Raw genomic sequence first — 72,089 nt, forward strand, 5'->3', positions numbered from 1 at the left:
CCAGCAGAATGAGATAATCACATAGTATATCTTTCCTGTCCCAATAATGCTTTTCAAAATGTGAATAAAATGATGTTATAAGATGCTTTGAAGGGAAAAATAAGGGGAATAAAGAATGTTGAAATCCAGAAACATGGATTACAGTCTTGGTCCCTCTTCTACTTACTAACCATGAAACTTTGGACAAAGCATTTCATTTGTCTGTGACTTATTTCTAAAATTGGCAATAACATACTAACTGCCTAAAGGTAGGAACAAATCTCTATAGGACCATTTATTTTTTAAAGATTTATTCTGAGAAACAAACTGAGGGCTTTGGAGGGGAGGGGTTGGGAGGTTGGGTGAGCCTGGTGGTGGGTATTATGGAGGGCACGTATTGCATGCAGCACTGAGTGTGGTGCATAAACAATGAATTCTGGAACAGTGAAAAGAAATAAAAAAAATAAAAATTATAAAAGTTTATTTATTTATTTATTTATTTATTTATTTATAGTGAGAGAGAGAGTTAGTGGGGGTGGACAGGAAAGAAAATATCAAGCAGAATCCCTGCTCAGCAGGGAGACCCATGAGGGGCTCGATCCCATGACCCATGAGATCATAACCTGAACTGAAAGTAAGAGTCAGACTAAGCTACACATGCAACTCACTACAGGACCATTTAGGTTCTAATTCTGTCCAAGATGCAGTGAAAGGATAGCATAGAGCCAAGGGTGATTGATGAGACAGAAAGAGGAATGACTGTATGTATAATAGAGGCCTGGGTTTTTTTTTAAAGCAAAGCAGTCAGTTTCCCAAGACCATGTTAGGACCAAATAGAGATTTTTTTTTTTAAGATTTTATTTATTTATTTGACAGACAGAGATCACAAGTAGGCAGAGAGACAGGCAGAGAGAGAGGAGGAAGCAGGCTCCCTGCTGAGCAGAGAGCCCAATATGGGGCTTGATCACAGGACCCTGGGATCATGACCTGAGCCAAAGGCAGAGGCTTTAACCCACTGAGCCACCCAGGTGCCCCCCAAATAGAGATTTCAAATTCCTATTTGTGGGAGTCCTACTCTCATCATGAAAATATTGTAATGTACCTTAGTCCACATTAATATAATTTTAAAAATTCAAAGTATATTTATATTTTTACTTTAAAATTTTTTTTGTAATTTATTTTGTGAATTACTAATGTTTTGGCACTTCTGGTACATTCTCAGAAATTCTTGTAAAATTAAAAAAAATAACTTGAAATTGTGCTAAATGTAATGAAATTTTTAAATTAACATATAATGTATTATTTGCTTCAGGGTTACAGGTCTGTGATTCATCAATCTTACACAATTCACAGCATTCACCATAGCACATACTCTCCCCAATGTCCATAACGCAGCCACCCAATCCCTCCTCCCACCCCCCTGCAACCCTGTTTGTTTCCTGAGGTGTTTTTTTTTTTTTTTTAAGTACTAAATTCAGTGTTTAATAAAGTTAACATGTATTTGTGGGCATTTAATTAAATAGATTTCTATTTGGATTTTGTCAATTTGTCAGCATATTTCAAAGCCTGTAATATATTCTATAGGTCTCAAACCCTAAAAAGTTTCAAGTCCATAAGCACTATAGCTCTAGTGTCTTTTGAGCAAAGCAGTCCTCCAGCTGCCAGGCTTATGGTAACAGTAGGTCAGATTTGAGGCCAAGCTTTCTACCTCAGGGAAGTACTGCCCTGAATTGCTGATTTAGGGGACTCTGCACACTGTCAGAGGCAGGAGTCCTCATTAGCTGATTTTCATATTGTGGTGTTGGGGCCTGACAAAGAAAGGAAAACAGAGTTCAATCACATGTCATTTAAATTCTGTGAAATTTTTAGTCCAGACTAAAATAAAATAAATTAACTACCAAACCAAAAGCAAGATCCAACCAAGCCATAAAGGAAGTTGCTGTAACCTTCAGTTTTATGCTGATTGACTCAAATAAATTTGAAGATATAGGAAATAATATAAATAGGATAGTGGAATAAATACATAAATATGATGATGGAACCCCAACAGAGAGAGATGGGCTTGGGATCTTATGATATAAAAGCCATAAAAAGGGGCTCAGCCAGTCTTTTATTGGCTCAATCACTTTGCAGGTGTTCCAGTTATCTTTGTTGTATTAAAAAACTACCCTAAAACTTAATGGCTAAAAAAAGTGTTATTTTTGCATTTCAAAAATTTATATACAGGTTAAGAATTCAGACAGATTCCCCAGGAATGGTTTGATTTAGAAGGAAGTACCTGGAACTGAAACTGGGTTGATGTAAATTGTTGTGGGCTGGGAGAGGTCAAGCTGACCAGGCCTCCCTCCCTCTATCCATATATGACATCTGCTTGTGACTAGTTTGGGCTTTTCTGAGGTGCGGTGGTCTGGCTGTCAAATTTCTTACATAGCAACTGGCCTCCTTCAGAGTGAAAATTCAAAGAGATGAAGAGGGGGAGCAACAAAACTTCATTACTGTCACATTCTAGTAGTTACAATCAAGTCACAGATTCTGAAAGGAGTGACTACACAAAGGTGTGGATTGCAAGAGGCATAGTTTACAGAGAAAGCCATCTTTGAAGAATGTCTACCATATCAGCTTTCTTATACTGGTTAAAAGACTACGATTGGAGAAAGCAAGCCCAATTTGCCTGAAATACTCAAACTTTTAACCCTGGGAAGGCTCAGAGAGAGAGAGATATAGAGAGATAACAAATAAAATATTCTGTAATAATTCAGGGCTAAATTTAGGAATCATTTGTATATTTTGTGCTATGTTTAAGGAAATTTGTTATATTCATGCGTATCTGACAGATTACCTTCAATTGGACAATTACTCCAATTGGAGTCCAATTGGACATGTGTTAAAGTAATTTATGTTAGTCTTGAGTTTTTAAGAAAATAGGATAAGAGTACATGTTAGTAAACAATAGTGGAATGTTTAAGGGAATTTAGGATTCACAGTGTTATTAAACTTAATTTATTAGATTAAGGGGAGTGGTTAGATAAAAGAGTTTTGCTTTTCAGTTCTGACATTCCAAGTGCTTCAAAATAAGCACTTATAAGTGCTTATAAAAGCAGTTTAAAATGATTGTAAAAATATGATCAAGTTTTATATAGGGTGATAATTTAAGTCATAATGTTCAGTATAAACACTTGATAAATGATAATCAAAAGCTTTCTTAAAATGATTGTTAAAATTTACTGATTTGGGGGGAAGGGCAAGATGGCAGAGAAATAAGTTTTATATTCTTAAATGTTCTTGATGATAAGAATCACAACAAAAAGTGAGGGACCAGAGAGGGGAAAGATGGCAGAGTAGTAGGAGCCCTGTTTCAACCCGTCCCCTAAAGTGAGCTGAATATCTAGCAGAACACTCTGAACACCCACGAAATCAGCCTGAGATGTAAGACTATACACTTCTGGATCTCTTTGGGGGTAGAAGACATCACTGGAGATGTAACGCAGAGTGGGAACTCTCAGACTGTTATTGGAGAATAAACCAAAGGATCAGGGAGCCACCGGAAGTGACCCATTGGAAAGTAATACCCCAATATAAAAGTGTCCTGTGATTGGGGACCAGCATTAACTTGGTGACTGGTTAAAAGCACTCAAAAAGGGCAAAATATCTTGAGGGGCAACTGGTGGAATTGGGCAGTCACCAGCACAGGCCAAAGACCACACGGTCCCAGGAGAGCTACCGCCCGTGACTACCCATGCCAGAGAGAGACCAGCTGGGAGTTCAGTCTGTGGTGCCTGAGTCTGCAGCTTTCCACTGCTTGCACCACCACTTGGGTTGGGTACACCCCTGCCCGCACCTGAGAAAGCCTGGTATGGGCACTGGCCCACGGTCTCTGGGCTGGCTGCCATCTGTGACCTGTGTGGTTGTGGGGTCTGAGCACACCCAGTCCAATCCTGAGAGAGCACAGTGTGGATTCAGGTCTACAGCCTTCTGCAGCCTGTGCCTCCAAAGGTGAGAGCTCCTGGGCATGGGTGTGGGCATGGACCCCAGACAACAATCCCAGCAATGGCAGCCAAAGGGTTTGGGCATGCCAAGACCAATATCACTCATGGTTTCAGTGCCATGGGGGTGCAGAGACAAACCTTGGGTGGCCACTGAGACAGTGGCTGGGTGTGCACACTTCCTGTGGGAGGCTGTGGTGTTGAGCGGAGTTTGCAGAGTGGGAGTCTGTGTGTTCTGGAACACCCAGAGGGGAGCAGTTTGAGGCTTCTCTCTGATGCAGAGGTCTGGGTGTGGACAGTTTGCTTTCCACTACCCTCCAAAAAGCCACAAAAAGCTGCCAAAGAACAAAACCTCCAGAGAACAAACACCTGGAAAACCGGTTTCCACAGAGCCCCACCCCTTGCTAGGTGTCAGAGCAACTCAGTCCAAGAAGGACTGACTGAAAATAATGTGACAGGACCCGAACCCAGAAGACAAGCCAAAAGAACAAGAGGACAACCACCACAGGATCCCCATAAAAATGTAAAACTTCAAGGGGAAACAATATATTAAGCCTTCAGTATTGCCCCTAAACCTGTATATTTCATAGATAAAACCTTTCTTTCTTTTACTTCCTTTTTTTTTTATTTGTTCTCACGATATGTGTTCTTTTAATTTTTTTTTAACCTACTTACCATTACAACTAGAGGCTTTTTTTTTCTTTTCAGCGTAACACTATTCATTGTTTTTGCACCACACCCAGTGATCCATGCAAACTGTGCCCTCCCTAATACCCACCACCTGGTTCCCCAAAACTCCCAACCCCCGCCCCTTCAAAACCCTAAGATTGTTTTTCAGAGTCCATAGTCTCTCATGGTTCACCTGCCCTTCCAATTTCCCTCAACTCCCTTCTCCTCTCCATCTCCCCTTGTCCTCCATGCTATATGTTATGCTCCACAAATAAGTGTAACCATATGATAATTAACTCTCCCTGCTTGACTTATTTCACTCAGCATAATCTCTTCCAGTCCCGTTTTTCTTACAAACTTTTGCTGCAACTTTTTGCTACAACTTTTGCTACAAAAGTTGGGTATTCATCCTTTCTGATGGAGGCATAATACTCCATAGTGTATATGGACCACATCTTCCTTATCCATTCGTCCATTGAAGGGCATCTGATTCTTTCCACAGTTTGGCAACTGTGGCCATTGTTGCTATAAACATTGGGGTACAGATGGCCCTTCTTTTCAATCCATCTGTATCTTTGGGGTAAATACTCAGTAGTGCAAAGGCAGGGTCATAGGGAAGCTCTATTTTTAATTTCTTGAGGAATCTCCACACTGTTCTCCAAAGTGGCTGCACCAACTTGCATTCCCACCAACAGTGTAAGAGGGTTCCCCTTTCTCCACATCCTCTCCAACACATGTTGTTTCCTGTCTTGCTAATTTTGGCCATTCTAACTGGTGTAAGGTGATATCTCAATGTGGGTTTAATTTGAATCTCCTTGATGGCTAGTGATGATGAACATTTTTTCATGCGTCTGATAGCCATTTGTATGTCTTCATTGGAGAAGTGTCTGTTCATATCTTCTGCACATTTTTTTATATGATTGTCTGTTTTGTGTGTGTTGAGTTTGAGGAGTTCTTTATAGATCCTGGATATCAACCTTTTGTCTATACTCTCAATTGCAAATATCTTCTCCCATTCCGTGGGTTGCCTCTGTGTTTTGTTGACTATTTCCTTTGCTGTGCAGAAGGTTTTGATCTTGATGAAGTCCCAAAAGTTGATCTTTGCTTTTGTTTCCTTTGCCTTTGGAGACATATCTTGAAAGAAGTTGCTGTGGCTGATATCAAAGAGGTTACTGCCTATGTTCCTCTCTAGGATTCTGATGGATTCCTGTCTCATGTTGAGGTCTTTTATCCATTTTGAGTTTATCTTTGTGTATGGTGTAAGAGAATGGTTGAGTTTCATTCTTCTACATATAGCTGTCCAGTTCTCCCAGCACCATTTATTGGAGAGACTGTCTTTTTTCCACTGCATATTTTTTCCTTTTTTGTCGAAGATTATTTGCTCATAGAATTGAGGGTCCATATCTGGGCTCTCTCCTCTGTTCCACTGGTCTATGTGTCTGTTTTTATGCCAGTACCATGCTGTCTTGGTGATTACAGCTTTGTAGTAAAGCTAGAAATCAGGTAACGTGATGCCCCCAGCTTTATTTTTGTTTTTCAACATTTCCTTAGCGATTCGGGGTCTCTTCTGATTCCATACAAATTTTAGGATTATTTGCTCCAGCTCTTTGAAAAATACCGGTGGAATTTTGATTGGAATGGCATTAAAAGTATAGATTGCTCTAGGCAGTATAGACATTTTAACAATGTTTATTCTTCCGATCCAAGAGCATGGAATGGTCTTACAACTTTTTGTGTCTTCTTCAATTTCTTTCATGAGTGTTCTCTAGTTCCTCGAGTACAGATCCTTTACCTCTTTGGTTAGGTTTATTCCCAGGTATCTTATGGTTCTTGGTGCTCTAGTAAATGGAATCGATTCTCTAATTTCCCTTTCTGTATTTTCATTGTTAGTGTATAAGACAGCCACTGATTTCTGTGCATTGACTTTGTATCCTGCCACGTTGCTGAATTGCTGTATGAGTTCTAGTCGTTTGGGGGTTGAGTCTTTTGGGTTTTCCATACAAAGAATCATGTCATCTGTGAAGAGAGAGAGTTTGATTTCTTCCTTGCCAACTTGGATACCTTTTATTTCTCTTTGTTGTCTGATTGCTGTTGCTAAGACTTCTAATACTATGTTGAACAAGAGTGGTGAGAGTGGGCATCCTTGTCTTGTTCTTGATCTCAATGGGAAGGCTGCAAGCTTTTTCCCATTGAGGATGATATTTGCTGTGGGTCTTTCATAGATAGATTTTTTGAAGTTCAGGAATGTTCCCTCTATCCCTATACTTTGAAGTGTTTTAATCAGGAATGGATGCTGGATTTTGTCAAACGCTTTTTCTGCATCAATTGAGAGGACCATGTGGTTCTTCTCTCTTCTCATATTAATTTGTTCTATCACATTGATTGATTTGCGAATGTTTAACCATCCCTGTAATGCAGGGATGAATCCCACCTGGTCATGGTGGATAATCTTTTTAATGCAGTGTGGGAACTTGTTTGCTAGGATCTTGTTGAGACTCTTGGCATCCATATTCATTAGGGATATTGGTCTGAAATTCTCCTTTCTGGTAGGGTCTTTGCCTGGTTTGGGGATCAGGGTAATGCTGGCTTCATAGAAAGAGTCTGGAAGTTTTCCTTCTGCTTCAATTTTTTGAAACAGCTTCAGAGGATAGGTGTTATTTCTTCTTTGAAAGTTTGGTAGAATTCCCCAGCATATCCATCAGGTCCTGGGCTCTTGTTTTTTGGGAGGTTTTTGATCACTGCTTCAATCTCGTTACTAGATATCAGTCTATTCAGGTTGTCAATTTCTTCCTGGTTCAATTTTGGGAGTTTATAGTTTTCCAGGAATGCATCCATTTCATCTAGGTTGCTTAGCTTATTGGCATATAGCTGTTGATAATAACTTCTGATGATTGTTTCTACTGCCTTGGTTTTAGTTGTGATCTCTCCCTTTTCATTCATAATTTTGTTAATTTGGGCTTTCTCTCTTTTCTTTTTGGATTAGTGTGGCCAATGGTTTATTGATCTTATTGATCCTTTCAAAAAACTGTCTTCTAGTTTCATTGATACGTTCTACTGTATCTCTGGTTTCTACCTCGTTGATCTCTGCTCTAATCTTGATTATTTCCTTTCTTATGTGTGGAGTTGGTTTGATTTGTTGTTGATTCTCCAGTTCTTTAAGGTGTAGAGACAGCTGGTGTATTCTAGATTTTTCAATTTTTTTAGGGAGGCTTGGATGGCTATGTATTTCCCCCTTAGGACCTCCTTTGCTTTATCCCATAGGTTTTGGACCAAAGTGTCTTCATTCTCATTGGCCCATGAATTGTTTACGTTCTTCCTTGATCTCCTGGTTGATCCAAGCATTCTTAAGCAAGGTGATCTTTAGATTTCAGGTGTTTGAGTTCCTTCCGAACTTTCCTTGTGATTGAGCTCCAGTTTCAAAGCATTGTGATCTGAGAATATGCAGGGAATAATCTCAGTCTTTTGGTATCGGTTGAGTCCTGATTTGTGACCCAGAACGTGGTCTATTCTGGAGAAGGTTCCATGTGCACTTGAGAAGAATGAGTATTCTGTTGTTTTTGGGTGGAATGTTCTGTATAGATCTATGAGGTCCATCTGGTCCAATGTGTCATTCAATGCTTTTGTTTCTTTATTGATTTTCTGCTTCGATTATCTATTTCTGAGAGATGCATGTTAAGATCTCCTACTATTAATGTATTCATATCAATATGGGACTCTTTATCTTGATTAACAGTTTTCTTATGTAATTGGCTGCTCCCATATTGGAGGCATAGTTATTTACAATTGTTAGATCATCTTGGTGGATAGTCCCTTAAGAATGATGTAGTGTCCTTCTGTATCTCTGACCACAGTCTTTAGTTTAAAATCTAATTTATCTGATATGAGAATCGCTACCCCGGCCTTTTTTTGAGGCCCATTGTCATGAAAGATGCTTCTCCATCTCTTCACTTTCAGTCTGGGTGTATCTTTAGGTTCAAAATGGGACTCTTGTTGACAACATATGGATGGGTCCTTTCATTTTATCCAATCTGCAACCCTGTGTCATTTGATGGGCGCATTTAGGCCATTCACATTGAAAGTGATTATTGATAGATACTTTTTTATTGACATCGTGTTACCTTTGAAGTCTTTCTTTCTGTAGATTGTCTCTATATTTCTCTTCAATGCCATTCTTAGGATTTTTCCTTTTTTATAGAACCCCCCTTAATATTTCCTGCAGTGTCAGCTTGGTGGTTGCATAGTCTTTTATGCCTTGCCGGTCTTGGAAACTCTTTATCTCTCCATCCATTTTGAATGTCAGTCTTGCTTTATAAAGTATTCTTGGTTGCATGTTCTTTTCATTTAGTGCCCTGAATATATCTTGCCAGCTCTTTCTGGATTGCCAGGTCTCTGTGGACAGGTCTGATGTTATTCTGATGGGCTTTCCTCTGTAAGTAAGGAGCCTCTTTGTCCTAGATGCTTTCAAGAGATTATATCTACAATTATGATTCCTCAATTCGACTATCAGGTGCCTTGATGTTTTTTTGGAATCTATAATCTTGAGTGGAGATCTTTCATCCTCTAGTACATGAACGCTGGTTCCATTTGCAAGATTAGGAAAATTTTCATGAAGATCCTGTTCCACTATATCTTCTAGACTTCTTTCTTTCTCCTCCCCTCCAGGGATTCCAATAATTCTAATGTTGGAACGTTTCATGGCATCATTTATTTCCTGATTATGTTTTCGTTGCTTCTAAGCTGTTTGTTCCAGGCTTCCTCCTGATCCTTTCTATCTGTTTGTCCTCCAGATCTGTAATTCTATCTTCTGTCTCAGTTACCCTAGCTTTGAGAGAATTTAGATTAGACTGGAACTCATTGAGAGCATTGTGAACCTCATCCCTGGTAGCTTTTAACTCTGCCCTAACATTGTGAACATTATCCCTGGTTGCTTTCAGTTCTGCCCTAATCAATTCCGATTGGTCATCCAGGGCTTTCTCCAACCTAGCTATTGCCTGGATAATTGTTAGCCTGAATTCTCTTTCCGACATATTGTCTATGTCGATAGCCGTTAGCTCTGTAGCAGAAGCCCCATCCTCTGTATTTTTCTTCTGTTTGGCATTCCTACTCCTAATCATTTTGGTGAGAGATGACTGAATGTATGTAGCTGGATATATCGACCGTGGTGCAGTCAAGGTGCACCCTAGAATGTTTCTGAGCAATCAGGGTTCCCCACCCAAACGAGAGAAAAAGGAAAAGAAAACGAAAAAAGAGTGAGAGAGAGAGAGAGAGACAGGATAAATAGGGAAGATAAATAGAAGGTTCAGCCCAAATGGGCCCCAAGGCAAGATTGATGAAATATACAAACAAAAAAGACAAACACAAAGACTGATAAATGTATATGACAAGACAAAAAAAATATATATATATGCAAAAAAGGGAAGAACCTCATCAAAAGGAACCCCAAGTATAAGATTTATATACTATCAGGACAAAGACAAAAGCACATAAACAGTGGTGGAAGAAAAAGATGGGAGAGTGGTGAGAATTTTTCAGTCTGGGCAAGGAAGGTTATTTTGATTCTTCCTGGATATATCTTGGTTTCTTTGTTAAAGGACTCAACTTTCCTAAGATAAGGGGGGGTTAAAATTTGGTTTACCTATAGGAGTAGCATTGATTGGGGAAAGGAGATTACCTTCAAGTTTAACTCTATATGAATATTAGAAAATAAAAATTAGAAAGGAATAAACTAGACTACACTAAACTAAAATTTAGAAAAAAAAAATTAAAAAATAGAAATGCAAAAGAAAAACACAGGTGTATGTATCAAAAAGTTCAGGTTAGTGGGGCGCCTGGGTGGCTCAGTGGGTTAAGCCGCTGCCTTCGGCTCAGGTCATGATCCCAGGTCCTGGGTTCGAGCCCCACATCGGGCTTTCTGCTCAGCAGGGAGCTTGCTTCCTCCTCTCTCTCTCTGCCTGCCTCTCTGCCTGCCTCTCTGCCTACTTGTGATTTCTCTCTGTCAAATAAATAAATAAAATCTTTAAAAAAAAAAAAGTTCAGGTTAGAAGGTTATTTTGGAATTTGATGTACTGGACATCTCACTGTGATGATAAATAGGTTAAAAATTATTTATATATATAAAAAAATGAACTAGAATAGTGGGAATGAGTTAAAAATAAAAGTTGTCCTATGAAGTAGTGGTGGTTGTTCTCTTGTAGTCTTTTTTTTTTTTTAATTTCCTGGTTTGTTTTCTGGGGGAGGGGCCTGCCACGTGGGTTTTCAGTCAATGATGTTCCCTGAGTTAAGTCCTCCAGCCCCCCCTCAAGGGGCTGGGCTCCAAGGAAACCGGTTTTTTTCAGGCTTTTGTTCTCTGGAGGTTTTTATGTTTGTTCACTTTTTTTCTCTTGCCTTGACTGCTTTTGATGGTCTTTGTAGGTTTAGAGGAAAGCAAAATGCACCCTGACCTCCCTCTCAGAGAGAAGCCTCAGCTTGGTCCCCTATGGGTGCTGCAGAGCCCATATAAATTCCTCCTTGGCCGCTGGCAGAGCAGGTTCCAAGTGACCATCCCTGGGGACGCAGGATCTTCTGCTTGTACCCAAAACCATGGCAGCGGGGGCTCTCTGGGAAGCTCCAGACTGCTAGAGAGGTTCCGAGCAGCGATTGCACACTGAGATTTTCCCACTGGCCCAGGCTGGGAGTGGCTGGTCTTTCTGGGTCTAAGAGTGTCGGTTTTGCACGCACCTCTCTCATGGGAGGCTGTGGATCTCACGCGTGTCTCAGGCTCTGGTAGCAGGGCGCAGGTCCGAGAGCACCAGACTGGGCCTTTGCGCATTTCTTTCAGGGGAGGGTTTGGGGCACACACACGACTCAGGCTCTGAAACAATGGAACAGGTCTAAGAGCTCCGGGCTGGGCCTTCACACACCTCTCTCAGGAGAGGGTGAGGGGCTCACACACTTCTCAGGCTCAGTAGCACGGATCGGTATTCTGCCATCTGGTAAGGCTCCCAGCCCCTCAGAGGAGCCAGACCCCATGAGTTCTTGGGCACACTGGCATCTCAGGGACCAAGACCTGGTTTCTCCGCAGCACTCTCTCTGGCTCAGCACCAGGGGAGGATGTCTTGGGTCTGGGGACTTAGCCCCTGTCCCTAGCAGCCCCAATTCCCACAATCCCCCCCCCCCCCCCCGTGATCCTTCGTTCTTTCTGAGTGCTTTCAAAAAGTCTCCAAGTTAATGCTGGTCCCCAGATGCAGGGCACTCTCATATTAGGGGTATTACTTTCCAATCATTCACCTCTGGTGGCTCCCTCCCCCCTTTTGTAATCTTCTGATATCAGTCCAACTTTCCCACTCCACTTTACCTGACCACTGGCGTCTTCTGCCCCTGTAGAGATCCAGACGTGTATAATTCTGATCTCAGGCTGATCTCATGGGTGATTGGAGTTCTTTGGTAGGTAATCAGCTCACTTTAGGGTACAGGTTGAAATGGTGCCTCCTCCTACTTCCCTGCCATCTTATCTCCCCGCCAAAGAATTACAGGTAGAGGTTTAATACAATATATTCATAATAACCTTTTAACTTGAACTTTTCTCATGCATATACCTGTGTTTCTTTTTCTTTTCTTTTTTTTCTTTCTTTCTCTCTCTCCCTCTTTTTTTTTTAACAAATTGATATAAGCCTCGAGGTAATCCTTTTTCTCTATTCAATAGTACTCCTATATATAAACCAGTTTTAATTTCTCTGTATCTGTGGAAAGTTGAGTCTTTTAACAAAGATAACAAGATTCACCCAGGAAGAACCAAAATAACATTCTTCACCCACGTCGAGGGTTTCTAACCATCTTCCCACCTTATTCTTCTGTCACTGTTTCTGTGTATTTGTTTTTGTTTTTGCACTATTTAAATCTTATTCTTGGGGTTCATTTTGGCTGGGTTTTTCTTTTTCTTTCATGTCTTTTACTTTTGTCAGTCTAATGTTTGTTCATTTTTGTTCATGTACCTTATATATCTTACTTTGGGGGCTCATTTTGGCTGGGTTTTCTCTTTTCTTTTTCTCTTTTTCTCTTTTTTCTTTCTTTTTGGTGGTGACTTCCAATTGCTCTGAAATTTTCCAGAGTGTACCTTGCCTAGAGCATGGTTGATATATTCAGCTATACATCCCCTCAACCACCTCTCGCCAAAATGACTAGGAAGAGGAACACCCCACAGAAGAAATATTCAGAGACTGTGACCTCTGCCACAGAACTAGTAGTTATGGACCTAAACAGTATGTAGGAAAAGGAATTCAGGGTAGCAATTATCCAGGCAATGGCTAGGTTGGAGAAGACCATTAGTGGCAACATAGAAACTCTAAGGGTAGAAGTGAGGACTGATCTGGTAGTATGAAAAAATGCTATCAATGAGATCCACTCTAATGTAAATATTCTAACAGCTAGGGCAAATGAGGCAGAAGATCGAATTAGTGATCTAGAAGACAAACTGAAAGGAAAGAAGGATCAGGAGGAGGCCTGGAACAAACAGCTTAGAAGCCATGAAAACAGAATTAGGGAAATAAATGATGCCATGATATGTTCCAACATCAGAATTATTGGGATCCCTGAGGGGATGGAGAAAGAGAGAAGACTAGAAGACATATCTGAACAAATTCTGGATGAAAACTTTCCTAGTCTGGGGAAGGGAATAAGTGTTCATGTCCTAGAGACAGAAAGGACACCTCCCAAGATCAATGAATCTAGAAAGGCATCCAGACACATAATTGTGAAATTTGCAAATTATAATTTTAGACAAGAGATCCTAAGGGCAGTTAGGGGGAAGAGACTCCTTAAGTACAGAGGAAGGAATATCAGAATAATGTGAGAACTGTCCACAGAAATCCGGCAAGCCAGGAAGGGCTGGCAAGACATATTCAGGGCACTAAATGAGAAGAACATACAGCCAAGAATACTTTATCTGGCAAGGCTGATATTAAGAATGGATGGAGAGATAAAGGGCTTCCAAAGTCACCAAGGTTGAAAAGAGTGTGTGACCACCAAGCTGGTGCTATAAGAAATATTAAGGGCGGGGGGTCCTCTAAAAGAAGAAAGAACCAAAGAGTGATATAGAACAGAAATTTACAGAGACAATATATAGAAACAAGGACTTTTCAGGCAACATTATGTCAAAAAAAAACCTTATCTATCAATAATCACTCTCAAAGTGAACAGCCTAAATGCTCCCATAAAACAGCAAAGTGTTGAGACTGTATAAAATGACAGGACCTGTCTACAAGAGACCCATTTTGAACCTAAGGATACATCCAGGCTGAAAGTGAAGGAATGCAGAACCATCTTTCATGCCAACAGACCTCAAAAGAAAGCAGGTGTAGCGATTCTCATATCAGATAAATTATATTTTAAGCTGAAGACTGTAGTCAGAGATACAGAAGAACACTACGTCATTCTTAAAGGTTCTACCCACCAAGAAGATCTAAAAATTGTAAATATTTATGCCCCCAATAGGGGAGCAGTCAACTACATAAGCCAACTGTTAAGCAAAATAAAGAGCCATATAGATATGAACACATTAATTGTAAGGGACCTTAACATGCCACTCTCAGCAATAGACAGATCATCTAAGCAGAAAATCAACAAAGAAACAAAGGCTTTGAATGACACATTGGAACAGATGGACTTCACAGATATATACAGGACATTCCACCCTACAACAACAGAATACTCATTCTTCTTGAGTGCTTATGGAACTTTCTCCAAAAGAGACCACATACTGGGTCACAAATCAGGGCTCAGCTGAAACCAAAAGACAGATTATTGCCTGCTTATTCTCAGATCACAATGCTTTGAAACTGGAACTCAACCACAAGAAAAAGTTTGGAAGGAATTCAAACACCTGGAAGCTAAAGACCATCCTGCTCAAGAATGTATGGATCAACCAGGAAATCAAAGAAGAACTTAAACAACTCATGGAAACCAATGAGAATGAAGACACATTGGTTCAAACCCTACGGGATATGGCAAAGGCCGTCCTAAGGGGGAAATAGTTAGCCAGCCAAGACTCATTCAAAAAAAAAGGAAAAAAATCCCAAATACACCAACTCTCTTTACATCTTAAAGAACTGGAGAATCCACAAAAAATTAAACCAACCCCACACACAAGAAGGGAAATAATCAAGATTAGAGCAGAGATCAATGAGTTAGAAACTAGAGATATGGTAGAACACATCAATGGAACTAGAAGCTGGTTCCTGGAAAGAATTATTAAGATTGATAAACCACAGTCCAAACTAATCCAAAAGAAAAGAGAGAGGACCCAAATTAATAAAATTATGAATGACAAAGGAGAGATCACAACGAACACCAAGGAAATAGAAACAATCATCAGAAATTATTATCAACAGCTATATGCCAATAAGTTAAGCAACTAGAAGAAATGGATGCATTTCTGGAAACCTACAAACTTCTAAGACTGAAACAGGAAGAAATTGACAACCTGAATAGAGGAATATAACTAGTAATGAGATTATCAAAAACCTTTCAAAAAATGAGAGTCTAGGACCTGACAGATTCCTTGAGGGAATTCTACCAAACATTCAAAGAAGAGATAATACCTATTCTCCTGAAGCTGTTTCAAAAAATAGAAACAGAAGGAAAACTTCCAGACTTGTTCTATGAAGCCAGCATTAGCCTGCTCCCCAAACCAGGCAAAGACCCCATCAAAAAGGAGAATTTCAGACCAATATCCCTAATGAATATGGATGCCAAGAGTCTCAACAAGATCCTAGCTAATAGGATCCAATAGTAAATTGAAAAGATTATCTACCATGACCAGGTGGGATTTATCCCTGGAATGCAAGGGTGGTTCAACTTTCACAAATCAATCAATGTGATAAAACAAATCAGTAAGAGAAGAGAGAAGAACCACATGGTCCTCTCAATTGATGCAGAAAAAGCATTTGACAAAATCCAGCAACCGTTCCTGATTAAAACTCTTCAAAGTATAGGGATAGAGGGACAACATCATAAAATCTATGAAAAACCCACAGCAAATATCATCCTCAATGTGAAAAAGCTGAGAGCCTTCCCACTGAGATTAGGAACATGACAAAAATGCCCACTCTCGCCACTGTTGTTCAACATAGTACTAGAAGTCCTAGCAATAGCAAGCAGACAACAAAAAGAAATAGAAGGTATCCAAAGTGGCCAAGAATAAGTCAAACTCTCTTTCATCACAGATGACATGATACTTCTATGAAAAACCCAAAAGACTCCACCCCAAAACCACTAGAACTCATACAGCAATTCAGTAATGTGGCAGGATACAAAAATCAATGTACAGAAATCAGGTACTTTCTTATACACTAAGAGTGAAAATATAGAAAAGGAAATTATAGAATCGACCCCATTTACTATAGCACCAAGAACCATAAGATATCTTGGAATAAACCTAACCAAACAAGTAAAGGATCTGTACTCCAGGAACTACAGAACACTCGTGAAAGAAATTGAAGAAGACACAAAAAGATGGAAGACCACTCTATGTTCTTGGATGGGAAGAATAAACAATTTAAAAATGTCTATACCACCCAGAGCAATCTACACGTTCAATGTCGTCCCAATCCAAATTCACTGGCATTTTTCAAAGCGCTGGAACAAACAATCCTGAAATTTGTGTGGAACCAGAAAAGACCACGAGTTGCCAAGGAAATGTTGAAAAAGAAAAACAAAGCAGAGGGCATCATGTTGCCTGATTTCCAGCTTTACTACAAAACTGTGATCACCGAGACAGCATGGTACTCGCACAAAAACAGACACAGACCAGTGGAACAGAGCAGAGAGCCCATGTATGCACCCATAACTCTATAGTCAAATAATCTTCGACAAAGCAGGAAAAAATATCCAGTGGAATAAAGACAGCTTCTTCGATAAGTGGTGCGAGAAAATTGGACAGCTACGTATAGAAGAGTGAAACTTGACCATTCATTGTCTTACACCATTCACAAGATAAACTCGAAATGGATAAAAGACCTGAACATGAGGCAGGAATCTATCAAAATCCTAGAGGAGAACATAGGCAGTTACTCCTTTGACATCGGCCATAGCAACTTTTTTCAAGATATGTCTCCAAACGCAAAGGAAACAAAAATGAAAATAAACTTTTTTGACTTCAGCAAGTTCAAAAGTTTCTGCACAGCAATGGAAACAGTCAACACAACAAAGAGGCCACCCATGGAATGGGAGAAGATATTTGCCAATGACAGTACAAAGGGCTGATATCCAAGATCTATAAAGAACTCCTCAAACTCAACACCCCAAAAACAGATAATCATGTCAAAAAATGGTCAGAAGACATGAGCAGACGCTTCTCCAAAGAAGACATACAAATGGCTAACAGATTCACGAAAAAATATTCATCCTCATTAGCCATCAGGGAAATTCAAATCAAAACCACATTGAGATACTACCTCACACCAGTTAGAATGGCCAAAATTAACAAGATAGGAAACAAGTGTTGGAGAGGATGTGGAGAAAGGGGAACCCTCTTACATTATTGGTGAGAATGTATGTTTGTGCATCCACTATGGAAAACAATGTGGAGATTCCTTAAGAAATTAAAAATAGAGCTAACTGTGACCCTGCAATTCCACTACTGGGTTTACCCCAATGATACAGATGCAGTGAAGAGAGGGGCCATATGTACCCCAAAGTTCATAGCACCACTGGCCAAAATCGCCAAACTGTGGAAAGAACCAAGATGCCCTTCAACAGATGAATGGATAAAGAAGATACGGTTCATGTACACAATGGAATATTACGCCTCGATCAGAAAGGATGAATATCCAACTTTTGTGCCAGCATGGATGGATCTGAAGGAGATTATGCTAAGTGAAATAAGTCAAGCAGAGAAAGTCAATTATCATATGGTTTCACTTGTGGAGCTTAAGGAATAACATGGAGGATATTAGGACAAGGAAAGGAAATTTTGGGGGAGAATTGGGGGAGATTGGAGTGGTAGGCAAAGCATGAGAGACTGGACTGAGAAAAAAAAACTGAGGGTTTTGTTAGGGTGGGTTTTGAGAGGATGGGCGAGCCTGGTGGTAGGTATTAAGGAAGGCATGTATTGCATGAAGCACTGGGTGTGGTGCATAAACAATGTATCTTGGAACACTGAAAAAATAAAAATAAATTTTAAAAAATACTGTATTTTTTAATTTACTAGAACTCATACAGCAATTCAGTAATGTAACAGGATACAAAATCAATGCACAAAAAATATTTGCATTTGTATACACAAACAATGTAACTGTAGAAAGAGAAATTAAGGAATTGATTCCATTTACAATAGAAGCCAAAACCATAAGACACCTTGGAATTAACCTAACCAAATAGGTAAAGTATCTATACTCTAGAAACTACAGAAACACTTATGAAAGAAATTAAGGTAGATGACGCACCTGGACGGCTCAGTTGTTAGGTGTCTGCCTTCAGCTCTGGCATGATATCAGGGTCCTGGGATCAAGCTCCGCACTGAGCTCCCTCTTCTGCAGAAGGTCTGCTTCTCCCTCTGTCACTCCCCATGCCTGTGTTCCTTCTCTTGCTCTCTCTGTCTTTCTCTGTCAAATGGATGAATAAAATTAAAAAAAAAAAAAGAAGAAAGAAAAGAAAAAGAAAGAAATTGAGGAAGACACAAATAGATGGAAAAACATTCCGTGTTCATGGATTGGAAGAATAAACATTGTTAAAATGCTTATGCTGTCCAGAGCAATCTACACATTCAATGTAATCCCTATCCAAATACCATCCACTTTTCTCTCTGGTTGGAACAAACAGTCCCAAAATTTGTGTGGAACCAGAAAAGACCCTAAATCACCAGGGGAATGTTGAAAAAGAAAAGCAAAGCAGGGGCCATCACATTGCCTGACTTTAAAATACTTAACAAAGCTGTGATCATCAAGACAGCATTGTACTGGCACGAAAACAGACACATAGACCAGTAGAACAGAATAGAGAGCTCAGCAATGGACCCTCAACTCTATAGTCAACCAATCTTTGACAAAGGAAAACATATCTAATGGAAAAAAAGACAGTCTCATCAATAAATGGTGCTGGGAATATTGAACAGCCACATGCAGAAGAATGAAACTGAACCTTTCTCTTACACAATACAAAAGAGAAACTCAAAATTGATGAAAGACCTCAATGTGAGACAGGAATCCATCAAAATCCTAGAGGAGAATATAGGCAGTAATCTCAACAACAGGCATAGCAGCTTCTTTCATGACACATCTCCAAAGGCAAAGGAAACAAAAGCAAAAAAGAACTTTTGGGATTTCATCAAGATAAAAGCTTCTGCACAGCAAAGGAAAGAGTCAACAAAACTAAGAGGCAACCCATAGAATAGGAGAAGATATTTGTTAAAGACATAGCAGATAAAAGACTGGTATCCAAGTTCTGCAAAGAGATTCTCAAACTCAACATTTAAAAAACAAATAGTCCAGTCAAGAAATGGGCAGATGACATGAACAGATACTTCTCCAAAGAAGACATGCAAATGGCTGGCAGATGCCTGAGAAAATGCTCCACATCACTTATCATCAGGAAAAACAAATCAAAACCTCAATGAGTTACCACCTCACACCAGTCAGAATGCCTAGAATTAACAAGAGAGGAAACAGCAATTGTTGGTGAGGTTGTGGAGAAAAGGGAACCCTCTTCCACTGTTGGTGGGAATGCAAGCTGGTACAGTCCCTCTGGAAAACAGTATGGAAGTTCCTCAGGACATTAAAAATTGAACTACCTTACAGTTTAGCAATAGCTCTACTGGGTATTTATCCCAAAGATACAGCTGTTGTGTAATGAAAGGGCACCTGCACCCCAATGTTCATAGCTGCAATGTCCACAATAGCCAAACTGTGGAATGAGCAAAGATGCCCTTTGACAGATGAATGGATAAAGGAGATGTGGTCCATATATACAGTGGAATATTACTCAGCCATCAGAAATGATGAATATTTACCATTTGCATCAAAATGGATGGAACTGGAGGGGATTATGACAAGTGAAATAAGTCAGTGAGAGAAAGACAATTATCGTATGGTTTCAGTCATATGTGGAATATAAGGAATAGTGCAGAGGATCATAGGGGAATGGAGGGAAAACTAAATGGGAAGAAATCAGGGAGGGAGACAAACCATGAAAGACTCTGGCCTTGGGAAACAAACTGAGGGTAACAGAAGGAAGAATGGGTCTGGGGATATGGCAACCAAGTGATAGGTATTAAGGAGGGCATGTGATGTGATGTGCCTTGGGTGTTATACACCACTACGAATAATTGAACACTACATTAAAAATTAATGATGATATGTTGGCTAATTGAACATAATAAAAAAACTAGAATTTTTAAATATTTACATCAATGAATTAAAAATTAATTTTATTTAAAGTAGCCACAAAGAGACTTTAATATGCAAGAAGTCATTCATACATAGGAAGCACCTTAAATTGATACTTCTGATTCCATCTTAAACCTCCCATTCACTAAACTCAGTTTACTCAGCCTTAGGGCCTCAGAATTAGTAACTCTAATGCAAATACCTATTAATCTATTTAGAGTTAAAGTATCAGTGTTTTATTTAACATTCTCTGAACAAGGAAGCAGCCTCAAAGGCAATCAGAAGACATATATGGGAGACTGTACATTTCCGCACAAATCCAGGGCCTGAGTTTATAAAATGGAGGAGAGGAAGATTTTAAAAAATAATATTCACTCCAAATATAAAATAAGTGATGAAAGAAAACATATTTAAAATGAGAAAAGCATAATAAATTATAAATTTAAAAATATTACAAAATCCAAAGATAATATAATTTTATCAACTAATTCATTCTATAACACATTTTTTCTATCTTTTAAACATTTTTTGGGCTGAGTATTCTGATTTCCTTTTTATAAAACAATGATTTTATAATAGAGGCTAGAAGTAATATAAAAGTTTATGCACGCAATATTTCTTCTAGTGTGAATGAAATTGTTCTTCATCATTATTACAAAAGTTTCCTCCAGCTTCACATTTTTTGTTGACAATGTAATATGAATTTCTAAAACCTTTGTCAAATTTGAGTAATCCTCTAACAAATTTCTTTCATATGTGGGCTTAAAGATTTGGGACATCTTTCCATAAACTAGCTTCTGGCTCCATACATTTTAAACTTTTTCCCTCCTATACCTCTGACATCCTATGTTAGTTCATAGATATGCTTATGTGTCAAAACAACTTCTTACCTTCACTTTTATTTCCAGTGCTGGATGGTTGTCACAGTCAGCAGTAGGGTTTTTCCTAGAAGCTATGCTTATGCCATAACAGGTAGCAATAACTACATGGTATTGTAACAAACCACATAATATAGCTCTCTAAACAGAATTCAAATGTATTCCTTTAAGATTCCTAAGTGCAATCAGCTTTGACTTAGCAAGATCTCAATATTGGTGCCATGTCTCCAACACTACCCTGTGATAGGGAAGTCAGAGTGGTGAGAGAAAGTGGCCCTGACCAGTTGGGGGATAAATATCTTAATTTGCAAATTTTATAAAAATGTATAAATATATTATCACATAGCATATGCACAATTTGTGTTAATTATTTATAATGTATCACATAATGTGATTGATCTACATATTTGTATTTCACTAGTTTTCCCACCAATGTTCTTTTTTCTTTTTTTTTTAAGATTTTATTAATTTATTTGACAGAGAGAGAGGTCACAAGTAGGCAGAGAGGCAGGCAGAGAGAGAGGGAGAAGCAGGATCCACGCTGAGCAGAGAGCCTGATGTGGGGCTCAATCCCAGGAACCTGAGACCATGACCTGAGCCAAAGGCAGAGGCTTAACCCACTGAGCCACCCCAGGTGCCCCCCCACCAATGGTCTTCTGGCCTGTGAACCAAACTAGGATTCCACATTATATCTGGTTGTCCTATCTCTTCCATCTCCTGTATGCCAATCCCATGGTCTTTCTTTGTCTTTTATGACTTTTGTACTTGAAGTGTACTAGCCAAATCAAACATACGTTGATTTGGGGTTGTCAGATATATTCTCCTGATTTAATTGAATTTATGCACATTTGGAAAGAATACCACAGAAACTATATACATTTTTCAGCTTACCACATTAGGAGAGACATGAAATCCGTATGCCTTATTACACATGATGATAACTTTGATAATTTGGTTATGTTTACCTCTGAAAGGTTTCTCTGAAAACTTATAATTCTTCCCTTTGTAATTAATATTTATTTTATGGGAAATGCTTTGAGACTTCATGAACATCGTGTTTCTTATCATACTTGCACTAATTCAAGCATCCATTGATGATTTTTGCATGCACTAATAGAATTTTTAAAAGCTAAATTTTTGAAAAAAAATAAAAGCTAAATTTTTGAATTTGGGACCAAAGCCTATTTAATAAAGCAAGATTATGGCCTTCTTGAATATTTCATTTTGAATATTCTTGAATATTTAATTTTCATTAGTCCTTCAACTGATGAAATATCTTTTCATTTTTTTTTCAAGAAAGACACTATGCAAAAATGCTTTCCAAACTCTATTACAGAGCAGACTTATTTTTGTTGCTTATACCCACAAGGTCCAACCTAACTAGGCAGTGGTCTTTTTCACACTAATAGCCTGATGAGTGTTGCTCCACTATTTGTTGTTGTTAAAATTTTCATTCCTTTATAGAAGTAGTTTTTGGATACTAGCCCTTTATCTAATAATGCCTTTTGCAAATATCTTCTCCCATTCTTTTGGTTACCTTTTAGTTTTGCTGATTGCTTCCTTTGCTGTGCATAAAATTTTATCCTGATGGAGATCCAATAACTATTTTTGCTTTTATTTCCCTTGTCTCTGGAAATGTGTCTAGCAAGAAGTTGCTGCAGCCAAGGTAAAAAATGTTGCTGCCTGTATTCTTCTCTAGGAATTTGATGGATTCCTGTCTCACTTTGAGGTCGTTCATCCATTTTGAGTTTATTTTTGTGTATGGTGTAAGAAAGTAGTCCAGTTTCATTCTTCTGTATGTGGCTGTCCAGTTTTCAACATCTCTCATCATCAAGCAAATGGAAATCAAAACCACAATGAGATACTTCACACCTGTCAGAATGGCTAAAATCAAGACACAGGAAGCAATAGGTTTTGGCGAGGATGCTGAGAACACTCTTACACTGTAGGTGGGATTGCAAACTGTATAGTCACTCTGGAAACCAGCATGGAGGCTCCTCAAAAAGTTAAAAATAAAACTACCCTACAATCCAGCAATTGCATTACTAGGTATCAAAAAGAATGAAAACTTGCCATTTGCAATGATGTGGTTGGTGCTAGATAGTATTATGCTAAATGAAATAAGTCAGTCAGAGAAAGACAAATATGTGATTTCACTCATATATAAAATTTAAGAAACAAAAGATAATATAGGGAAAGGAAAGGAAAAATAAAATAATAAAACAGAGAGGGATGCAAACTATAAGAAACTCTTAACTATAGGGAACAAACTAAGAATTGCTGGATGGGAAGCAGGAGAGGGCCAGGGTAACTGGGTGATGGGCATCAAGGAGGCCACTTGATATAATGAGCACTGGGTGTTATATGTAACAATGAATCACTAAACTCTACCTCGGAAACTAATAATACATTTTATGTTAACTGACTTGAATTTAAATTTAAAAAAAAGAAAAGAAGAAAGGAAAGAAAAGAAAAAAGTAGCTGTCCTTTGTAATCTTCCGAATTCCTGGAGTTTTCTCTGTATAACTTGAAAGTGTAATCAAGACTACATATAGGGGACACCTGGGCGTCTGTCAGTTAAGCATCTGCCTTTAGCTCAGGTCGTGATCCTGGAGTCCCAGGATCAAGTTCCAAATCAGGATCCTTGCTCAGCAGGGAGCCTGCTTCTCCCTCTGCCTTCCGCACCCCTTGCTTTTGCTCTTTCTCTCCCTTCCTCTCTCTCTCTCTCTGACAAATAAATAAATAAATAATATTTAAAAAGAATAGATATAGAGATGTCTTTCAGTGATTTTTGTTTGAAATATGGCACTTTTAGTCTGCATATTCATTCAGATATGTATGCAAATAGATGTTTCTAATTTAGGAAAGGTTTATGCAGGTAAGTCTTTCATCCTTTTGTTCCTTATGTTTTGATTTTTCCCTAAAGATCATGCATATTTCTGAGGTAGGATCTTGCTTCTTAAGTTGTCTATTGTGTCCTTCAGGGTTTTATCTTGGTGACCTTCCTTTACATTATAGAGAGACTTTTCAATTTTCTCATCTATATACATCATTCAGTTTCCTAAAGTGTCATTTTATTCTTTATTCCCTTCAAAGGGTATTTAAATTATTCTGTTGAATTTCTAATTTTGGGGAAAAACCTTTACTTCATATAGATCCCTATTTATCCAGTCCTCTTGTGTTCTTATTTCGGCCTGTTCTTTGTTATTTTTCCTCCTATTTAATAGAGACTAGAGCTTCTCACATATTATTGAGGTAATAAATGGTTTTCTTAAAGTTTCTTCTTTTAGAATTTTCTATAATTTCAGGATATTTGCACTCCTCAATCTTAATATAATATAGATAATAAATATATACATATGCTTTTTAAAAACAAATTTCATGTTGTTTTATTTCCTATATACTCAGATATAAGTGAAGAAACCCCAGTAGACTTATCTTTGGCCAGCAGCCAGAGTGTGTGTTTCTCTCTGGCTCCACATTTCCCATATTAATGCAGTTGTGGCTTCTGAATGTTACAGAGAGGTAACAATTATGGAGTTAGAGCCTCTAAGCCAATTCCTAAAACTTAAATGTTCCTCTACTGTGACTGCTTTGAACTAAAGTGGAATATTTTTATGTGTTACTTCCTAGGTTTCTGATAATTTGAACAGATGGAATATATTCAAAACCTACTGTTCTCAGATTGTACTACTTCCAGGGCTTTAGGTCTCATTCATTGCTTATATTGATTTAATTGTAGGGATTGCAGATGATTCTTACCTTTCATAAGGTAAAAGTTTTTTTTTTTTTTGTTTGTTTGTTTTTTTTTTAAAGAAAAGGGTGGAATTTAATCTTTATTTACAGGACACTGCAAGAGAAGAGAGTCCACATAGAAATAAGAAACCCACTGGGAGGAGGAGCTTCATACAGTTTTTACAGTTTGGAACTGGTCAAGTAGAGTTTTGTTGTAAAAAGTGCTACAATAACAAAACACATTTAAAAAGAGTTCTTAGTAGAGAAACAGTAAGACAAACTTCTACCAAACAAAGCACACCACAAACAACTTTCTGCGTCGGCTGTACAAGCTAAAAGTTAAAGGTCCCAGCAGTGCCATCCTGAACCTGGAACGTATAGCCTTCAGAGGTAGTTTCTGGCACAATATTCTGATCTTCCTCTTCCTCTACAGAGAAATACTTCTCAATCAAGTTTAATGAAGCTTTATACACAGACTCATTTTCATGGTTTTGTAGAGCCTCGATTTTGTCCAAACCTCCACATTCTTCAATCATTATACTAAGTTTCTCGGTTTCACCTAGTTTCTCAGCAGCCTGAAAGATGTTGGAAATGGCATCCAGAATGACCAGAATAATTTTGGTATCCTTCGCAGTTAAGAGGTTCATCAATGGTTCTATTATGCCACAATGGACGAGGTATACAATCTGTTCAACTGTCCCACCACTTGTATAGTTGGTCACAGCCCAGACAGCTTCCTTTTGTGTCTTAAAGTCTGCCTTAGAGAGAACACCAACGAGGAATGGGACTAATCCGTGATTCACAACTTGCTGGATCTGGTCCTGGCGGCCAGCTGTGATGTTTGACATTGTCCACGTGGCTTCCTTCTGAATATTAGTTTTGGGGTTCGTTAGCAGGCTAGGAAAGACAGCAAGCGCTCCTGCATCTATTACAACCTGAGTCTGTTCATCTGTCCCAGTGACAATATTTCCTATGGCTCTTAGCGCAGGAGTCACAATGGGCAATTCAGTAGCTCCTAGAAGCTTCACGAGCTGGGGCACAACTCCTGTTTTCACAACCATTTCAATCCGTTCATTTGGACCATCCGTCAGGTAGGAGATGGCCCAGCAGGTATCTGCTAAGACCTCTGGATCATCGTGATGCAGGAGACGAACTAAGGTAGGAAGAATCTGCTCGACGGCATCTAGCGGGGGTGCGGGGTTCTTGTTGCGACAAAGGTTTGAAAGTGTCCAAGTAAGGTTACGTAAGTAGCCACATGCTAACGATGACATATCAGGAACCGCGAGGAGAGCCAGAAGCGGATCAACTGCACCATACTTGATAACCAAGTCTCGAAAAACGGAACCGTCACCTGCAATGTTTCCTAGAGCCCACACAGCCTGTTCGCTGATGTGGGCGTGGGAAGATGCCAACAGGGAAATGAACGCTGGGATCGCGCCTCCATCGACCACAGCCTTGGTCTGTTCTGATGTCCCGGAAGCAATGTTGGTGAGAGCCCAAGCGGATTCAAACTGAATGGGACTACAATCAGCTCTGCCCAAGAAGGACACAAATTTTGGAATCAAACCAGCCCGGATTATGTTGTCTATGGGGGGCTGCTTTTCCCGAGAAAGCAGTTTCCTAGCAGCTTGAGTAGCCTGGAGCTGGCTTTCCAAATTGTTGCTATTTATGCCCTTGACAATGTCATCAACCGACCAATTTACAGTGCCCAGGTTGTTGCGATTTTCCTGCAGTGGAGAGGTAGCATCATCGGGAAACGAGCTTACGTTTCTCCTTTTCAGCATCTGGTCATCCTTCTTCGCTTTCCTCAGCTCCACATTAACTTCTATTCGACGCCGCCTCATTTCTGTACTGTCTTTCCCCTTGTTCTTGAATCTGTTAAGGCGGGCAGCTGGTGAATTAGCATTCTCGTTGGTGGACATGGTTATGAGACAAAGGGAGAAAGCTACACGGCTGGCTCAGGCTTCCACGGGAGGCGGTCCGGGACGCGCAGGCTGCAGGTCAGCTGCCCTCAAAACGTCCACCACGGATCACCCCAAAGACGGTGTCTCATAAGGTAAAAGTTTTTATAACATGTTTTTGTACATTATTTCCCAAGTCCTACAAGTACTCAAATTTTTCGATTATATAATGGTTGGTATACACACACACACACACACACACACACACACACACACATACCATACCAGGCAGGATACAGTAGCTTATGTTATAATAACAGATGACTCTCAATAGGGTTGGGATTCATAATTCTATTACAGAGAAGGGCTAATTTGTGTAACCACTAAATCAAGCTATATATGTGATATGCATGTGTTATCTATATATAAAACATAAATGTACACTACTGGGACACTTGGGTGGCTCAGTCAGTTAAGCATCTGTCTTTGGCTTAGATCATGATCTCAGGGTCCTAGAATATAGTGCAGCATTGGGTTCCCTGCTCAGGGGAAGACTGATTTTTTACTCTCTCTCTGCCCCTCCCCATGCTCTCTCCCAGATAATTCTCCCAGAATCTTATAGTTGCCATTTTCTTGCTTTAAAGAAATGTCTAATATCACATTAAAAACCTCTTCAATTACTTAGTTTTGTCTTTTATCCATTATATTCAGACTCTTGTATACACACTGATACACAAAATTTTAAGGTTTGCTCATTGTTACTGCTTCTGAATAAAGTTATGTTTTAGCACTATCATAATCTTTGCATCTATAAGTGTTTGTGAAATTATTTGAATATTTTAGTTAATCCTTAAGTTCATAAATGGAGTAGAAAATGGGAAAAATAAGTATTGATGGTAATAATAAATAAAGGACTTAAAAACTAAATACAAGAATGGAAATAATTAGAAATGTCAAAATTTGTTATTTTAGCCTTAATGAGATGTTTATTTTTTTTAAATTTTGTATATTTAAGCCATATCTTCATGTATTCACTTGTAAAGGAAAATGGAAAAATAGAATAAATGAATTCTAGATATAGATCCAAAAGATGGAGTATAATTAAATAAGATATTAAATGACTTTTATACATATTTATAAGCATGACTTATGCTCAAAATTAAAGGGCTATATATGCATTTTTTCCAAGGTGCTATTAACCAGGGCTCCTTCACTTCTCTCAGTTTTCTAAGTGGATTTTTAGAACTACAGACTTCACGTCACTATAGGAGAAGAAAGGTAGCACTGTGGAGGCAGGGTAGGAGAATTAGTGGTTAACTCAAACTTAGCTGGCCAATTTTATGGGTGGTAAAAAATTTGTCTTTCTTACCTAGGGCAAATGTAATGGAAGGATGGAACAAAGGTGGGTTTTTGTTGTTGTTGTGTTTTGTTTCTGTGTTTGTTTTTGTATAAGCAATCTCTAGGTGTTAATGATGGTAGAACAGTAAGTTTTATCTCTACTTTTCATTTTCAGGGGTTGGAATAACTTTACTATTTGTGGAAATTCCTCAAACTTATCCAGCATTGTTTTATTCTTATATTTTTCTTTTGCATCTTTTTGGTTATTTTAGTTCAGAAAGGAGAGACATTGAAGGAATGGCTATCCAGATGCCATTTCTAAGGAAAAGTCAACAGTTAATATTGGTAAGGAGAACAAATACAGCATTAAATATAGTAGTTCAAATCATTTAAAAACTCTTATTCCAATTCAGTTTCCCATCAGTACTCTAGGAATGAAGGGTCAATTTGGAAAAGTCTTGTATTTCACATTATGACCTCTACATTCACTGGGCATGAAGCATTCTAGAGAAAAAGGGCATGAGCAGAATGGTAGTAATGTATTTTACACTGAATTTAATCATATGGGTCATTTTTCCAGGTATGGCTTTGTTGAATCTTGACCAGATGTTGAAAGTATTTAGTAAAAATTCAATGTAGATAATATTCCATTAATCTAGGAAATAACAGGAGCCACCAGGCCATTCTGGCATCTAAAAATACTTTTTTTTGTTTTCCATTTTGGGGCCTATATTCCTTTTTAATTTTTTTTAATTTAAATTCAATTTGGATAACATATACGGTATTATTATTATATCAAGTGACCTCCTTAATGCCCTTCACTGATTTACACCATGCCCCATCCACCTCCCCTCCAGCAACATGAAGTTTGTTTCCAATTCTTAACAGGCCTGTATTCTAAAGAAGATTCCTTATATACTGATATGTTTTCAGATTTTTTTTCAGCCCTTTTGTTTCAATCTATTGTGGTGGTGCCTCACTTTATTTGTTTGTTTGTTTGTTTTCCAGTATTCCAAAATACATTGTTTATGTACCACACCTAGTGCTCCATGCAATACATGCCCTCCTTAATACCTTCCACCAGGCTTGCCCATCCCCTCAACACCCCTCCCTAACAAAACCCTCCCACAGGCAGTGTGCACACCCAGCTACTGTCTCAGTGGTCACCCAAGGTCTGTCTCTGCACCACCATGACACTGAAACCATGAGCGATATTGGTCTTGGTGTGTCCAAACCCTGGCGGCTGCCATTGCTAGGACTGCTGTCTGGGGTCCATGCCCACACCCACGCCCAGGCGCTCTCACCTTGTGGAGGCACAAGCTGTAGAAGGCTATGGGATAAGGGCCCCTGACCTGAATCCATACTGTGTTCTCTCAGGAGCGGACTGGGTGTGCTCAGACCCCACAACCACACAGGTCACAGATGGCAGCCAGCCCAGAGACCGTGGGCCAGTGCCCATACCAGGCTTTCTCAGGTGCGGGCAGGGGTGTACCCAACCCAAGTGGTGGTGCAAGCAGTGGAAAGCTGCAGACTCAGGCACCACAGACTGAACTCCCAGCTGGTCTCTCTCTGGCATGGGTAGTCACGGGCGGTAGCTCTCCTGGGACCGTGTGGTCTTTGGCCTGTGCTGGTGACTGCCCAATTCCACCAGTTGCCCCTCAAGATATTTTGCCCTTTTTGAGTGCTTTTAACCAGTCACCAAGTTAATGCTGGTCCCCAATCACAGGACACTTTTATATTGGGGTATTACTTTCCAATGGGTCACTTCCGGTGGCTCCCTGATCCTTTGGTTTATTCTCCAATAACAGTCTGAGAGTTCCCACTCTGCGTTACATCTCCAGTGATGTCTTCTACCCCCAAAGAGATCCAGAAGTGTATAGTCTTACATCTCAGGCTGATTTCGTGGGTGTTCAGAGTGTTCTGCTAGATATTCAGCTCACTTTAGGGGACGGGTTGAAACAGGGCTCCTACTACTCTGCCATCTTTCCCCTCTCTGGTCCCTCACTTTTTGTTGTGATTCTTATCATCAAGAACATTTAAGAATATAAAACTTATTTGAAAAGTAGATTTCTTTTTGACTGAATATTGTATTCCTTCGTTAATAGTTTAGGCTACTAAACTATTCTCCGATAGCAAGAACCCTGTTTTTTCTATTTGCCAAATGATTCTGAGATTTTTATTTTAATTGGTAAATAATCTATCAGGATGTTTTCATAAAGAACCTAACAAATGATATCATAAAAAAGCTTTGGAGATCTGGATCTTCTTATTAAGTAGCTGTTTGATATTGGGTCTGTTATTGACCTTCTCTGTGTCTTTGTCTTTATTCTAAAAGGAGGATACAAATAGTTATTATTCCCTTACCAGTGTTGTTGTTATTATTATTATGTATCAAAATTCTTTGAAAAGTAAAGCTCTGTTATAAAAATAAGGACTCAAATAATTATTCAGGAGATATTTATTAAGTACCTACCATGTGCCAGGCCTGATCTGAGTTCTGGGGAGGCAACAGTGAATAAAACTGGAAAATGTCTTTACTTGTAGGGACCTCATATTTTTTTTGGGGGGGACATATGGTAATCAAATGAACAAATAAACATATTGTTTATCAGGTACTGAGGCATACTATGAAAGGAAATTTAAACAGGGAGGGTGGAAGGAAAATACTGTGAGTAAAGGGTGGAGAAATTTTATATAGGGTGATCAAGGAAGGCCTCTGTAATAATGTAACACTAAGCAGAGAATTGAATGGAGAAAAGGAGGAAAAATATATGCTGAAAAACTACTCAGCAAGAGTCAAGGCCAATAAAACAAGCCAAGAGCATTGGCTGTTTCTATCCAAAGGTAGACTTCTAATTTCTCTTAATTCTCAGACCATTTTCTGAAGCATTAGGCAGTTCTTAATTAGGATAAATTTGGTAATACGTAGAAAGTTCTTTCTTGTTTGAAAAGCACCCTGTTGATGCCAATTCATTTAGGTTTAAATAAACTGGAGCCTTGATAATAGTACCTGATATTTGTTGAAAATATATTCATATCTAATGTCCTGTGACAGTCACAAAAGTTTTGAGGTGAATCAGATGTTGTTATCTTTGTTTCCCAAATGCAGAAACTGAAAACAGAAAGTGCTTTGCAAAGCTCTGTAACTAGTTCTTGTTGGAACTAGGATGATCTCAGCATTTGTTGAACCCCTGCCCCTGGAGTCATTTCCTTGGAATATATGGGAGATTTCTAGAGACTTCACTGGCTTGGATCTCATAAAGATCCAACAGGGGACCTAATAGCCTTATCATGTCAGCCCACCAGGGTGCAGAAAATAAACACATGACCAGAGAGCTTGAGACTGCCTGGAAAAAGGCCCCAAACTCAAGATCTTGTAAATGAACCAACAGACTTTGGCCCTTTGTCTACTGACTGACTATAGTGGAAAGCTTTCTTGAAGCCATTGTTTAAGTACCAGAGAGTCCTGGGTGTCTAAATAGAAAACTGGGGTGTGAGCAGACCTCTAGCAGAGCTTCTGCCAGTCACCATCAGTCTCCTGGGGCCTTATTTCACCCTTCCTATCCTGAGTGTCACTGAGCAGCAGCTCTGTAAGAGCCAGTGATATTTTTAGTTCTGTCCTTCCCATGAATACAGGGGTCATTCTATTTGTTTCCCAGTTAAATGGAAACAATTTCAATCAGTGGCATTACTCATCCTTCCAAGTACTGGGACTCAGTGAACTTCAGGCAAGGGAGAGATGTGTACCAAAAAAGGAAGCATGCTGTCACCCAAATGAGTGGGAGACCCAAACTGCTGCTGGGTGAGGCTCTTTGTTTAGACAAATCAGCTTCTCACAAAAATGGGGCTTTGAGATCATCATCTACTGTATACTTTCCATGGAAACTTGGAACCAAGTGTTCTATATCTCTCAAACAGAGATAAAGAAGAAAATAAAACAACAACAATAAAGATAAGCTCTTTCTTCCCTCCCTGTCTTCCTATCCTCCTTATCTTTCCTTGACTTTCTTTTCCCTCCAAGCATGGGAATGTTGGTGGCCTAGAAATAGTGTGGTGAGTGGAAGGAGGTGTGGTGTGGAGGGATTACATGGTTTCTGAAAGTAGGACAGTAAAGCAAGGAGGGACACATAAAATAATGAGCTGAGTACATGACCTAAGTCCTTGTAAGATGCTCACATACACTTATATGCACATCAATGTGGAAATAGCTGTATGTGTAGGTATAAAGTTTAGCCATATATAAATATGTGTGTATGCATGTGTACATATATACATAAATATATTTCTTGCTTTTTTTTTGCCCATAAGGCCAATAAGAAATAACATACTAATAACAATAAACAAACACATACCACCTGGATCTTGGTTTCTAAATACCATCCTCCACTAAGGGGAACCAGGACTCCCTAAAATAGGCTGATTTTATGACTACAGTAAGAAAATTCCAAGGTGAGTCTGAAACATCTTCCTATATAAAAACTAAGGACGTGCTCAAAGAATGTTGGAGATATACCAAAAGGATAAAGGACACAGAACTTTTACTGGCAAAATCTCAGACAATTTGAGTATCAAGATAAGTACTGAATGTCATATTACAAACCAATGAATAAAACAGAAATCATGAGTCTGATAAATAAAAAATAAATAAATAAATAAATTGAGGAGAAGTAAAAGTTGTTTCTTACATTAGACTGTCATTTAGTAAATGTAGAAGTGATGATTTTATAGGGAAAGAAAACGTTTCCTTCCTTCCCTTCTTGGTTCTTTGGCTGGTCTAATAATTAAATTGACATAAGACAGATTAAGAAAAGAAGAAACAAATTTTAATTTCCTAGGTGCAAGAGCTCACAAAAACATAAGACTCAAGTGACCAAAATAAACAGCTTTTATACCTTTTAGACAAAGATTCAATATATTTGCAGAGAATTGACAAAACTAAGGAGTTTGGGTCTGGGGTAAATTGGTGAAGGTATAACAAGGTTTGTTTCAGTCTTAAATCTCTGGTGATAAGGATGTCTCTCTGTCTTCTGGTACAGGGAAGGTACCTTTCACATGGAAGACTTATCTCCTACTTTCAGGGGGACACCATAGAGTTGATTGTCCTTCTTGTACCAGCGCCTTTTTAAGTAACTTTAATTCAAAATGACCAAAATGTCACAGTGGTATATTTGGGTGGCCTTCAGTAAACCTCATCAGTTTGATTTTCTCCTCTGAAACTTCCTTGGAAGTTTCACATAACAAAATTTGAGCTGATGGATATGAAGAACAGAATCAGCTTAGTAGCTGGTAAAAGATCTACAAAGGGAGGAAAAAAAATACACAGATCAGAAGAATGAACAAATGGGGGAGAAATTGAAGCACATTTCCCTACAACCCATTAAGGCAGTTCTCAATATTGGGAATAGATCAGTCAATAAAATGGCTGTGTTTCATTTATCTGATAGAACGTATTAATCTTTTTTAACAGATGTAAGTTAGATATTACTTGTCCTATTTAATTTATATAAAGACATTTTTCACGACCCTTTCCTGGGTAGTCAGTGTATCTACAGCATGATTTTGGAGGGTTAGTTGTTACCTTCTGACTGGAGTAGGTCAAAAGTCTGCATAGTGGCATTGTACTCTTTTTCTATTACCATAGAAAGATTTAAGATTGCCTTTTCCTAGGTCTTAATTCTTGGGAATTCATTAAGTCTCAAAACTTAGAAATAAGGTCCTCAACATTGAAAAGAACTTGGAGTAGTAATACACAAGCAGATTTTCTACAATTTCTCATCCTATATGATGACATAGCATGACTTTATGAAAGTGGAACCTGAGTTTGTGATTAATCTGATTGGCATTTAAAGTGGAATATCTGGTGACAGAGGAGCCAAGAATCCAAGTCCACATCATCCTGACCATTAGATGGAATACTTTATAAACCTTGTTGCCACATAAGAAAAAAAGACCAGTGTGATTCAAAGATAAAGTCAGAACAGAATTCACAGTTTTCCACATCTGAGACATTCCCTGACATTTGCTACAAGTAATGTTATCATTGCTACATCTCCACTTAACATATACTCCTGTTAGTTTGTAGGAGCGGAATACATTGCAAAGTGCCTGGAAAAGGAGGCCTTCAATCTAGTTTTGGCAGCTATAAAGCTAAGTTTTGTCACCTGGCCAAGTTAATCCAGATTTTTATCCATTCATATATAGTTTGGGGTATTGGGCAGTCTAATCATGGGAGTAGCTGAGATAGCCCAAGTCATACAAAGTTGGCCTGTGAACCATTCAAAACATTTTGTGATTTGTCAACATCTGTGCCATAAAACATAGTGCTACAGTCAATTTTAATCTCCCTGAAATGCTTGAAAATGTCTGTGAAATCAAACTACAGGGCTTGATTGAAATATTTTCCTGGTATGTTACCCAGGAAAGGTCCAGTGGCATGTCTGTTTTCAATACAAAGGGAAACTTTTTCACCTATTGTCTTTATCTGGCATAAAGTACAGTTTTTGAGCTTCTATAGAGGTTTTCCCAGTTCAAATAACTCACTAGAAGAAGAAACCAAGTGATGTTTTTTTGGTTGTGGATACTATACCCTGTCATTCATCCATCTTCCATACTTAGTCCACCAGGTATTCACATGGGCAGGAACTTTTTGTTTAGGTTATTTTGCACTCTCCAAATGTTGACACAATCAATTGATGGATTCACTAGGGTTTGGTAAAGTAGCATAAATGGGTCTTTAGATTGCATGTGACTTGTTGAAAAAATAATGCTTAATAGGAGCAAGACACAGATTGAAAGAGAATTATTATATAAAACCTAGAAGGGGATTAGGACAGATTTAAACAATTAAACTCCAGTCAGTCTTCTAATAAATAATTAATAAATAGGTAAGAAAAAATATTCATTAATAAGCTCTGTGTGTGTGTCTGTGTGTGGTAGGGAGTCTTACAGGAAAGGAAACAGGTAAAAGCAAAGTTTCTTGATGTTAGGAAAAATTGTCCACTTTGTGATGCCTTCTGTTTCAAAAACCTGGAACTGTAGGGACTGTCTTCCAGTTACTATGGGAAGGATAATCTGTATATATGTTGGTATGATTTCCATGAATTCAGGATTTTTCTTTTATTTTGGTAACAGTGTAGGTTGTTAGAATACCTCATAAAAATTTTCCCAGAGAGATGACAGAGCATATTTTGTTCTATAGACTTGATGTGTACCTGGCCTTCTGGTTGGTACTATAGACTTGATGTGTACCTGGCCTACTGATAGCAAGTCTTGTCAGTAGAGATCATGCCTTTTTTTATCTATTGGCAATATACTTCAAGTACACAAGTTAGTTTTTATATGCAGCTAGTCATAGCATCAAATTGTCCACTTATGTTCCTACAGTGTTCATTTAATCTAGGAATGGAAAGTTTAGAGATACCATGAGGCATTGAATGTCCAAACACTATTTCAAAAATGGGCAATTGACAGTTTCTATTTGGAATATTCTGGATCTTCTGGCCATTTAGCTCCAGTTTCCTTTTGGTTTTGTTTTAATATATTATTTACTTATTAGAGAGAAGGAGAATGAAGAGGCGGGAACAGAGGGAGAGGGAGAAAGAGGTCCCACCTCAGCAAGCAGTGAAGCGCTGTGTGGGGCTCAATCCTAGGACCTGAGCTGAAGGCAGACACTTAACCAACTGAGTTACCCAGACCTCTGTAGCCAGTTTCTTGACAGATGTTTACTAAAGCCCTTTTCTGTCTAAATTGTTAGGTACCACTTTTCCAGAAGATAGAGAATTATACAGGATATGAAATTTTAAGGAGACCTTCAGACTCATTGTAAGCAAGTGGTTTATTTCTGCTATAAAATGAGTTCCCTAAAGATGGTAGAGGAGTAGGAGACTCCATTTCACTGGTCCCATGAATTTAGCTGGATATCTACCAAATCATTTTTTTTTAAGATTTTATTTATTTATTTGACAGACAGAGATCACAAGCAGGCAGAGAGGCAGATGTCAAAGATGTCAAAGATAAAATTCAGGATAGCAATCATAAAGTCAATAGCTAGGCTTGAAAAAGAAAAAGCATTAGTGACAATGTAGGATCTCTAAGAGCAGAAATGAGATCTAATCAGACAGAACCAAAAAAATGCTATGAATGAGATGCTGTCTCAGCTGGATACTCTAACCACCAGGGTAAATAAGGCTGAAGAGAGAATAAGTGATCTAGAAGATAAGCTGATGGAAAGGAAGGAAGTCAAGGAAAATAGAGATAGGCTGCTAGTAACACATGAGAAAAGGTTTGGAGAGATTGATGATAGCATGAAAGTTCCAATATCAGAATTATTGGGGTCCCTGAGAGGGTGGAGAGAGAGAGAGGGCTAGAAGGTATCTTTGAGCAAATAATAGATGGGAAATTCCCTAATCTGGGAAGGAAACAAGCATTCAAGTCCAAGTGACAGAGAGAACCCCTCCCAAATCAAGAAAAAATAGATCATCATTCAAACATATAATAGTGAAGCTTACAAATCTTACAGCCAAGGAAACAATCCTGAGAATAGCCAGGAGAAGAGGTCCCTTGCATATGGAAGGAGGAATATCAGAACAACTTCAGACCTGTCCACAGAAACCTGGCAAGCCAGAAGATCTGGCAAGACATATTCAGGGTTCTAAATGAGAAGAACTTGCAGCCAAGAATACTTTATCCAGCAAGGCTGTAATTCAGAATGGATGGAGAGATAAAGAGCTTTCAGGACAAGCAGAAAGTAAAAAAAAAAAAAAAAAAAAAATGTGACCACTATGCCAGCCCAGCAAGAAATATTAAAGGGGGTTCTGTATGTGAAGAGAGACCAAGAGTCACATAGACCAGAAAGAAACAGAAAATCTATAGAAACAGGGACTTTACAGGCGATACAATGGCACTGAATTCATATCTTTCAATAGTTACTCTGAATGTAAATGGGGTGATGTTCCCATGAAAAGACACAGGGTTTCAGATTGGATAAAAAAGCAGGACCCATTCATATGCTGTCTACAAGAGACTCATTTTGAAGTGAAAGACATCTCCAGATAGAAAGTGAGGGGGATGGAGGACCATTTACCACACTAATGGAACTCAAAAGAAAGCTAGGGTAGCAGTCCTCATATCTGACAAATAAGACTTAAAAAAAAAAAACCCAAAACTGTAATAAGAGACGTAGAGGAACACTATCTCATACCTAAAGGATCCATCCAACAAGCATATCTAACAATAGTAAATATCTGTGCCTCCAACATGGGAGAAGCCAACTACATAAACCAACTGTTAAATTAAGACAAGGAGCAACAAAAGTTGGTGAGGATGTGGAGAAAGGGGAACTTCCTTACATTGTTGGTGGGAAGGCAAGTGGGTACAGCCACCCTGAAAAACAGTATCAAGGTTGTTCAAAAGTTAAAAATAGAGCTGCCTTATGACCCAACAATGGCACTATGGGGTATTTACCCTGAAGATACAGAGGTAGTGAAACAAAGGGGCACCTGCACCCCAGTGTTCATAGCAGTGATGTCCACAATATCCAAACCATGGAAGGATATAAGATGTACTACAACAGATGAATGGATAAGGAAGATCTGGTCATATATACAATAGGATATTATTCAGCAATCAGAAAGGGTTAATATCTACCATTTACATTAACATGGATGGAACTAAAGGGGATTATACTACATGAAATAAGTCAATGAGAGGAAGACAATTTTCATATGGTTTCACCCATATGTAGAATATAAGGAATAGCATGAGGACCATAGGGGAAGTGAGAGAAAACTGAATGGAAAGAAATCAGAAATGGAGATAAACCATGAGGAACTTTGCACTTTGAGAAGCAAAGTGAGGGTTACAGAGGGAAGGGCATGGGTGGATAGGGTAGCCAGTTGGTGGGTATAGGTGGACATGTGTCATAATAAGCACTAGGGGTTGTATGCCACTAATGAATTTTTGAACACCACATCAAAAACTAATAATGTACTATATGTTGGCTAACTGAACTTAATAAAAGCAAAAAATAAATAAATAAAATGAGTTCCCTTGTCTGGCTCAATCCATAAAAGAATGAAAATGCAAATAACCTGTTATTAATTTATTTACTACTGTCATGATATTAATTTACTTATTAGTGTTGTAGTGCCAGAGACTTACAGTATCCCTGAGGTATGTGAGCCCATATTAACTGTCTCCCTCTAAATGTAAATTCAGCTATCCTTCAATCCATCCACTAAACACGCAGACAATAACCAAACAGGCCTCACCCACCTCGCACTGAAAGCTGTCACCAGATCCTGCAGCGTTTCTGGTTTATGGCTAACAGAGTTGAGAGTCCCCTCCCCAGCTCACAGGCCATAGCTGGTTTCTCTGCTCCAGTGCTTGAGAATTCTGCTAGCTCAGGCACCCCCTTCTCTCTGTGACCCCAAGGATCCAGAGACCACACAGTCCCACCTAGGATTTGCCCCACTTCACCACTGAGCACTTTTCAGGCAGCAACATCTCTTACTGGAGCAATTTGTAATGGTTCTGATTGTGCACTCTGGAGCATATCAGTTTCTGGTAGCTGGCTTATGGAGGTTCCCTCCCTACAACCCCTTCCTCGATGCCCCCACTCCTTATCTTCTGATAAAGTTTTACTTACTCATATTCCTACCTAGCAAAAAAGTGGTCACTTTTCTATTTGTAGAATTCCAGCAATTCTTCTCTTACATCTCAGGTTGAATTCATTAGTATTGATACCTATTGATGTCTTAGGAACCAGAAAAAATGAGGTCCCCTATTCTTCCACCATCTTGCCTCCCTCTTTATAAGTTTATTTTAGAGAGAGAAAGCATGCAGGGGGAAGGGGCAGAGAGCGTGTCAAGCAACTCTGAGCTGAACAGGAAGAATGATGCCAAGCTCCATCTCACAACCTTAAGGTCTCGACCCGAGCTGAAACCCATAGTTGAACACTTAACTGACTGTGCCACCGAGGTACCCCAATGGAAGCTTATTATTTATTTTTGTTGCCTGATTGCTGTGGCTAAGACTTCCAGTACTACATTGAATAAAAATGGTGATAGTGGACATCCTTGTCTTGTCCCTGACCTTAGTGGGGGAAAGCACTTGGCTTTTCCAATTTAGTATGATGTTTGCTGTGGGTTTTTCATCTATGACCTTTATTATGTTGAAATGTGTTCCCTCTAAACCTACTTCGTTGAGGATTTTTATCACAATGAATGTTGTAATTTGTCAAATGATTTTTCTGCAACCATTGAAATAATCATATGATTTTTATCTTTTCTCTTATTGATGTGATATATCATATTGCTTGATTTATGAATATGAACCACACTTGCAGTACAGGAATAAATCCACTTGATTGTGGTGAATTTTTTTTTTAAAATGTGCTGTTGGATTCAATTTGCTACTATTTTGTTGAGGATATGTTTCCATCTATGTCCTCTGGAGGTAATGGCTTATAGCTTTCTTTTTTTGTAGTGACTTTATCCGGTTTTGGTATCATGATAATGTTGGCCTCATGGAATGAATTTGAAAGCTTTCCTTTCTCTTCTATTTTTTGGAATAGTTCGAGAAGAAAAGGTATTAACTCTTATTTAAATGTTTAGTAGAGGGCGCCTGGGTGGCTCAGTGGGTTAAGCCGCTGCCTTCACCTCAGGTCATGATCTTGGGGTCCTGGGATCAAGTCCCGCATCGGGCTCTCTGCTCTGCAGGGAGCCTGCTTCTTCCTCTCTCTCTCTCTGCCTGCCTCTCTGCCTACTTGTGATCTCTGTCTGTCAAATAAATAAATAAAATCTTTAAAAAAAAATAAATAAATGTTTAGTAGAATTCACCTATGAAGTCATCTAGTCCTAGACTTTTGTTTGTATGGGTTTTTTTGATTATTAATTCAATTTCTTTGCTGATAATCAGTCTGTGCAAATTTTATATTCCTTCTTGCTTTAGTTTCAGTAGGTTATATGTTTCTAGGAATTTGTCCATTTCCTCTAGGTTGTTCAATTTGGTAAATGATTTTTCATAACATTCTCTTATAATCCTTTGTTCTGTGGTGTTGATTCAGTTCCGATTTTATTTAAGTCCTCTCTCTCTTTCTTCATTATGAGTCTCACGAACAGTTTGTCAGTTTGTTGATCTTTTTTAAAAACTACCAGCTCCTGGTTTCATTGATCTGTTCTAATCTTTGTTTGTTTTTTAAATTTAATTAATTAATTTATTTTACTTTCTATTTTGCTTATTTCTGCTCTAATCTTTATTACTTCCTTCCTTCTACTGGTTTTGGGATTTGTTTCCTCTTCTTATTCTTTTTTTTTTTAATTTTTATTTTTTAGCTTTTTTGGGTGTAAGGTCAAATAGTTTGAGATTTTGAGATATATATTGCTTCTTCAGGTAGGCCTGAATTGCTATAATCTATCCCTTTAGAACAGCTTTTGCTGTATCCCCAAATATTTGGACTGCTGGGTTTTCATGTTTATTTGTCTCTGTGTCTTTTTTTTATTTCTTCTTTGAATTCTTAGTTTAGTTTTATTAAAATCTAATTTTAATAGGAGCTGAATGGCACAATAAAACAAAGTGGATTTCTTGGTCTTATTGTTATTTATCTTCCATGTATTTGTGTTTTTTCCAGGTTTTTTTTTTTTTTTTTTTCCTTTTGGTCAATTCTTAGTTTCGGTAGTGTTGTGGTTGGAAAAGACGCATGGTATAAGTTCATTTTTATTTTAATTTATTGATACTTGTTTTGTGGCCTAACATGTTATATGTTCTGGGTAATGTTCCAGATGATCTTGAAAAAAAAATGCTTATTACACTATTTTAGGATGGAATATTCTGAATACCTGTTATATGCATCTGGTTCAATATGTCATTCAAAGCCACTGTTTCCTTATTGATTTTGTGTATGAATGGCCTGTCCATTGATGTAAATGGGGTGTTAAAGTCTAATTGGGGCATCTCTTAAGGACTGATCCTCTTCAGAGGAATTTAAATCTAGATGAATTTCTAATAAGTATGTTACTGACTGGTCTATCACAGCTGCTAAATCAGGAAATGAATAGGTAAACCCTAGTGTGCTACTGTGACTAACTGCTCCCTCCTAGGGAATCCCAGGAGGGCTGGATAAATTGAGAGCACAGTCCCTGGCTTCATTCACAACACTTGCCAAACTTGGATAAGCTCATTGCAAGAGAAGAAAATAACTCAAGAAATGAACATTTGGAAAAGAATAAGGGAGAAATTTATTTTGGGTGCTGGCAGCCAGGGGAAATGGCTGGTTAAATCTTATAAACCCACCTCTCTGCCTACAAGATGGACAGAATTTTATGAGGAAAGATTAGGGGAGAAAGTATTAGAGAGTAGACAGAAAATAGGTGATCATGGACAGCGGTTGGTATGTGTTCAGCCCATGATCAAAGACAGGGAAGAGAATACGTGAGGTGTGATCTTCTCAGCATTCAATTGCTAGTAGGGCTTTTCTGGTCTGACATTGGGATATTCCAGTCATTGCAATACACCTTCATCAATGCATCAAGAAAGTATGATAAGAAAAAAACACAATACTTTACAATTAGCATTATAGTTAGTTAAATGATCTTATCTATTTCTGGTTTTAATTGTTCAGGTCTATAGTTAAACAAGAGGGCTGCTAACAAAGAAAGTAGGAAATTTAAAGTTTTGTCTGAAAGTGGAGAAATAAAAATGCCTTTCTCTTTACATTTCACATTAAATGTAACATAGCAGATCACCAAAAAGTTTTGCTGGTGAGGAGCTGGAAACTAGAAATGCATAGTGTTGCTAAGAAAGCTGAAAGATATTGGAGTGGCCTAAGATAATGATAATGAAATAGATTGCCCTGAGACTCCAGTAGCCTCATTAGAATCAGAGGTGACAGGTAGAGATAAATGCTCTCATCAGATGGTAAATTCCCACCACTTTCAATTTTAAAATCCAGATTTTGATCCTTTTAAAAAAATTTTTAATGGTGAACTCCGGGATGTGACTGAGGGTCAGTTGATCTCATCAGTCAGTGGTGAATTGCCTCATAGGAAAGGAAAAAGTTGACCCTTTGGGAGTGCTGGAATCTAGGGGGATTATTTTTTAAATGTTTCTTTCCCTTAATTGCAGGATAATTATGTTTCCAATGGCCTACCTTTCCTTCTTCTTTTTTTTTTTTTCTTTTACAATGACTGCAAATGTCTAGAGGAAAATAGGAAGGGCTGAATTTCCTATTAAAGTTGAAATTAAAATGTTCCTTTCTTTAAAAAGAAAAAAAAAAAAGATTTCTGTGCTCGTTAGCTTCTGGGTTTAGTGTGGTAATGCCTTTGAAAATTGTGCATTAAGCACTCAACAAAGACATTCAGATGCTCTCCTTTCTGAGTGTGCAAGTTCATTACAGGGTGGAAAGCCTCCAAAATTGCACCTACCAAGCCCTGAATATCATCCTTTAGCTGAGCTATATTCTGGTCACTTTTATGAGATCCTGGGAGAATTTCTGGCCATCTGCTTTATTGTTGTGAGGGGAGGTTTTCTGTCTTGTTTAACTACAGTATAATCACGGGAAGTGAAAAACACACCTTAGCAGTCTCTGTGAGTAGAGTTGTGAATGGCTACTAATCTTTCAAATTGCCTTCTAAATTTGGTAGGATATTCTGAAAGTGGATGTAAAAAGGCTTTACAACTGATTACCTACCAAAGAACTCCGATCACCAATGAAATCAGCCTGAAATCAGAATTGTACATGTCTGGATCTCTACAGGGGCAGAAGACACCAGTGGGCAGGTAAAGCAAAGTGGGAACGTCGGACTGATATCAGAAGATAAACAAAAGGGGGAGGGAACCACTAGAGGTGACCAATCAGAAAGTACAACCCCAATACAAGAGTGCCCTGCATCTGGGGACCAGCATTAACTTGGAGTCTGGTTGAGAGCACTCAAAAAGAACAAAGGACCGTGGGGTGAAATTGTGGGAATCGGGGCTGTTAGGGACAGGGGCTTAAGTCCCCAGACCCAGGACAGCCTCCCCTGGCTCTGAGCCAGAGAGAGTGCAGCAGAGAAACCAGGTCTTGGTCCCTGAGCCACCAGTGCACCTGAGAATACTTGGGGTCCGGCTCCTGTGAGGGGCTGGGAGCCTCGCCAGGCAGCAGAACGCTGCGCCGTGCTATCAGAGCCTGAGATGTACATGCCTCACACCCTCCCCTGAGAGAGGTGCGAGCAAGCCCGGAGCTCTCGGACCTGGAAAGACCAGGCACTCCCAGCCCAGGCCAGGGGAAAATCTCAGTGTGCGATCACTCCTTGGAACCTCTCTGGTGGTCTGGAGCTGCCCAGACAGCCGCCCCTTCCATGGTTTTGGGTACAAGCAGGAGATTCTGCATCTCCAGGGACCGCGACTCGGAACCTGCTCTGCCAGTGGCCTAGGGGAAACTTAATGTGCTCTGGAGACCCAGAGGGGAACAGACTGAGGCTTCTCTCTGAGAAGGTTGGGGTGCAGTTTGCTTTCCTCTAAACCTCCAAGAACCAATAAAAGCTATCTAGGTGAGAGAAAAAATGAACAAACATTAAAACCTCCAGAGAACAAAGGCCTGAAAAACCTGTTTCCTCAGAGCCCACTCCCTTCAGGGGAGAAGGAGGACTTAACTCAGGGAACATCATTGACTAAAAACCCACGTGGCATGCCCCTCCCCCAGAAAACCAACCAGGTAAGGAATAAAAAAAAAAGACGACAAGAAAACAACCACCACTACTTCAGATTTACCACCTTTATTTTTAACTCGTTCTCACTCTTCTGGTTCATTTTTTTAATATATAGATAATTTTTTAACCTATTTACCATCACAGTGAGATGTCCAGTACATCAAATTCCATAATAACCTTCTAACCTGAAATTTTGATACATACACCCGTGATTTTTTTGCTTTTCTATTTTTATTAATTTGTTTTACATTTTAGTTTAGTTAAGTCTAGTTTATTCTTTTTCTTATTTTTATTTTCTAATATTCATATAGAGTTAAACTTCAAGGTAATCCCCTTTCCCCAATCAATGCTACCCCTATAGGTAAACCACTTTTAATCCCCCTTTATCTTAGGAAAGTTGAGTCCTTTAACAAAGATATCAAGATACATCCAGGAAGAATCAAAACAACCTTCCTCGCCCACACTGAGAATTTATAACCACTCTCCCATCTTTTTCTTCCGCCAGTGTTTCTGTGTTTTTGCGTTTGTCCTGATAGTATATAAATCTTATACTTGGGGTTCTTTTTGATGAGGTTCTTCATTTTTTTGCATATATATATATTTTTTTTCTCTTGTCATATACTTTTATCAGTCTTTTAGTTTGTCTCTTTTTGTTTGTATACTTCATAAATCTTACCTTGGGGTCCTGTGGGCTGAACTTTCCTTTTATCTTCCCTTTTTTCCCTGTCTCTCTCTCTCTTTTTTCTTTTTCTTTTCTTTTTTCTCTCATTTGGGTGGGGAACCCTGATTGCTCAGAAGTGTTCCAGGGTGCACCTTGACTGCACCACGGTCGATACATCCAGCTACATCCGTTCAGTCATCTCTCACCAAAATGACTAGGAGGAGGAATGCCCAACAGAAGAAAAATACAGAGGGTGGGCCTTCTGCAACAGAGCTAACGGCTATCAACATAGACAATATGTCAGAAAGGGAATTCAGGCTAACAATTACCGAGGCAATAGCTAGGTTGGAGAAAGCCGTGGATGACCAAACAGAATTGATTAGGGCATAACTGAAAGCCACCAGGGATGATGTTCACAATATTAGGGCAGAGCTGAAAGCTACCAGCAATGAGGTTCACAATGCTCTCAATGAGTTCCAATCTAATCCAAATTCTCTCAAAGCTAGGGTAACTGAGACAGAAGATAGAGTTACTGATCTGGAGGACAAACAGATAGAGAAAGGATCAGGAGGAAGCCTGGAACAAACAGCTTAGAAGCCACGAAAACAGAATCAGGAAATAAATGATGCCATGAAATGTTCCAACATCAGAATTATTGGAATTCCTGAAGGGGAGGAGAAAGAAAGAAGTCTAGAAGATATAGTGGAACAAGTTCTTCATGAAAATTTTCCCAATCTTGCGATGGAACCAGCGTTCATGTACTTGAGGATGAACGATCTCCATCCAAGATTTTAGATTCTCGAAACTCCTCGAGACACCTAATAGTTAAGAATGAAGAATTATTATTGTAAGCAGACCCTCTTGAAAGCAGCTAGGGCAAAGAGGCTCCTTACTTAGAGAGGAAAGCCAATCAGAATAACATCAGACCTGTCCACAGAGACCTGGCAATCCAGAAAGAGCTGGCAAGATATATTCAGGGCACTAAATGAAAAGAACATGCAACCAAGAGTACTTTATCCAGCAAGACAGACATTCAAAATGGATGGAGATATAAAGAGTTTCCAAGATCTGAAAGGCATAAAAGAGTATACGATCACCAAGCCAACACTGCAGAAAATATTAAGGGGGGTTCTTTAAAAGAGGAAAAATCCTAAGAATAGCATTGAACAGAAATATAGAGACAATGTACAGAAAGAAAGACTTCAAAGGTAACATGATGTCAATAAAAATGTATCTATCAATAATCACTCTCAATGTGAATGGCCTAAATGCACCCATAAAACAACACAGGGTTGCAGATTAGAGAAAACAACTGGACTCATCCATATGTTGGGTATGGGTATTCAAACTCATTTTGAATCTAAAGATACACCCAGACTGAAAGTGAAGGGATGGCGAAGCATTTTTCATGCCAATGGGCCTAAAAAAGGCTGGGGTAGTGATTCTCGTATCAGATAAATTAGATTTTAAACTAAAGAATTTAGTCAGAGATACAGAAGGACACTACATAGTTCTTAAAGGGACTATCTACCAAGATGATCTAACAATTGTAAATATCTATGCTCCCAATATGGAGCAGCCAATTACATAAGAAAACCTGTAATCAAGATAAAGAGTCATATTGATATGAATACATTAACAGTAGGAGATCTTAACATGCCTTTCTCAGTAATAGACAGATCATGCAAGCTGAAAATCAATAAAGAAACAAGAGCATTGAACGACATGTTAGACCAGATGGACCTCCTTGATATATATAGAACATTCCACCCCAAAACAACAGAATACTCATTCTTCTCAAGTGCACATGGAACCTTCTCAAGAATAGACCACATACTGGGTCAAAAATCAGGACTCAAACGATACTAAAAGACTGAGATTATTCCCTGCATATTCTCAGATCACAATGCTTTGAAACTGGAGCTCAATCACAAGGAAAGGTTCAGAAGGAACTCAAACACCTGGAAGCTAAAGACCACCTTGCTTAAGAATGCTTGGATCAACCAGGAGATCAAAGAAGAACTTAAACAATTCATGGAAACCAATGAGAATGAAGACACTTCCGTCCAAAACCTATGGGATACAGCAAAGGTGGTCCTAAGCCCATTCAAGCCTCCCTCAAAAAAATGAAAAATCCATAATATACCAGCTGTCTTTACATCCTAAGGAACTGGAGAATCAACAACAAATCAAACCAACTCCACACATAAGAAAGGAAATAATCAAGATTAGAGCAGAGATCAATGAGGTAGAAACCAGAGATACAGTAGAACATATCAATGAAACTAGAAGTTGGTTTTTTGAAAGAATCAATAAGATTAATAAACCATTGGCCACACTAATCCAAAAGAAAAGAGAGAAAGCCCAAATTAACAAAATTATGAATGAAAAGGGAGAGATCACAACTAAAACCAAGGCAGTAGAAACAATCATCAGAAGTTATTATCAACAGTTATATGCCAATAAGCTAAGCAACCTAGATGAAATGGATGCATTCCTGGAAAACTATAAACTCCCAAAATTGAACCAGGAAGAAATTGACAATCTGAATAGATCAATATCTTGTAACGAGATTGAAGCAGTGATCAAAAACCTCCCAAAAAACAAGAGCCCAGGACCTGACGGATATCCTGGGGAATTCTACCAAACTTTCAAAGAAGAAATAACCTATTTTCCTGAAGCTGTTTCAAAAAATTGAAGTGGAAGGAAAACTTCCAGACTGTTTATGAAGCCAACATTACCCTGATCCCCAAACCAGGTAAAGACCCTACCAAAAAGGAGAATTTCAGACCAATATCACTATGAATATGGATGCTAAGATTCTCAACAAGATCCTAGCAAACAGGTTCCAACACCACATTAAAAAGATGATCCACCATGACCAGGTGGGATTCATCCCTGCGTTACAGGGATGGTTAAACATTTGCAAATCAATCAATGTGATAGAACAAATCAATAAGAGAAGAGAGAAGAACCACATGGTCCTCTCAATTGATACAGAAAAAACATTTGACAAATTCCAGCATCCATTCCTAATTAAAACACTTCAAAGTATAGGGATAGAGGGAACATTCCTGAACTTCATAAAATCTATCTATGTAAGACCCACAGCAAATATCATCCTCAATGGGAAAAAGCTTGCAGCCTTCCCATTGAGACCGGGAACATGACAAGGATGCTCACTCTCACCACTCTTGTTCAACATAGTATTAGAAGGCCTAGCAATAGCAATCAGACAACAAAGAGAAAGAAAGTGTATCCAAATTGGCAATGAAGAAGTCAAAATCTCTTTGCAGATGACATGATTCTTTATATGGAAAACCCAAAAGACTCCACACCCAAACCACTAGAACTCATAAAGCAATTCAGCAACATGGCAGGGTACAAAGTCAATGTACAGAAATCAGTGGCTTTCTTATACACTAACAATGAAAATACAAGAAAGGGAAATTAGAGAATCGATTCCATTTACTACAGCACCAAGAACCATAAGATACCTGGGAATAAACCTAATCAAAGAGGTAAAGAATCTGTACTTGAGAAACTACAGAACACTCATGAAAGAAATTGAAGAAGACACAAAAAGTTGTAAGACCATTCCATGCTCTTGGATTGGAAGAATAAACATTGTTAAAATGTCTATACTGCCTAGAGCAATCTATACTTTCAATGTCATTCCAATCAAAATTCCACCGGTATTTTTCAAAGAGCTGGAGCAAATAATCCTAAAATTTGTGTGGAATCAAAAGAGACCCCGAATCGCTAAGGAAATGTTGAAAAAACAAAAATAAAACTGGGGGCATCACATTACCTGATTTCAAGCTTTACTACAAAGCTGTGATCACCAAGACAGCATGGTACTGGCATAAAAAGAGACACATAGACCAGTGGAACAGAGTAGAGAGCCCAGATATGGACCCTCACCTCTATGGTCAAATATTCCTTGACAAAGCAGGAAAAAATATACAGTGGAAAAAATACAGTGTCTTCAATAAATGGTGCTGGAAAAACTGGACAGCTCTATGTAGAAGAATGAAACTTGACCATTCTCTTACACTGTACACAAAGATAAACTCAACATGGATAAAAGACCTCAACGTGAGACAGGAATCCATCAGAATCCTAGAGGAGAACATAGGCAGTATCCTCTTCAATATCAGCCACAGCAACTTCTTTCAAGATATGTGTCCAAAGGCAAAGGAAACAAAAGTAAAAATAAACTTTTGGGACTTCAGCAAGATCAAAAGCTTCAGATACAGATGTAGTGAAAAGAAGGGCCATCTGTACCCCAATGTTTATGGCAGCAATGGCCACGGTGGCCAAACTGTGGAAAGAACCAAGATGCCCTTCAACGGATGAATGGATAAGGAAGATGTGGTCCATATACACTATGGAGTATTATGCCTCCATCAGAAAGGATGAATACCCAACTTTTGTAGCAACATGGACGGGACTGGAAGAGATTATGCTGAGTGAAGTAAGTCAAGCAGAGAGAGTCAATTATTATATGGTTTCACTTATTTGTGGAGCATATCAAATAACATGGAGGACATGGAGAGATGGAGAGGAGAAGTGAGCTGAGGGAAATTGGAAGGGGAGGTGAACCATGAGAGACTATGGACCCTGAAAAACAACCTGATTGTTTTGAAGGGGCAGGGGTTGGGAGGTTGGGGGAACCACGTGGTGGGTATTGGGGAGGGCACATATTGCATGGAACACTGGGTGTGGTGCAAAAACAATGAATACTGTTATGCTGAAAAGAAATTAAAAAAAGTGCTTTATACTTTCAAAAATTTGTTATTATACAAGGGAAATGAACTCTTTGCTGTCAGGTCCAGCTTAGCAACCACAATGAAGATTGCATAGGAAGGCCCCAAACTGGTAGTACCTGATTACTGATCACTGGATGAAAGGAGAAGTTGCAAGCCAAAATAAAACAAATCCTCACCTGAACTTGAACACCTGTCCCAGGTATTTCTGCTACATTCATTCCTAATATTTGGCATTTATAGAATAAACTCTGTACCTTGGATGTGGAGGTCAGGGTATGGTGTTTTCTGTAAATCTTTTAAGGAAAGAGATGATAAAACAAGTAGGTGTGTGTTTAGGGATTTTCTGAGGATACTGGAAATTTGGAGAGTTGAAGAAATTTGTTGAGGTGGTAGGGTTGTATTTTGAAAAGGGGAATTTAGACCAGGGCCAAACACCCAAAAAATCTTCTGGAGGGTTAGAGACAGGAATTTGGGAATAATGAGATGTATGAGATGGTGGAAAGAGGGAATTTAGATTAGATGTGGATTTTAATTTTTGTTCTAAGTTTTTTTTTTTTTTTTAATCTTGTTAAAGGATTCCCTAAGGCTAGCCATGTTATTCCTTTGTGTCTTTTTATGGAAAGACTTGAAGGTGACTTCTGATGTTTAGAATAAATCTTTACCATGATTGTGAGAGGCATTGCTGAAGTGCGTGCAGAAGATACAGCATTCATAACTAAAATGTTTTCTCTCAGGGTTATCGTAAGTGATAAAAGAAATTTTTGTCATAAGCAGTAAGTATAGTATAGTAAAAACAATGTCTCTTCCTTCTCACAGGAATTTGTCACACCTCTAGTCACAGACCCACTGATGTGTGACACTGGGCAGGCACTACTGGAGTGGGACTTTTCTAGCAGTCTCAAGATAACAAAGGTTGAGATGACAAAGGCCTCTAATGGACTGGGACCTCTTATGACAAACTCCTCTGAGAGCTGGCATGACTGAACAAAGAAAATGCTATTTGTGACTTTGTATCTCAGAACCCAACTGTATTCAACTGGCACTAGATTCACACCATTATGTGTTCCATATGGATGACAGGGACCAGAGATTCTGGTCACAAAACCAAGCACTCAGGATACGGAATAAGATGAAAGGAAAATTGTTTTCGTTTTTTTATATAGGGAACCCACAGCAAAGTTTGACTAAACAGACACTGGTCCAGTAAGAACTGTGAACTCATTGATGTGTGAGGCTGGCCCATCAGCAGGCTTATGGTAACTATGATTGAGTTCCAGTCTGTTGACAAAAAAGTGAATAAACTTTTTAGAATCCCTAGAAGTTAAAAAAGAGAGTTTTATTTGAGCCCGAGTTAGGACAGCTGCCCAGGAAACATACTCTTTATGAGGAAGAAAGTGCGCTAGAGAATAAAAAGATTTTACAGGGTTATGTACATTTTTTTTTTTTACATCTTGTAAAATCTCAAAAGATTATAGGTTAGCATAAAGACAGGAATCATGAGTTTTGATTTTTAAGATTTTATTTATTTATTTGACAGAGAGAGATCACAAGTAGGCAGAGAGGCAGGCAGAGAGAGAGGAGGAAGCAGGCTCCCTGCTGAGCAGAGAGCCAGATGCGGGACTCCATCTCAGGACCCTGGGATCACAACCTGAGCCGAAGGCAGAGGCTTAACCCACTGAGCCACCCAGGTGCCCAGGAATCACGAGTTTTAATGTCAGGGAATGCAATGGATAGAAGCATTGATTGATATCTGAACAATAGGATATTTTTTCTTTAGGGTACTCATTTATAAAACTGATGTACAATGTATGCTTGGTGGGCCATAAATCAGGCTTTTGTTTTAAATGAAGTTTATGTATAGTCATGCTAACTTAGAGAGAAATTTAAAATGGCTTCTCATATATCAGGCCTTTAGAGAGTTTTTTTTTTTTTTTCCTTTCTAATCAACCCTTTGTGAAAAACTACAAAAAAGACAGAAACAAAAGAGGGGCACCTGAGTGACTCAGTTGTTTAAGCATCTGCCTTTGGTTCAGACAGTTATCCCAGGGTCCTGGGATTGAGCCCCAAGTCCAGCTCCCTGCTCAGTGGGGAGTCTGCTCTCATTCTGACCATCCACCCTTCTCATGCTCTGCCTCTTCCTTGCTCTCTCTCTCAAATAAATAATTAAAACCTTAAAAAAAAGACAGAAACAAAAGGAAGCAATGACTATCTCTGGGAGGAATGGGATCAGTGGAAATGAAGACAATTTATAACAAATCTTTATCAAAATCACTATATGCAAAAAATTAATTCACACAAGTATTTTTTCCTGCTATTTTAAATTTAGACAAAGAAAAGGACTTTCACCATTATTGCTTCCACCAGACTTTTCAGGCAGAGATCCAAGGGGCTTTTGTGGTAAAAATTTCTACCTTATGCCAGCTACTTTCAGAAGTCCCACAATCTCTCAGTTGCAGTAGCTCTGAGGTGGGCAGTGTCCAGCCAGTGGAGGATCTCATATTAGGCACTAAAACTGTAAGGAAGGAAATTTCCCTTTCTTCTCTGCTTGGTTCTAGTCTAATAATTTAATGGACACAAGACAAATTAACAGATTTTAATCTCAAAAATCTGGGAGTTTATAGAAATATGAGACTCAAATAAGTGACTAAAGCAGGCATGTTTTGAACAAAAAGACAATAAATTCACAAGGAATTGACAAGATGAAGAAATTTGGGCTTGTGTAGTAAATTGGTGGAGAAATAGGTTAGTCTATACAGTCTTTGCAGCCCTGAGTTCTCTATCTCTTGTGATAAGTATATCTCTCTACTTTCTGGTATAGGGAGGGTACCCTTCTTATGGAAGATTAACTTCCTGCTTTCAGAGGGACAAGGGAGGGTCTAAGTGTCCTTATACAAGTTGTTTGAGTAACTTTGATTCAAAATGATCAATATGCCAAAGTGGCATATTTTGGAGTGGCCTGCTCTGAACTCCATTAGTGGAAATAGAGAATAATTCTTTGTCAGACATGACAGTGGTAGTTGATATAGGCAGGAATCATCAATGGATGTGCAAGTTGATGTGCAGAAAGGGAAAATTAATGTCCTCTCTATCTTTCTAGGTTTTTAGCTAAAACTCTTTTATATAAAAGACAGATTAACAATAGAAAAACAAACAGATGTTTAATGACCTATAAACATCTGTATACATGGGAGATTCCCAGGAAAACTGAGTAACACACACAAATGGCTTGAGACAACACCTTAAATACCATCTTTAGCTGAAGATAAAAGATATTGGGGTCAGGAGAGGGAGGAGTGGCTTATGGGAGGTTATTAGGGAAAAGCACGTTAAATCAGGGTAAAGTTATTATGTAGAATTAAGTAAGTGACTTCTTCATTAATGAGGGTGCCTGTGATTTAGAGGCTTTCTTCTTTTCCTTGTAGAGAAAGGGATACAGACTTACAAATGGAGATTTCAATCAGAGGGGAAAAAAGAGGGGCAAACCAAGTAACAGAATCCACTCTAGAGAAAAAAATAGTTGGTTACCAGAGAGGATGTGGGGTAATGGGGGAAATATATGATGCATTTGTTGTGATGAGCACTGGGTGTTGTATGTAAGTGTTGAATTACTAATTGTACACCTGAAACTAATATTACACTGTATGTTAACTAATTAAAATTTAAATAAAAACTTTTTTAAAAAGAAATTTCCTTTATAAATGTAAGTGTTCCTTACGAAAGAGTAACCTCCACTCAGTTTTCAGAGCTTCACCTATGTCTGATGTTTCTTAAAATTAACTAGCTCAGGATAATCCTTATGCCAAACAGACACATTCTGGTGTGTCATATTCCATTCCTCTTCAATGGAGGAGGTTTGGTGAGAAATAGGATATTGGTAATATTGGATTATCTCCTTACAAAGTGCTAATAAAACACAAAGAAAATGGCAATTTTTATTGTAAATAAAGCTGGAAGAGACCAACTTGACAAGATGATCAAGGGTAACATGAACAGCTATGGTCTGGACCAACATTGTGCCCCTCATGATTGATGAGCTAAGAAAGGAGCAGCAAAAATTTTGTGGGATTCCCTGGCAAGCATGCTTGGCCTGAGACTGGCCAGGGCAATGTTGAATGGGCCCAGGTTAAGGGACATTTTGTAGAAAGAAATACCTGAGAAGGACCAAAACAGCAGGAGACAGGAACTGTTCCAGATTGAAGGAAACTGATGCAATATTATACTGTGATCTGAATGTTTGTACTCCCCTCAAATTTATATGTTGAAACCATAACCTCCAATATGATGTTACTCAGAAGTGGGGCCTTGAGGAAATCACTAGGTCATGAAATTAATGCCCTTATAAAAGAGGCCAGGGAGAGTTTCTTTGCCCTTCCACCATGTGGGTGAAGGGTGAAGAATATGTTACTCATATATATATATATATATATATATATATATATATATATATATATATATATAATTTTTTTTTTGGTCATAAGAATTATCTTAAGCAAATTATTTTGAGAAACTGCACACCCAAACGAATCTCTGAAAGCAGAATAGAAGTAACCTTTTGTAAAAAAAAATCTTCTTATAAAGGAAATTTCCATTACAAAGTTGTGAAAACTTTTTCACCTGAGAGATTTACCAGCAGGGAAACATTTGTTTGTGGAACATTTTCTCCTCTCACCTTCCTGTGAATTGCTTTGAAGCCCCATACCTAATCATTTCAGATTCCTATCCCAGCTCAGGCTGATATATAAGCTTTAATAGTCTGACTGCCTTTTGAGTCTCATGTTTTTGTTGGGCTCCCATATGTACTTATGTAATTAAAATTGTTTTATTTCTCCTGTTAATCTGTCTTATATTATAGGCAGGTCTCATCCATGAACACAGAAAGATAGAGAAAAAGTATTATTTCTCCCCTACATGAAGATAAAACAAGACAACTGCCACAAGAAAAGGACCTTCAGCCCAATCATGCTGGCATCCTGATCTCAGACTTCCACGTTCCAGAATTCTAAGAAATAAATGTCTATGTTTATAAGATTCCCAGACTATGGACATGGACTAAGACATATGACAACTAAATATGTTACTAGTTTCTGCATAAGATCCTAAACCAGAAGGGAAAAAAATAAGTTGTTGAAAGAAGGAGGAAAATCTGAATGGAGTCTCTAGATCGAATGCTTGTGTTGTTACATTGGTGATTTTCTGATTGGGAAGGTTATAGATGGTGATGTAAGAGAATGTTCTTATTTTTAGGAGTTACACATTATAGTATTAGTATTAGTTATTAGTACTGTAGTATTAGTATAGTATTAGTAGCATCATTTCTGTGTGTGTGTATATATACACATATACATAGAGAAGGGAGAAGAGGATGAGGATGGAGATAATGTAGTAAATAGAAATTTTAAGTGGAAAAGCTAGAGGTTTTTATACTATCCTAGCAACTTTTCTATAGATTGAAAACTATTATGAAAAACTTGCTTTTAAAAAAGCAAACAAGGGGCCCCTGGGTGGAACAGTTGGTTTAACATCTGACTCTGGTTTCAGTTCAAGTCGTGATTTCAGGGTCGTGATGTCAAGCCCCAAGTGTGGCTCTGTGTTGAGTTTGGAGTCTGCCTAAGGCTCTCTCCCTCTGCTCCTCCCCCCAAACTCTCTCTCTCAAATAAACAAATAAATAAATATTTAAAAATTAAAAACAAACAAACAAAATTCATGACCATTAAATCTTGTAAGAAGGAGCAAAAATAGAAACTCAGAGTCCCAAATTAAACTAAATAAAGCAAAGCATTATAAAATGACACTGAGATAAGTTTTGAAATTTAAAAAAATGTTTATTTCAATCATCTAATCATTTCTTATTAGTTCCATTACACAGCAGAAACTGTGTCAGGTGCTGGACTAATACCAAGATGAATGAGGTGTGAACCCTAGTTAAGGATACAGTTATGTATAAACATGATTAATAACTCCAGCCTAGGTGACACAAAGAATTCATGCTTTCATTGCCCACTCCAGTCAAAAGATTGTAGCAATTACTGGGTTAAATTGATTAAACAAGGCCATTAGCCATAACACCTTAGCAGCATAGGTAAGCAAACCAAAACTAAGCCTATAAATGCCACAAAGTTAAGAAATCAAAACCTAAGGACAACCAGTTACAAATAATTAACAAGTCTATTCCAAATAATGCAATTCCTTAAAATCAAATAATTTCCTTGTTTTGTTTTCACAATTTATCTACAAAAATTTTTCCTGGCACAAAAGTCCTCAAATGGAGAAGTTTAAAAACTGAGTTCCTAATGATTGCTTTCCTTCCTTCTCATTCCTATAACATCCTATAACATTCTCTGATCCTTTTTTATCAATGCTTGTCTTACCCAAAGTAAAGGGAACCATTAAATCACTCCTTGACAAATCTCCAGGCACAGGCCTTATTCCCTGGCTTGGAGAGTTGAATGCTCCTAACCACTTATGGTTTGTTGTTGCCTGATTTGAGGTGATTTTTGCTAAAATAAAGTCTTAAAACATGTAATAACCCAGTTTTATATTTTAACAGTAGTAAAATATAAAAAGGGAAGAACAAAGTGACAGAGGTAAGTAAGCTCAAAAACCAGACAAATATTTCTATGAGCTGGAAGTTGAGCAGTTAACAGGGCTAAAGGGACAGGCTCTGATTTTGGAGATAGGTACTGTGGCCAAAATTGAGATTCTGCCAGGAAAAGATGACTGAAAACAAGTCCTATTTGAGCAAAAATAATTGGGGTGAGGGTATAAAGGGCACTACCCTGAGTCAAGCTTGTAGCTAGAAGTCAAAGGCTCTGGTAAGGATCCTCCTGCCAGTGAAAAGTTAGAAACAAAACATAACTTTGAATTGGGACATTAGACAAGTGTAGGAATGGGAAGAAGGATAATCATGAACACAGATTGTTTTAGGTGCTTTACATATATTAATTAATTTATTTTACAACCCTATGAGGGAAGGATACTGAGGTACAGAGAGCTTAATTAGTTTTACCAAGGTGATATCTCTAAGAAGTGTTTCTGGTTTTGTTTAATTCTTTTTGTCAGTGCTCTCAAGCATTACAGATTCTCCTTTAAGCCCCATAGTGGAAATTCTAGCATGCCTCCTTTTCCATTCCCAATTAAAATATCTCAAATCCTATTAAATACCTTACTCTGAATAGAAATACAAATTTGTAATTACCCCTTTAATTTTTAAAAGATTTTATTTATTTAAGAGAGAGAGAGAGAAGGGAGCACAAACAGGGGGAGTGGCAGAGAGAGAGAGAAGCAAGCTCCCTGCTGAGCAGGGTGCCTGATATTGGGCTTGATCCCAGGACCCTAAGATCATGACCTGAGTTGAAGGCAGACACTTAACCTGCTGAGCCATCCAGGCACCTTTTTAAAAAAACAATTTTATGCTGTGCATTTTTTCACACTGCATTATCTCTAAAATCTGAAAGGATTCCAGAATTTCTTTTAGAAAGCAGACACTTATAATGCAAGTTGTCCCTGACAGAGCATAAGAATCTATACTAGAGTGAGGGTCAGGGGTGCAAAGAAATTCATAAAGACATGTGAAGAAATGCTTTTGCTCTAGTTGGCACAGGGACAAACATGATGTGAAAAAATATGGAACATCATATGTTCCATATGGAACACTTTCTGAATTGAAAAAGGTAAAGATATTCTAGGAACATATTAGCCATTGACTTTTTTATATAGAGAGAGTAATATATAATAAAATCGACATCTAAGTCAAAAGAATTCTTTTTTGATAAGTATAAAATAAAATTACATGTGATAACAAAGCATTATAACAAGACTTAATTGTCAGTTTTTTCTTTTATTGGCGCATTAGAATGCCATAAAATTATATATTTCATAGAATATGAAACATCCTGGATTTCATAGACTATGATACATTGCTTTTATTTAATTCATAGTTCCTGACTAGGGATTCATTCTCTGCACCACCTTTGATATACCCAATATCAATCCAGGGCAGGAATGAGCTCCAAATTATCATTAAAGATCTTCTTACTTGGAGTTCTAGAAGGCCAGATGGAAACAACCACAACCTTATTAGACAGAAAAAGGTAAGCCCAAGTTTACCTGAAGCAAGAGAGAGAAGAAAATTTTTCTCTTTAAAATGAGCCTGTCACTCAACATCCCAAAACCCATGACATGTAAATAAAATAGACAACAGACACAAAAATCAGAAAATGAATTCTCTCCATAGAGAATTTTGTTTGTAGTCCAATATGAAAAATACTTAAAAGTAAAGTTGCCTGTGATGTTTGGGGAGATGAAGATGCAATTTGCATTAAAAATAAGAATTATATTTAAAGGCAGCAACTAAAAGAAGAATGATATAAAAACTAATGTGGAATTTAAGAAATAAAACAATAATAGAAAGGAGAGAGAGAGAACCAAACCAAGAAAAACAAGAAAGAGATGTAAATATAGGAACAAACTGGTGGTTACCAGAAGGAGGTGGGTGGGGGAATGGTTGAAGTAGGTGATGGGGATTAAGGAGTGCACTTGTGATAAGCACTGGATATTGTATGGAAGTGTTGAATCACTAAACTGTATACCTAAAACTAATATTACACTGTATATTAACTAACTATAATTTAAATTAAAAAAACAATTTAAAAAAATTCTGAAATATGGTTTTCCCATTATTTTATTTTGTTAAGTTTTTATTTTATTTTATTTTTTTGTAGATGTAAAATTTTCTTTAATATTCTTCATAAAATGTGGTTGAGGCTTTTAAATATCATAAAGTTGGGATGAGTACAGATAATTTTACAAAAAAACTGTATTTTGGCAAACATTTTATTGATATTATAAATGAAAATATAGTTGAGCTTTAAAATGGCACTTAATCTGTTTTATCAGAGTCGGACAAATTAATTAGATTCTTTGGAAAAAATCCAAACTTGGTATTATGGAGGCAAAATTAACTCTTACTTGACAGATACCATCATTTTGCCATAAACCAAAGGACCCATAAGTACACTAAGTGGAAAGAGGGGCAGACTGTCAGGGAGCTTCTCTATCTATACTTTATTTAGGAAAAGTCAATGAAACAAAATTTATTTTAATAGAGTTAGCTAATGTACAGTATTATATTAGTGTCAGGTATGCAATATAGTGATTCAACACTTCCATATATCACCTGCTGCTCATCACGATAAATTCATTCCTTAAACCCCATCACTTATTTAATCAATTTCCCTAAACCCCTCCCCTCTAGTAACAATCATTTTTTTCTTTATAATTAAGATTCTGTTATTTGATTTGTCTCTCCCTCGCTTATTCTTCCCTTTGCTCATTTGTCTCTTAAATTGCACATATGAGGAAATTATATGGTTGTTGCCTTTCTCTGAGTGACTTATTTTGCTCTGTAGATCCATCCATGTCATTGTAAATAGCAAGATTTCAAACTTTATTTTTAAATATATTTATTTTTATTTATTTCTTTTCAGTGTAACAGAATTCATTGGTTATGCACCACACCCAGTGCTCCATACAATACGTGCCCTCCCTAATACCCATCACCTGGCTCCACCAACCTCCCACCCCCGGCCCCTTCAAAACCATCAGATTGTTTTTCAGAATCCATAGCGTCTCATGGTTCATGTCCCCCTCCAATTTACCACATCTCCCTTCTCCTCTCCATCTCCCCATGTCCTTCATGTTGTTTGTTATGCTCCACAAATAAGTGAAACCATATGATAATTGACATTCTCTGCTTGACTTATTTCACTCAGCATAATCTCTTCCAGTTCCATCCATGTTGCTACAAAAGTTGGGTATTCGTCCTTTCTGATGGAGGCATAATACTCCATAGTGTATATGGACCACATCTTCCTTATCCATTCGTCCGTTGAAGGGCATTTTGGTTCTTTCCACAGTTTGGCGACCATGGCTATTGCTGCTATAAACATTGGGGTACAGATGGCCCTTCTTTTCACTACATCTGTATCTTTGGGGAAAATACCCAGGAGTGCAATTGAAGGGTCATAGGGAAGCTCTATTTTTAATTTCTTAAGAAATCTCCACACTGTTCTCCAAAGTGGCTGCACCAACTTGCATTCCCACCAACAGTGTAAGAGGGTTCCCCTTCCTCCACATCCTCTCCAATATACGTTGTTTCCTGTCTTGCTAATTTTGGCCATTCTAACTGGTGGAAGGTGGTATCTCAATGGGGTTTTAATTTGAATCTCCCTAATGGCTAGTGATGATGAACATTTTCTCATTGGTCTGTTAGCCATTTGTATGTCTTCATTGGAGAAGTGTCTGCTCATGTCTTCTGCCCATTTTTTGACATGATTATCTGTTTTGTGTGTGTTGAGTTTGAGGAGTTCTTTATAGATCCTGGATATCAACCTTTTGTCTGTACTGTTATTTGCGAATATCTTCTCCCATTCCATGGGTTGCCTCTTTGTTTTCTTGATTGTTTCCTTTGCTGTGCAGAAGCTTTTGATCTTGCTGAAATCCCAAAAGTTCATTTTCACTTTTGTTTCCTTTGCCTTTGGATACATATCTTGAAAGAAGTTGCTGTGGCTGATATTGAAGAGGATACTGCTTATGTTCTCCTCTAGGATTCTGATGGATTCCTGTCTCACGTTGAGGTCTTTTATCCATTTTGAGTTTATCTTTGAAACGGTGTAAGAGAATGGTCGAGTTTCTTTATTCTAAATATAGCTGTCCAATTTTCCCAGCACCATTGATTGAAGAGACTGTATTTTTTCCACTGTATATTTTTTTCCTGCTATGTCGAGGATTCTTTGACCATAGAGTTGAGGGTCCATATCTGGACTCTCTCCTCCGTTCCACTGGTCTATGTGTCTGTTTTTATGCCAGTACCATGCTGTCTAGGTGATCACAGATTTGTAGTAATGCTTGAAATCAGGTAATGTGATGCCCTTAGTGTTATTTTTCTTTTTCAACATTTCCTTAGCGATTCGGAGTCTCTTCTGATTCCATACAAATTTTTGGATTATTTGCTCCAGCTCTTTGAAAAATACCAGTGGAATTTTGATTGGAATGGCATTAAAAGTATAGATTGCCCTAGGCAGTATAGACATTTTAACAATGTTTATTCATCCGATCCAAGAGCATGGAATGGTCTTACAACTTTTTGTGTCTTCTTCAATTTCTTTCATGAGTGTTCTCTAGTTCCTCGAGTACAGATCCTTTACCTCTTTGGTTAGGTTTATTCCCAGGTATCTTATGGTTCTTGGTGCTCTAGTAAATGGAATCGATTCTCTAATTTCCCTTTCTGTATTTTCATTGTTAGTGTATAAGAAAGCCACTGATTTCTGTACATTGACTTTGTATCCTGCCACATTACTGAATTGCTGTATGAGTTGTAGTAGTTTGGGGTGGAGTCTTTTGGGTTTTCCATATAAAGTATCATGTCATCTGTGAAGAGAGAGAGTTAGACTTCTTCATTGCCAATTTGAGTACCTTTTATTTCTCTTTGATGTCTGACTGCTATTGGTAGGACTTCTAATACTATGTTGAACAAGAGTGATGAGAGTGGGCATCCTTGTTGTGTTCCTGATCTCAACGGGAAGACTGTGAGCTTTTTCTCATTAAGGATGATATTTGCTGTGGGTTTTAAATAGATAGATTTGATGAAGTTCAGGAATGTTCCCTCTATCCTTATACTTTGAAGTGTTTTAATCAGGAATGGATGCTGGAATTTGTCAAATGCTTTTTCTGCATCAATTGAGAGGACCATGTGGTTCTTCTCTCTTCTCTTATTGATTTGTTCTATCACATTGATTGATTTGTGAATTGTGAACCATCCTTGTAACCCATGGATGAATCCCACCTGGTCATGGTGGGTAATCCTTTTAATGTGCTGTTGGATCCAATTTGCTACAATCTTGTTGAGAATCTTAGCATCCATATTCATCAGTGATATTGGTCTGAAATTCTCCTTTTTGGTAGGGTCTTTGCCTGGTTTGGGGATCAGGGTAATGCTGTCTTAATAAAAAGAGTCTGGAAGTTTTCCTTCTGCTTCAATTTTTTGATACAGCTTCAGGAGAATAGGTGTTATTTCTTTTGTGAAAGTGTAGTAGAATTTCCGAGGGAATCCGTCAGGTCTTGGGTTCTTGTGTTTTAGGAGGTTTTTGATCACTGCTTCAATCTCTTTATTAGATATCAGTCTATTCAGGTTGTCAATTTATTCCTGGTTCAATTTTGGGAGTTTATAGTTTTCCAGGAATGCATCCATTTCATCTAGGTTGCTTAGCTTGTTGGCATATACCTGTTGATTATTTCTAGTGATTGTTTCTACTTCCTTGGTATTAGTTGTGATCTCTCCCTTTTCATTCATAATTTTATTAATTTGAGTTTCCTCTCTTTTCTTTTGGATTAGTATGGCCAATGGTTTATCAATCTTATTGATTCTTTCAAAACACCAGCTTCTAGTTTCATTGATACGTTCTACCGTATCTCTAGTTTATATCTCATTGATCTGCTGTAATCTTGAATATTTCCCTTCTTGTGTGTGGAGTTGGCTTAATTTGTTGTTGATTCTCCAGTTCTTTAAGGTGTAGAGACAGCTAGTGTATTCTGGATTTTTCAATTTTTTTGAGAGAGGCTTGAATGGCTATATATTTCCCCCTTAGGACCACCTTTGCTGTATCCCATAAGTTTTAGACCAAAGTGTCTTCATTCTCATTGGTTTCCATGAGTTGTTTCAGTTCTTCTTTGAGCTCCTGGTTGATCCAAGCATTCTTAAGCAGGGTAGTCTTTAGCTTCCAGGTGTTTGAGTTCCTTCCGAACCTTTCCTTGTGATTGAGATCCAGTTTCAAAGCATTGTGATCTGAGAATATGCAGGGAATAATCTCAATCTTTTGGTATCATTTGAGCCCTGATTTGTGACCCAGTATGTGGTCTATTCTGGAGAAGGTTCCATGAGCACTCAAGGACAATGAGTATTCTGTTGTTTTAGAGTGGAATGTTCTGTATATATCTATGAGGTCCATCTGGTCCAATGTGTCATTCAATGCTCTTGTTTCTTTATTGATTTTCTGCTTGGATGATGTATCTATTACTGAGAGAGGCATCTTAAGATCTCCTACTATTAATGTATTCATATCAATATGACTCTTTATCTTGATTAATAGTTTTCTTATGTAATTGGCTGTTCCCATATTGGGGGCATAGATATTTACAATTGTTATATCGTCCTGGTGGATAGTCCCTTTAAGAATGATGTAGTGTCCTTCTGTATCTCTGACCCCAGTCTTTCGTTTAAAATCTAATTTATCTGATATGAAAATCACTACCCCAACCTTCTTTTGAGGTTTTTGGCATGGAAGATGCTTCTCCATTCCTTCATTTTCAGTCTGGGTGTATCTTTAGATTCAAAATGGGTCTCTTGTAGACAACATATGGATGTGTCCTATTGTTTTCTCCAATCTGCAACCCTGTGTCATTTTATGGGCGCATTTAGGCCATTCACATTGAGAGTGATTATTGATAGATACTTTTTTATTGATATCGTGTTACCTTTGAAGTCTTTCTTTCTGTAGATGTCTCTATATTTCTGTTCAAATATTTTCTTAGGATTTTTCCTCTTTTATAGAACCCCTTAATATTTCCTGCAGTGTCAGCTTGGTGGTCACATACTCTTTTAAGCCTTGCCAGTCTTGGAAGCTCTTTATCTCTCCACCCATTTTGAATGTCAGTCTTGCTGGATAAAGTATTCTTGGCTGCTTGTTCTTCTCATTTAGTTCCCTGAATATATCCTGCCAGCCCTTTCTGGCTTGCCATGTTTCTGTGGACAGGTCTTCCGTTATTCTGATGGACTTTGCTCTGTACGTAAGGAGCTTCTTTGTCTTAGCTGCTTTCAGGAATCCTGTCTACAATTCTGATTCCTCATTCTTACTATGAGTTGTCTTGAGGTCTTTTGAGATTCTATAATCTTGGGGAGGACCTTTCTGCCTCTAATACATGAATGCTGGTCCATTCGCAAGATTGGGAAAATTTTCATGGAGAATTTTTCCACTATATCTTCTAGACTTCTTTCTTTCTCTTCCCCCTCAGGGATTCCAATAATTCTGACATTGGAATGTTTCATAGCATCATTTATTTCCCTAATTCTGTTTTCATGGCTTCTAAGCTGTTTGTTACAGGCTTCCTCCTGATCCTTTCTCTCTATCTGCTTGTCCTCGAGATCACTAATTCTATCTTCTGTCTCAGTTACCCTAGCTGTTAGAGAATTTAGGTTAGATTGGAAGTCATTGAGAACATTGTGAACATCATCCCTGGTGCCTTTCAGTTCTGCCCTAATCAATTCCATTTTGTCATCCATGGCTTTCTCCAACCTGGCTATTGCCTCGGTAATTGTTAGCCTGAATTCCCTTTCTGACATATTGTCTATGTCGATAGCCATTAGTTCTGTTGCAGAAGACCCAGCCTCTGAATTTTTCTTCTGTTGGGCATTCCTCCTCCTAGTGATTTTGGTGAGAGATGACTGAACGGATGTAGCTGGATGTATCGTCCGTGGTGCAAAGTGCACCCTGGAACGTTTCTGAACAATTAAGAGTCCCCACCCAAATTAAAGAAAAAAGAAAGAGAGAAAAAAGGAAAGAGAGGACAAAAAAGAAAAAGAGAGAGAGAGAGACAGAGGACAAAAAAGAAAGATAAAATAAAAGAGAAGGCCCAACCCAAATGAACCCCAAGGTAAGATTTATGAAGTATACAAACAAAAACAGACAAAGAAAAAGACTGGTAAAAGTAGATGACAAGAGGGATGCCTGGGTGGCTCAGTTGGTTAAGCAGCTGCCTTCGGCTCAGGTCATGATCCCAGTGTCCTGGGATTGAGTCCCACATCGGGCTCCTTGCTTGGTGAGGAGCCTGCTTCTCCCTCTGCCTCTGCCTGCCATTCTGTCTGCCTGTGCTCGCTCGCTCTCCCCTCTCTCTGACAAATAAATAAAATCTTAAAAAAAAAAAAAGTAGATGACAAGAGAAAAAAAAATACATATATAAGCAAAACAAAAAAAGAACCTCGTCAAAAAGAACCCCAAGTGTAAGATTTATATACTACCAGGGTGAACACAAATACACAGAAACACTGGTGGAAGAAAAAGATGAGAGAGTGGTTATAAAGTCTCAGTGTGGTTGAGGAAGGTTATTTTGATTTTTTCCTGGATGTATCTTGATATCTTTGTTAAAGGACTCAACTTTCCTAAGATAAAGGGGGATTAAAAAGTGGTTTACCTATAGGGGTAGCATTGATTGGGGAAAGGGGATTACCTTGATGTTTTCACTCCATATGAATATTAACAAATAGAAATAAAAAAAAGAATAAACTAAACTAAACTAAAATTTAAAAATATTAAGAAATAGAAAAGCAAAAGAAAAACACGGGTGTATGTATCAAAAAGTTCAGGTTAAAAGGTTATTATGGAATTTGATGTACTGGACATCTCACTGTGATGGTAAATAGGTTAAAAAATTATGTATAAAAAAACCAAATGAACCAGAATAGTGGGAACAAAATAAAAATAAAAGTTGTATCTATGAAGTAGTGGTGGTAGTTCTCTTATTTCCCCCCCTCTTTTGGTTGGCTTTCTGGGGGAGGAGCCTGCCACATGAGTTTCTGGCAGTGTTTCCTGAGTTAAGTCCTCCCGCCCCCCTCAAGGGGTTGGGCTCTGAGGAAACCGGTTTTTCAGGCTTTTGTTCTCTGGAAGTTTTTATGTTTGTTCATTTCTTTTCTTTTGCCTTGACAGCTTTTGCTGGTTTTTAGAGGATTAGAGGAAAGCAGACTGCACCCAGACCTCCCTCTCAGAGAGAAGCCTCAGTCTGTTCCCCTCTGGGTGCTCCAGAGCACATAAATTCCCCCTTGGCTGCTGGTAGAGCACTTCCCAGTCGCGGTCCCTGGGGACTCAGGAACTCCTGCTTGTACCCAAAACCACAACAGTGGTGGCTGTCTGGGCAGCTCCAGAGCACCAGAGAGGTCCCAAGTAGTGATAGCACACTGAGATTTTCCTGCTGGCCTTGGCTGGGAGTGCTCAGACTTTCCGGGTCCAAGAGTGCTGGGCTGGCACCTGCACACACCTCTCCCAGGGGGAGGTGTGTGGCGTGACTCAGATTCTGATAGCATGGTGTGGCACACACGTGGGGAGTGCAAAAGATTGTGGTTCTGCTGGCTGGAGCCTGCATGCACCTCTCTCAGGGGTAGGTGTGGGGAGCGACTCAGACTGATAGCACAGCATGGCAACACGCATGGAGAGTGCAAAAAGGCTGTGGTTCTGCCAGTTGGCGAGGCTCCCAGCCCCTCACGGGAGCCTCCACCCAGGTGCTCTCAGGTGCACTCGAGGCTCAGGAACCAAGACCTGGTTTCATCACTACACTCTCTCTGGCTCAGCACCAGGGGTGGCTATCCCCGGTCCAGGAACTTAAGCCCCTGTCCCTAAACGCCCAGATTCCCACAATTTCCCCCCACAATCCTTTGATATTTTTGAGTGCTTTCAACCAGACTCCAAGTCAATGCTCATTCCCAGTCACAGGGCACTCTCATATTGGGGTATTACTTTCCAATGGGTCACTTCTGGTGGCTCCCTTCCCCTTTTGTTTATCTTCCTATATCAGTCCGATGTTCCCACTATGCTTTACCTGCCCTCTGGTGTCTTATGGTCCTGTAGAGAACCAGACATATATAATTCTAATCTCAGGCTGATGGCATGGGTGATCAGAGTTCTTTGGTAGGTAATCAGCTCACTTTAGGGTACAGGTTGAAACGGCACCTTGTCCTAGTTCCCCGCCATCTTGTCTCCCTTATACCACATTTCTTTATCCATTTATCAACTGATGGATACTGGGGCTGCTGCCATACCTTGGCTATTGTTAATGTTCCTATAAACATAGGGGTGCATGTATCCCTTTGAATTAGTGTTTTTGTATTCTTTGGATAAATACCCAGTAGAGCAATCGCTTGTTCTATTTTTAACATGTTGAGAAAACTCCATATTGTTTTCCAGAATGGCTGCACCAGTTTACATTCCCACCAACAGTATGAGAGTTCCTTTTTCTCCACACCCTCACCACCACCTGTTGTTTCCCATGTTGTTAATTTTAGCCATGCTGATTGGTGTGCAATGATATTTCATTGTAGTTTTTACTTGTATTTCCATGATGGCAAGTGATGATGAACAGGTTTTCATGTGTCGGTTTGCCATCTAGATGTCTTCTTTGGAGAAATGTCTGTTCATGTTTTCTGTCCAATCATTAATCAGATTATTTGTTTTTGGGTGTTGAGTTTTATAATTCCTTTATATGTTTTGAATACTAACCTTTTACCAGATATGCCATTTGCAAATATCTTCTCTCATTCATTACATTGCTTTTTAGTTTGGTTGATTGTATCATCTCTTGCTTTTTATTTTGGTGTAGTCCCATTAGTTTATTTTTGCTTTTGTTTCCCTTGTCTCGGGAGATAGATCTAGAAAAAATTTGCTGTGGATGATGTCAAATAGGTTACTGCCAACGTTCTCATCTAGGATTTTGATAGTTTCCAGTCTTACATTTAGGTGTTTCATCACCCATTTTGAGTTTATTTCTGTGTATGGTGTATTGAAGTAATCCAGTTTCATCCTTTTGCATGTTGTTTTCCAGTTTTCTCAGTATCATTTGTAAAAGAGACTGTTCTTTTTGTAAGGTTTTATAGGCGAGATAAACACGACACCAGGTGAAGTGGGTGTAAGGCAAGATTTATTAAAGGCACTCTTGGGCGAAGTTTCAGGGCTCAGGAGAAGAGGAGCCAGGAAAGTTGCATCAGGGGGAGGTGGGCGAGGTTCTGCAACTCTGGAAAGCAGAGTGGGGGAAGTCATCCTGGGAGGGAGTTGGGGGGGGTCTTTTATCTGTCTCCTGCATAGGTATCAGGTTACCTATGGAGACGTGACCTGGGCATACATCCTTTTGGCAGGAGATCAAGGGTTAAGGGGGTGGGGGGTAGGCTGGAAGACGGCGGGACCCAGTGGCGGTCATTTCCACCACTGCACTCCAGGAGCCTCCAGAGCCGCCTGTCATTTCTATTGTTCCTCCTGCACTCCCGGAGCCCACGGACCCAACATTTTTCCCATTGAATATTCTTTCCTGTGTTGTTGAAAATTAATTGAACAAAATATAGATGATTCATTTCTGGGTTTTCTAATGCATTCCACTGATCAATGTGTCTATTTTTGTGTGCATACCATGCTGTTTGGTTACTATGATTTTGTAATATAACTTGAAGTCTGGAATTGTGATGCCACCAGCTTTGGTTTTCTTTTTAAAATTGTTTTCTCTATTAGGGTTCTTTTGTGGTTACATACAAATTTTAGGGTTATTTATTCCAGTTCCATAAAAAATGCTGTTGGTATTTTGATAATGAATGCATTAAATGTGTGGATTGCGGGAGGAGGCAAGATGGTGGAGAAGTAAGAGGCCCTCTTTCAACTGGTCCCCTAAAGTGAGCTGATTACCTACCAAAGAACTCTGATCACCCATGAAATCAGCCTGAGATTAGAGTTATACACTTCTGGATCTCTACAGGACCAGAAGACGCCAGTGAACAGGTAAAGTGGAGTGAGAACATGGGACTGATGTTGGAAGATAAACAAAAGGGGGAGGGAGTTACCAGAAGTGAGGCATTGGAAAGTAATACCCCATTATGAGAGTGCACTATGATTGGGGACCAGCATTAACTTGGAATCTGGTTGAAAGCACTCAAAAAGAGCAAAAGATCTTAAGGGGAAATTGGTGGTTTCTGGTGATTAGGGGCAGAGGCTTAAGCCCACAGACCCAGGATGACCACTGCTGGAGCTGAGCCAGAGACAGTGCAGCAAAGAATCCAGGTCATGGTCCCTAAGACACCGGCATGCGTGAGAGCCTCTGGGTGGTAGTGCGCATAAGAGAGTCTGGTGGCATTCTCTAGAACCATGGACTTTTGCTCTCTGTATGCCCACTGCACAACCAGGGTCTGAGTCGCTCCCCACACCTTCCCCTGAGAAAGTTCCATGAAGGCACTAGCTGGTGCTCTCTAGGACCTGGAGAGTCTGAACACTCACAGCCTGGCTCTGGGTGAAAAACTCAGTGTGCTATCTCTGGTTGTGACCTCTCTGGTGATCTGGAGCTGCCCAGACAGCCGCAGCGGAGGCAGCCACTGGAAGTCAGCTCTCTGGACTAGTACTTCTCCTTGTTTTGGTAACACTGGGGCACAATTGGGAACTCCTGTGACTCCTGAGACCATGACTGGGGATGTGCTCTGCCAGAGAAAGAGGGGGAATTTATGTGTTCTGGAGCACCCAGAGGGGAACAAACTGAGGCTTCTCTCTGAGACAGAGGCCTGGGTGCAGTTTCCTTTCCTCTAAACCTCCAAAGAACCACCAAAAGCCACCAAGGGGGGCAACCACCAAGGGGGTTGCCATCAAGAGGGGCAACAAAAGCCAGAAAAACTGGTTTCTTCAGAACCCAGACCCTTGATAAGGGGCAAGCAAACTCAACTCTAGCAATACTGCCTCAAAAAGCCCGTGGCAAGCTCCTCCCCAAGAAAGACAGCCCCCTCCCCACCCCACCCCAAAACACACATACACACACACACACAAACAAACAAACAAAAAAACCAAGAGGACAACCACCACTACTTCATAGATACAACTTTTTTTTAAAGATTTTATTTATTTATTTGACAGAGAGAGATCACAAGTAGGCAGAGAGGCAGGCAGAGAGAGAGAGGGAAGCAGGCTCTCTGCCGAGCAAAGAGCCTGATGTGGGGCTTGATCCCAGGATCCAGATATCATGACCTAAGCTGAAGGCAGAGGCTTAACCCACTGAGCCACCCAGGTGCCCCGATACAACTTTTTTTAAATTCGTTTCCACTATTCTCATTCTTTTCAATTTTTTTAATTTTTTAACCCATTTACCATCACAATAAAATGTTCAGTACAACAAATTCCATAATAACCTATTAACTTGAACTTTTTTGATACATGTACCTATTTTACTTTTGCTTTTCTATTTTTATTTTATATTTTATTTAATATTCATATAGAGATAAGCTTCAAGGCAAACCCCTTTCCCCAATCAATGCTACCCCTATAGGTAAACCAGTTTTAATCCCCCTTTATCTCAGGAAAGTTGAGTCCTTTAACAAAGATATCAAGACACATCCAGGAAGAATCAAAATAACCTTTGCCCACACTGAGAATTTATAACCACCCACCCATTTTTTTTTTCTTCTGTCAGTGTTTCTGTATATTTGTTTTTGTCCTGGTAATGTATAAATCATACTGGGGTTCATTTTGGCTGGGTTCTTTTTTTTCTTGTAATTTACTTTTGTCGGTCTTTTTGTTTGTCTGGGTTTGTTAGTATACTTTAAAATCTTACCTTTGGGGCCCATTCGGGTTGGGTCTTCTCTTTTCTTTTTTCCTTTTTCCTGTCTCTCTCTCTCTCTTTTATTTATTCCTTTCTTTTTGGTGGGGACTCCTGATTGCTCAGAAGTGTTCCAGAGTGCACCTTGCTGCACCATGGTTGATACATTCAACTACACATCTGTTCAGCCATCTCTCACCAAAATGACTAGGAAGAGGAATGCCCAACAGAGGAAAAATTCAGGACAGTGCCCTCTCCATCAGAGCTTTTGGATATGGACATAAACAATATGTCAGAAAGGGAATTCAGGCTAACAGTTATCGAGGCAATGGCTAGGTTGGAGAAAACCATGGATGACAAAATGGAACTGATAAGGGCAGAACTGAAAGCCACCAAGGATAATGTTAACAATGCTCTCAATGATTTCCAATCTAATCTGAATTCTCTACCAGCTAGGGTGACTGAGGCAGAAGACAGAATTAGTGATCTGGAGGACAAACTGATAGAGAAAAGTGATCAGGAGGAAGCCTGTAACAAACAGCGTAGAAGCCATGAAAACAGAATTAGGGAAATAAATGATGCTATGAAACATTCCAGTGTCAGAATTATTGGAATCCCCAAGGGAGACGAGAAAGACAGAAGACTAGAGGATATAGTTGAACAGATTATCCATGAAAAATTTCCCAATCTGGTGAATGGAACCAGCGTTCATGTCCTAGATGCAGAACGGTCTCCCCCCAGGATCATAGAATCTAGAAAGACCTTGAGACCCCTGATAGTGAAAATGAAGACTCATAATTATAGACAGGAGCTCTTGAAAACAGCAAGGGGGAAGAGATTCCTTACATACAGTGGACGGCCCATCAGAATAAAGTCAGAACTGTCCACAGAAACCTGGCAAGCCAGAAAGGGCCGGCAAGATGTAATCAGAGCACTAAAGGAGAAGGATATGCAGCCAAGAATACTTTATCCAGCAAGACTGACATTCAAAATGGATGGAGAGATAAAGAGCTTCCAAGACCGGCAAGGTAAAGAGTATGTGACCATCAAGCTGGCACTACAAGAAATATTAAGGGGGGTTCTATAACAGAGGAAAAAAAACCCAAAATATCATTGAACAGAAACTTATGGAGACAATCTATAGGAACAAAGACTTCACAGGTAACACGATGTCCATAAAAACGTATCTCAATAATCACTCTCAATGTGAATGGCCTAAATGCACCCATCAAATAGCACAGGGTTGCAGATTGGATAAAATGACAGGGCCCATCCATATGTTGTCTACAAGAGACCCATTTAGAACCCAAGTATACATCCAGACTGAAAGTGAAGTGTTGGAGAAGCATCTTTCATTGCAATGGGCCTCAAAAGAAGGCTGAGGTAGCCATTCTCATGACAGATAAATTAGATTTTAAACTAAAGACTGTAGTCAGAGATACAGGAGAACACTACATCATTCTTAAAGGGTCTATCCAGGGACACCTGGGTAGCTCAAGTGGGTTAAGCCTCTGCCTTTGGCTCAGGTCAGGGTCTCAGGGTCCTGAGATCAAGCCCTGCATCAGGCTCTCTGCTCAACAGGGAGCCTGCTTCCTCCTCTCTCTCTGCCTGCCTCTCTGCCTTCTTGTGATATTTTTCTATCAAATAAATAAAAGCTTTTAAAAAATATTTTAAAAAGGGTCTATCCACAAAGAAGATCTAACAATTGTAAATATTTATGCCCCCAATATGGGAGCAGCCAATTACATCAGAAAACTGTTAATCAATATAAAGAGTCATATTGATATGAATACATTAATAGCAGGAGATCTTAACATGCTACTCGCAGTAATAGACAGATCATCCAAGCAGAAAATCAATAAAGGAACAAGACCATTGAATGACACATTGGACCAGATGGACCTCATATATATACACAGCATATTCCACCCACAACAACATAATACTCATTGTTTTTGAGTGCTCATGAAACCTTCTCCAGAATAGACCACATACTGGGTCACAAATCAGGGCTCACCTGATATCAAAAGACTGAGATTATTCCCTGCATATTCTTAGATCACAATGCTCTGAAACTGGAGCTCAACCACAAGAAAAAGTTTGGAAGTAATTTAAACACTTGGAAGCTAAAGACCACCTTGCCTAAGAATGCTTGGATCAACCAGGAAATCAAAGAAGAACTTAAGCAATTCATGGAAACCAATGAGAATGAAGACACTTCGGTCCAAACCCTATGGATATGACAAAGGCAGTCCTAAGGGGGAAATACATAGCCATCCAAGCCTCCCTCAAAAAAGTGGGAAAATCCAGAATACACCAGCTGTCTTTACACCTTAAATAACTAAACAATCAACAATAAATTAAGCCAACTCCACACACAAGAAAGGAAATAATCAAGATTTGAGCAGAGATCAATGAGACAGAAACTAGAGATACAGTAGAACACATGAATGAAACTAGAAGCTGTTTTTTTTTTTTTTTTGAAAGGATCAATAAGATCATTAAGCACTGGCCAAAAGAATCCAAAAGAAAAAAGAGAAGGTCAAAATTAATAAAATTATGAGTGAGAAGGGAGAGACCACAACTAACACCAAGGAAATAGAAACAACCATCAGAAATTATTATCAACAGTTATATGTCAGTAAGTTAAGCAATCTAGATGAAATGGATGCATTCCTGGAAAACTATAAAATTCCAAAAGTGAATCAGGAAGAAATTGAGAACCTGAATAGGTAAATATCCAGTAATGAGATGG

The 72,089-nt window shown here is 38.8% G+C and overlaps 1 protein-coding gene and 1 long non-coding RNA gene across 2 annotated transcripts; both read right to left on the minus strand.

Moving 5' to 3' along the window:
• Nucleotides 1-24,667: 24,667 nt before the first annotated feature.
• LOC125092833 (importin subunit alpha-1-like) lies at nucleotides 24,668-26,571 on the minus strand. The gene has a single exon (XM_047717278.1). It carries the CDS (start codon nucleotides 26,520-26,522, stop codon nucleotides 24,933-24,935), a length of 1,590 nt encoding a protein of 529 aa, XP_047573234.1. The 5' UTR covers nucleotides 26,523-26,571; the 3' UTR covers nucleotides 24,668-24,932.
• Nucleotides 26,572-38,707: 12,136 nt separating this feature from the next.
• On the minus strand, nucleotides 38,708-49,863 carry LOC125093955 (uncharacterized). The gene is made up of 3 exons (XR_007125395.1): nucleotides 49,788-49,863; nucleotides 45,843-45,846; nucleotides 38,708-38,717 (listed from the first exon to the last, which is right to left on the minus strand). It is a non-coding gene; the product is annotated as an uncharacterized LOC125093955 (long non-coding RNA).
• Nucleotides 49,864-72,089: the final 22,226 nt, after the last annotated feature.

The sequence above is a fragment of the Lutra lutra genome, chromosome 2, assembly GCF_902655055.1.
Source record: "Lutra lutra chromosome 2, mLutLut1.2, whole genome shotgun sequence".
Classification (NCBI taxonomy): domain Eukaryota; kingdom Metazoa; phylum Chordata; class Mammalia; order Carnivora; family Mustelidae; genus Lutra; species Lutra lutra.

Excerpts from the sequence above, each read along its gene's own strand:
- LOC125092833 (XM_047717278.1), bottom strand. The coding sequence starts at position 26,522 with ATGTCCACCAACGAGAATGCTAATTCACCAGCTGCCCGCCTTAACAGA.